Raw genomic sequence first — 72,089 nt, 5'->3', positions numbered from 1 at the left:
GCAATACTTCCCATTCCCATAAGGCCACAGTTATGTGCAGAAAAAGAACTTATGTGCAGAAAGAGAACTTCCCTTCATCTCCCCCTTTCTTTTCTTGTTTAGCGATGTAAGGCAACCCGGTAAATAAGGCAAGAGTACTTCAGGATTAGTGGTATGCCAGCGAATGCCCAAAGTAATACTGCCAGGGTCGAGGGGACAAAAATACTTCGGGATTAGTGGTGTGCCAGCGAATGCCCAAAGTAATTTCACCACATCTCCCCTTTGGTTTACTGTTGGTGTTGCCATTTCGCAAAGTAGGCAGCAAGTAGTTTATTGGGTGGCTGAGGGGGAGAGAGAAGCCGAGAGAAAAGACTTATGAGGCCAGGAATGCATTGGAGGAAGCAACAGAACAAAATTAATATACATACAATGACAATGGCATATTGAAAAAGACTACGAAGCCAAGTAAAGTTTGGCAACCAGGCGGTAAGCCACTGGGTGAAAGAATCCCAGAGGCCAGAAAATCCAACATCTTGTTTAATGTGGTGTGTAAGATTTTGCAAGTGAGAAATTTGGCTTTGAATGGCTTTAGAATTATCTGTGATATTAAAACAACACATGTCGGCCACTTGTTCACAGCCATAATGATGAAGCATCAATAGATAATCGATAGCAGCGTGGTTCTGCAGGAGACCATGCTGGAGTTCATTCTGCTCTTTATTCAGAAGATGAAGAGCTTGTGAGGTAAAGTTCAGAGCTTTCGCTGCGGAACAAGCTAAAGAGTTAATGTTCATGCTATTCCGTGCAGCCAATCCAGGGACTCCTAAGAGAGAGACAGCTAGAGAAATATATTCAGATCTGCTAGGGAGAGAAACAGAATCATCACAATCATTAGTCAGTTCCACAGAGCGGCGATATCGAGACCGCGACAAATGATGCTTTTTGGGTAATATGATAGACAAGCGGCTTAAACAGCAAGGTGTGCCATGGCTAATGTTGGCAGGAATGTAATTAAATGTATAGCCTGGACACGACCAGAACCAGCCTTCAGGCAGCTCTGTATATTTATATACATAAGAAATATTTACATAATCAGAGCAATTAAAATTATCCTTGCCCATTTTCAAACAATTGGTTTTTGTGCAATTTACCATACGGGCACAAATAACATTAAAAGAAGCCACATATGGGGTCGATAGATCAATGGCCAGAGATGGACGTCGGCGAACTTGGTTACTCCAGGTAGAATAAGCGGAATAACCAAGGGTGCGGAGAGAATCATTTTGGGGTAGGGATGAATAAAACCAGGTATCATTTTGTATATCGAGAGGGTCATGACAAACAGGGATAAGACAGGAACCAAGGATTTCACCTATGGATACCTGTTGAGTTAGGCAAAAGGAAGAAACATTGAGGGTTTTTGCAAAAGATTCCCACACATTCATTGGTGAGGAACCACCGCTATTAGGAGCGGAAGCAGAAAGAGGCAAAAACAAAACACTGAGAATGAGCACTATCGTGGAATTAATATTAAGGCAGGAAATAACGCACAGGAGCAAATTCTCAGGGGTTGCTTCAAGCTGTTTTTCCTTCCTAAGCTGTTCAGCTTGAAACGAGAGTGATTTCATTTGGCAGGGATACTGAAGACGGAAAGGCTGGACGGCTTGATTCACATAATATTGGCACATGGTAGAGGAATTCAACATTCCTTGCGGTTCCAGTTGAGGGGAGTGCAAGCTTACTCATTAAATTGAATGATAGCTTGTAATTGTTGCAAGATATCTCGTCCCCACAAATTGAGGTGGATTTTCAGCACACAGGGCTGGATGTATGCAATGGTTTCAGAGCTATCAGGCAGAGAAACAGGCAGCCACTGTAAGCTTTTGGAAGAATTTTGGGGGCCACCCACACCCCAGACTGCAGAGGCAGACTCAAGGGGCCACGTGGGGTCCCAGCAATTACTGGAAATGACAGAAATGCCTGCGCCCGTGTCAATCAAGCCTTCCAGAACTTTGCCATTGATTTTATACTTACGAAGAAGTTTCTGGTGACCAATCCGCTGGATAACAGCTAACAGCTGTGGAGGGAAAGAAGAAAGCTCGTGCAAATTACTATCCATAATAGAAGCAGTAGGATGAGAAGGGAGCACCACCAAATGCGCCCAAGACTCACCCTTTTTTAACTGCATGGGCATATGGCTCCAAAATTGAACCATTATTGTGCCCACATAGTCAGGATCCAGAACTCCTGGAATAACCTGGATTCCTTCTTTTGCCGCAGAAAATTTGGGTAAAATTAAGCCTGCGACTTTAGGAGGTAGTGGGCCTGCCAATTGGGAAGGCATAGGCACAATTTCACCAGGTAAAACAGTGTCTTTGGTCTCTTGATTGATCAAATCAATGGCAAATTCAGAGGGTGTATTTTTAGAAGATTTTTCAGCAGCGGAAACTAAAGGTGGAAAACTCTCTAATTGCCTTGGCCCGAGAGCGGGGCCGCAATGGAGTTTCCCGGACTCCTGCATTGATTAGCCCAATGATAGCCTTTACCGCATTTTGGGCATTTTTTGGAAGGTCTAGCCTTGTTGGCAGCCCCATCCTTGTTGCCCCCCCCCCCCGCCAGGGGCTCTGCATTGCTTAGCAAAATGGCCTGGGCGCTTACAATTAAAGCAATTACCTGTAGGCTTATTGGAAGCTTGGATTGCGCCAGCAAGCAAGGACATCGCATGACTCTGGCTACCGACATCTGCACAGGCTTGAATCATGTCGGCCAGGTCATATTTAACGCGATGGATGACTGACTGCAAAGCCTTTTTGCAATCTGTGTTAGCATTCTCAAAAGCCAATTTTTTCATAAACTCATTTTGAGCTGTGGTGTTATCAATCTGCCTAGTAACTGATTCTTTCAATCTATCTATAAATTGATGGTAAGGCTCCGAATGCTGTTGCTTAATATTGACAAAGGAGCTCAGCGGTTGCCCTGAGACAGGGACTTTCCGAAAGGCGCGCTGTACACAGGTCGCGGTGTGACTAAAATGTACAGGTGTCAGCGTTGCCTGAGCTGTTATATTATCATATGGACCAGCACCATAAAGTTGATTGGCTGTATGCTGTTGATCAGACAGGGCTGATGCGCTATGTTTAAATTCACTTTCAAAAACTACATATTGAGCTGGGGTCAACAGCATGCGCATCAGATCCTTCCAGTCTTGAGGTAGCATTGTATAACCATTTGCTATTCCTTCCAACATTCCTATTACATATGAGGATTTTAAACCGGAATCAGCAATGGCTCTCCTTAATTCCCTCATTACAGAATAAGGAAGGGTTTCGTACAACACCTGTTGTTGCGCAGTGCCTGGGTGTGTGTAGGTGATGGGGAAAGCTGATGGCATGTCACCAGCCCACTCAGATTCCTCCTCCAAAGAAAGGAGACCTTTCTGCCTAGCCTGAGTAAGTGCAGTGCGTACAGCTCCTGTGAAACATGCAGGCGAAGGAAGGATGGAAGGAGGGAGGGAGGAAAGGGGCTGAGACGTAGGGAGGGTTTGGCAGTGTTGCAAAGGAGGCAAAAGCTTTGGGTAAGGTGGGGGATTGTCTGCAACGGCTAGAAGAGCAGGGGCCGAAGGAGACGCCTGGGGGACCTGGGGTCCTAGGGGGACCTGGGGTCCTAATTTAGCAACGGCATCTGCACATTTCTGCCAAGCGAGCAGACAATGAATCGGAGCCCTCGGTTCTGCAAAAAGGGTTTTTCCGATCTTTTTCCCAGTCTTTACTTCCAAAGAACCAGTCTCTGGATAGAATGGACATTGACACGCAATCTCACATAGCAATTGTTCAATCTCTTTTAAAGAAATATGCACACCCACCACCCTCTGCCTAACTAGCTGCAGTAATTCCTTAGCATGTACCTTTTGAAGCTTAGTCAATTCCCCTCCCATACTCACGAAATAGCGCGCTAAGACTTTTCCAGTCGAGTGAAGTATGAGGGCTGGCTGCGTAAGGGATCTGGCAATCACGTCGGGGTCACCAGATGTAGGAATGAAAAACACGGCAGACGAGAGGTAGGTGTCACATGAGGCGTCTGACTGGGCAAGCCCCAGGCGTCTCAGTTTTATTGAGTATTAACAAGCATTGCCACAGGTGTGCTTGTGGCTGATTGGTTGATACAAACACAAAGAAACTTGTTGCTGATTGGTTAACATAAATACAAGGCGGGAATTACATGTGAGAGGTGGGAATTACATGTGAACATTAATCATCGATAGATTAAAGGCTGGGAAACGAGGTTGGGACTAGACAAGCGTGAAACCTCCTAATTAATTATAACTAAAGATTGATATAGCATAAAACAATTACTAATGATTGATCATAACATGAAAGAATATAATAATCAAGTTCTGTAGATGTGGTCAGCTATGCATTGAGAACAGGTCATCATGAACTTAAGATGAACTGAGCAAGGAAAGAATGTCTTGGTATTTGGAACAAGTTTGTACAGTGTGTGCAGAAACAGAGAAAAGAATATAAGCGAGACTTCCCAGAATGCCAGAGAAAAGAAGCAAGACTTCCCATTCCCATAAGGCCACAGTTATGTGCAGAAAAAGAACTTATGTGCAGAAAGAGAACTTCCTTTCATGTATATAAGACTGCCATATTGATATTCATATGCTAGGGCTGGCATCTGCTTCAGTGACTGAGATGAGGAAAATGGGGGAAGGGGTGTCACTCAGTGATGCAGCCTCTGCTTCCCAGGTTCAGTCAGTGTAGACAATAGTGAGATAGGGGAACTAATGATCTGACTCAGTGGAAGGCAGCTTTCTGTGTTCCTATGGCTCCAGAATGCACCCTCGAGGGTATACTGCAATGAATTTTGGAACAATTCTACCAGATGGAATACCTGTTCAATTTATGGGGGTGGGGATGAGAAGACAAGGTAGAATAAAACACAATACTGTGTCTCCCTTGAGCACTGAGACATTGTAATCGTAGACCACAAGCTGGATATGTTTAGCCTGGAAAAGAGAAGACTGAGAGTAAGAGCTGTTTGACAGTGAAACAGACTCCCTTGGGAAATTGTGGACTCTCCTCCCTTGGAGGCTTTCAAGCAGAGGTTGGACAACCATCAGTCATGAATACTTTAGTTGAGATTCATGCATTGCAAGGGGTTGGCCTAGATGACCCTAGGGGTCCCTTCCAGGTCCAGGAGCCCTGCTCAGTGCTAAGAACCACGTGGAAGGCCTAGGTCATCAGCTGGTCCATACCCTACAGGCCCTGGGCCACACCAGGAAAGACTGCTGCAATTTCCCAGCAACTCCAGTGCGGGGGGGGGGTGTCAACTGCCTTAAGTAGTGGAAGTGGCAAAGTTGGCCATCCGAGCTGTGTCAGCCATGGGGGACCAGAGCCCTTGTTCCCCTTCCCACCTGCAACACAGGTGAAGCTCCCAAGCACTGTCCAAATTGTCAGCTTCGCCTTTTAGCCAGTGCCACCAACTGGGCTCAACCACTTCAGCCCCGACTGGGCCAGGTGAGCTGGGGTAGCACTTCCAGAGACCTTCCACTGCAGGAACAGGTCTAAGTGCTGTGGACTCACAACTCAGAGCTGTGAGCACCGAACTCACTTCCAGAAGACAGCTGTGCACAGCAGAGTACAGCAGAGCATAAATCACTCGGACGACAGCGCTGAAGAATATCTTCTTTTATTCACTACAGCTACTGTACTATACAAACTATATACAAATGGAGACGCTGGACTGCACTGAGTGTTACAGCTGCTTTCTGCAGCGACCTTATCTATACAGAGATAACACTCAGTCTCCCCCTTTGAAGTGAGGCTGGAGCCGAATAAGCAGCAAGCACAATCCGCCCCCTCCTCTCTGGAAAATCAGCAGATTCTTGCAATGGGAGAGGTGAAATCTCCTCATCCTCCCCCTTTCATTCCAACCATTGCAGAATTTAGCATAACTGCAACTTGCGTACACACTCCAAAAGTTGTTCTTTGCTAACCACCTTTGTTAAAACATCTGCAGGTATCTCTTTCCCCGGCATATAAGACACTTTTACAACACCACTTTGGACACATTCCCGAGCTCGATGAAGCTTGGTTAGCAGATATTTTGTCCTCTGCTTACATCCTTCTGAGTGGAGCAACGATATACATGCTTTATTATCCTGATACACGTAAACAGGAAAAGTGACCTTCACTTTTATATCCTCAAACAGTTGCTGCAACCACTCTATGTCCATCAGGGAAAGAGTTAAAGCATTCAGTTCTGCCTCGCAAGAGCTCAAGCTTACCCTTGCTTGCTTTCTGCAACACCAATCAAAAAGACATTGATTATACAGATAACACACTCCTGATGTGCTTTTGCCATCAATTGTGTCACTACCAAAACTGCTGTCTGCATAGATCTCAAGACCTCCAGAATTTTGACTAGTAAGTCTCAATCTGTAATCCACAGTTCCTTTCAAATATCTTGCTATTCGTTTTAGCGCTTTCCAATCCTGAACTGTGGGTTTATTTGCATATCTGCTGATCAAATTTACACTCACAGCAATGTCTGGCCTTGAACATTTTGCTATGAAACTAAGTTTACCTAACACACTTCTGAAAAGTGTTGCATCAGGAAACACATCAGCTTTGGCATCATGCTGATAACCTGCGACCATGGGGGTATCTACAGGATTGGCGTCACTCAGGTTCAACTTCTCTATGACATCAGTGATCTTACGTGAATGATGCAGCAAAACATCCCCCTGTGCATTTCTCTCAATCTCAAGCGAGAGATAATTGCTGACTTCTCCTAGGTCTTTTAAGTCAAAATGCTTTTGCAACTTTGCCAGAGTGCTTTTGTAGATGTTTTCATTCTTCCACATAAATAATATGTCATCTACAAAACAAATGCAATAAAGCTTGTGCTGATTTGACTCTTTAACAAAAACACACGAATCAGCCTTTCCTTGAACAAAACCTAAGGAGAACAGCACTTCAGTCAGCTTGGTGTGCCAGCATCATGCACTCTGTTTTAAACCGTACAGGGATTTTCTTAGCTTGCAAACCATTCCCTCTTTTATCTGCACACCATCTGGCGGTGACATATAGATATTCTCATTGAGAACGCCATACAAAAGTGCAGTATTAACGTCATGATGGGAAATTGTCATCCCCTCTTCGGCAGCTATCTTCAACAACAGTCTAACACTTTCAAATCTTACTGTTGGAGAATATGTTTCATGGTAATCCTGATCAGGTGTCTGAGAAAAACCTTGCGCCACTAGTCTGTGATGGGAAGTTTTGCTTCTGCACATGACTTTGGCAAATCGCTCTAAGCTGAAGCATTCCTTCCTCACCCACCCTAGAATGTTTACTTCACATTGAGTTCATGAAACATCGTACCCTGACCTGTTCTTAATGCATGGTTGACCACATCTACGGAATGCGATAGTTATGTTCTTTTAAGTTTTGTTATATCAATCATTAGTAATAGTTTAATAAGGAGGTTTTCATACCTGTCCAATTCTGTGTTCCCTTTCCCAACCTTTAATCTATTGATGATTAATGTTTATATGCAACCCTTGCATTGTATTTGTGTTAACCAATCAGCAACAAGCACATATGTGGCAATGCTGTAATATTCAATAAAAGGGACTCCCCGAGACATGCTCGAGAGATGCCTCCCATATGACACTTGCCATTCGTCTGTCGTTTATTTCAACCCAACATCTGGTGACCCCGACGTGCCAGATCCCTTTACGCAGCCACTCCTGTATTTCACTCTACTGGAAAAGTCTTAGCGTGCTATTTCGTGAGTATGGGGGGGAACTGACAAAGTTCCAACAGGAGCATGCCAGGGAGCTGCTTCATCTCGTTAGACAGCGGGTGGCGGGTGCTCATATTTCTTTGAAAGAAATTGAACAATTGTTATGTGAGATTGCTTGCCAGTGCCCCTGGTACCCAGAGTCCGGCTCTCTGGGATCAGAAGCTTGGCAAAAGATCGGAAAAACCCTCTTCACAGAACCGAGGGCACCGATTCATTGTCTGCTCACTTGGCAGAAATGTGCAGATGCCGTCGCTAGATTAGGACCACAGGCATCTCCATCGGCCCCTGCTCTTTTAGCCGCAGCAGACAATCCCCCACCTTACCCAAAGCTTCTGCCTCCATCGCAACCTTGCCAACCCCTCCCTACGCCTCAGCCCACATCCACCCCCCATCCCTCCTTCGCCTGCTTCAGCCCCTGCGTGCTCTCCCACAGGAGCTGTGCGCGCCGCGCTTTCTCAAGCTAGGCAGCAAGGGCTCCTCTCCTTAGAGGAAGAGGCTGGATGGGCTGGGGAAATGCCATCTGCTTTCCCTATCTCCTATGTGAACCCCGGCACTGCACAACAGCAAGTTATGTATGAGGCGCTTCCTTATTCTGTTCTGAGAGAATTAAGGAAAGCCATTACTGATTCTGGCCTCAAATCTTCTTATGTGCTAGGGATGTTGGAGGGGATCGCAAATGGTTACACAATGCTACCTCAAGATTGGAAGGATTTGATGCGCATGCTTTTATCTCCTGCTCAGTATGTGGTTTTTGAAAGTGAATTTAAGCATAGCGCAGCAGCCCTGGCTGATCCACAGCATTCAGCCACCCAACTCTTTGGCGCTGGTCTGTATGATAATATACCAGCCCGGGTGCAATTGACACCTTTACATTTCAGTCGCACCGCGACCTGTGTACAACGCGCCTTTCGGAAAGTCCCTGTCTCAGGGCAACCACTGAGTTCCTTCGTTAATATTAAGCAGCAACATGCGGAGCCTTACCATCAATTTATAGATAGATTGAAAGAATCAATCACCAGGCAGATTGATGACCCTACAGCTCAAAATGAATTGATGAAAAAATTGGCCTTTGAAAATGCAAACACCGATTGCAAGAAGGCTTTGCAGTCAATCATACATTGCCCCAAATATGACCTAGCCGATATGATTCAAACCTGTTCAGATGTTGGCAGCCAGAGCCATGTGATGTCTTTGCTTGCCGGTGCCATCCAGGCTGGCAATAGGCCGACGGGCAATTGCTTCAATTGCAAACGCCCAGGTCATTTTGCTAAACAATGCAGAGCCCCTGGCGGGGGAGCAAACAGGAATGGTGATGCCAATAAGGCTAAACCTTCCAAAAAATGCCCAAAATGTGGAAAAGGCTATCATTGGGCAAATCAGTGCAGGAGTTTGGGAAACTCCATAGGGGCCCAGCTCTCGGGCCAGGACAAATAGAGAGCCCTCCGACGTTAGTTTCCACTATTGAAAATTTTTCTAAGGATACACCCTCTGATTTCACCATTGATTTAATCAATCAGGAAACCAAAGGCGCTGTTTTACCTGGTGAAATTGTGCTTATGCCCACCCAATTGGCGGGCCCACTACCACCTAAGGTCGCAGGCTTAATTTTACCCAAATTCTCTGCGGCCAAAGAAGGAATCCTGGTTATTCCAGGAGTCCTAGATCCTGACTATGTGGGCACAATCATGGTTCAACCTTGGAGCCATATGCCCATGCAGTTAAAAAAGGGTGAGTCTTGGGCGCATTTGGTAGTGCTCCCTTCTCATCCTACTGCGAAGTTCGATGACTATTTAGGGAAGGGAAGGGAAGGGCAGTTTCAAACAGTGAGCATCGGGAACATTTTAGAATTGTTTCCTTCATTTCTATCCTGGCTTTTGTCTGTGGAACTCATGGCAACATGTAAAAGTCTTGTGTCCAGGCAGTTAGCTTCAGGAAGCTATTGCATCGTGCACCTTCAGACCATGTCTTGGGACTTTTAGTTATTTTCACCGTCATTCAAGCATAGCTTTACAGATGTATGTGTGGTTGGTGGTCAAGGTTGGAGGTCAAGATGGCGTCGTTAGTGGAAGCATTGACTTGAGCTCCGCAGCAGTTGTGCGGTTTTTATTAGTTTTTATTAGTTTTATCAGTTTTTATTCAGCTTTTATCAGCCTCATTATTTTATCTACAACATTTGGCAGCTGCTTCTTAACTAAAATATTTACAAAGCGGAGAAGGGCCTCGAACAAACATGCTAAAACAACAACAGGATAAGGAAGATTAATAGCTGAAGGAAACCTGCTGTGAACTTTTACTGCAGCTGAGCGGAGAAAAATCTTTGAGCTGCACGAAGAGAAACTCCCCTGTTTGAGGTGAGGCCTTTGGGAGTTTCCCTTTCATCTGGGACCGAACCGCGGTGGGCCCTGCGATAAGCTTTGAAGGAGATTTATATATTAGTCTTAGTCCTGGTGGGAGTAGGTCTTCAAAGGAATGGTCTGTATTGCTTACTGGTAGTCTCCTTGTAGACCTAAATTGCCAGCCTGTAAAGGTAGAGGTGAAGACGCCGACTTTGAAGTGCTGTCCCCCCTCTCCTCGATATCTGAATTATGGGATATGGGAAACGTCTTAGAGACTCCGAGGAGATGGTCCCCGTTCCCTTTCCGAGATCGAAGCAAACAAGGGTTGAACCATGTCACTTTAAAGAAGGGAGTAATCTGCTGGATTGTTCCTACATGGTAGAAACTCAGAACCGTTTCAACCCACTGATTGATTGCGCGTCAGCACTTAAAGACGAAGAGCGAATAATTCCACAAATAACAAGCGATGTGGCCAACAGTAAGAGTGTAGTCTCTCCTCAGAAGGAGGAACTGGTCCTTGGCACGGCCAATCATATGACATTTGAACAGTCCCATTTAATAATCAAAACCCTGCACTGTATATTCAAAAGACTAGATGATCTTTCGTCCCAGCTGCACAGCCTCCAACAAAAGCTAGTTACTACTTCCCCAGCGCCAGCCGGTGTTAAGTCCCTTGAAGAGAGGAAGGGGACGAGGAGTTTGTCCCTATATAACAAACGTACTGACAAATTTAAATACAACCTTAACCCTCAATTAGGTCATCAATCCCTGATCTTAACACCAAGGAAAGTGAGCCTAACCATACAAAATGGGGACCCAAGATGGAGAACTCTGGGTGGTGCCAAGGAACTCCTAAAGGTGCTTTTAAATATGGAAGCAACACAAATTGACCTCTGTGCAGTCCTCCCCCTTGTCCATCATCATAAATCCCAGAGAGTCCTGCTTGCGTTCCAATCCACAAAAATTCCCACTATCATATTACAAAAGAAAGCATTTTTGTTTCGCTGTGGGATAGCACCAACGAGAGCCTTTATAGACCCTACGCCTAAACCCCTACTGTTGGAGGCAATAACCAAAGAGGGCTCAAAATCTGCTAAACCCGGTCCACCAGTGGACACCGGAGTGGGCGTTCAATCCCAGGAGAAGAGTTATGTGGCCTCCACTCCCCTAGCAAAGAACAATGACCATCCGGAAAGTGGCATGACACCACCAGAAGAGATCGAACTCATTGCCTCCTTTGCAGATTTACCAGTGGTGGAACAAAAAGAAATTATTAATAGACTGGAATCGCTTAAAACCCAACTTATTAGGAAGCTCAGCACCAGAATACTCACGTACAGCGAACATGACTCCCCAGAAGAACCAGATCATATGGATCTCTCAATATCTAATGCTAAATGTATGTCAGCAATGGAGGATAAGATACAACCCCAAGAAGCAACTACCAGTCCTTCCCTCCAAGCAGAACAATCCTCTGTGCTTTTAATAGATTTACTTGACCGTCCATTGAAAAACATACCTGAAGAAAGCAACACACAACAGGAAAAATCCCCTTCTACACATTCATCGATGCCAGACCTGGAACCTTCTTATAGCATTGACCAATCAAGAGAAGAGGTGCCTTTGCCAACCTTCCCAAATAGCCCTCTCGCCCAGCCTTATCCCTCTTCGCGGAGTATTATGGATTCAGCAGCAAGACCAGTGACGGAACTGATTGAAGATCCAACAGGCCACATAAATCAAGTAGCCCAAAAGACCAGTAGCAGGCTACAGAGAGTCCAAACTTCTGACGAGATAGCTGGTCCACCCCGGGTGGCCCACCAATCTCTTTTGGAAAAGGGGTCCGCCCCTGTTCAAAGTCCTACTCCTAGTAGATCGAGTGGCCAAGCTCAACAGCCAGATGACCTTGTAAATCCCACTCAGCCTTTACGAGAGGTTTTTCATCAGAGGAAGATAACTGATTTCTTTAGTGGCTCCCCTCTTCCCGTTTTAAAGTTTTAAAGTTGAGCCAATTTTCCGAATGACAGTCAATTGGAGGAACGGGGAAACCCCAGCCTTCAATATTAAGTTGGAACATTGCTGGATGGAAAAGTAAAAAATTAGATTCAGAATTCCAAAAATATATTAATTCCTTTCTTATCATACTATTACAAGAAACTTGGGTGGAGGAGGAAATTGAGTTAAATGGCTTTGAGTTTATATGTCTGCCTGCTAGCCCGTCAACGAATGGTGGCCGCCCTAAAGGGGGCCTTACAATTGGTATCTCCCTCAAACTTCGGGCTAAACTTTCACTAGTGCATGCATTTCCGCCTTATGCTATTACCGGACTGATCTCTGGTGGAAACTTCTCTTTATTGGTTACAAATGTCTATTTCCCTCCGGGAGGGTTAGCAGCTGATCTTACTTCTAGATGGGAATCCCTAGAGGATTTTTTACTTTCTTGTTATCTTAAATATCCCAATGTCCCCTCCATTACTGGAGGCGATTTTAACGCTCGGATAGCCTCAAATTGGGAGGCTCTTAAAAAGTCTAAATGGTGGGTTGACCCTGGCGCTCAAACTTACGATCTAGTATACACCCCCACTAGAATATCAAAGGATGTAAAAGTCAATAAGGCGGGAGTGATGCTTTATCAGATGACTCTACGCCTTAATTTAATTATACTAAATGGCAGGTGTCCTCCAGACATACCAGGGGAGTTCACCCACCTGGGGTTAAAATCAAACAGTGTTCTCGACTATGTATTGGTTTCCCGGGATCTATTTTTGAATGTCACCTCTTTTAAAATTGATAATGCCCAATTTAGTGACCATCTTCCCCTGATAACCAAGTTATGTGTTGACTGGCAATAAAGGGGACTAGATGGTCCCCTGCCCTCGCTCATAGATATACGGATTTTATCCGAGAAAAGTTTTCTGGTGATCAGCCGGACGTAGGAATAGTCCCGAGTGATCCTATTACCTGTATGAATTTTTTTTCTTGCCTGATAGAAGTTTTAACTCGCTTTTTTACTTCTCCAACCTATGGAGTTAAAAACGATTATTTTTAATTTGGCGCCCCTTGGTTCAACTCTGCTTGCAAACTAGCCAGACTCCATCTACATACAATATATAATGACTATAAACTTTCCGGCGCTCCGGCCTTACCTCCATCTTATTCCCTGGCTAAAAAAGCATACAAACAGGCCCAGAAATCGGCCAAACGGGAGTGGCATTTAAATCACTGGCAGACTATAATTTCTGCCTCAAAATCTCATAACTCCCGGAAATTTTGGTCCTTAATAAAGGGAAGAAACACGAAATATCCCTTAACGGTGATCCCGGCCCCTACATGGGAGCAGTTCCTGAGAAAATATTTCTCAGTGGCAGAAGCTCCGGCCACTCATTGGAGACCTTCTAATCCCCTTCCCATCTGGCCCAAAACCGACCCTGCTGAAATCCTAGAATTGATAGCTGAGCTGAAAACTGGTAAGGCCCCTGGGCCAGATTTGGTCCCTGTTGAGGCTATAAAGCTTCATTCTGCATGGTGGGCAGGGATTTTAGCTAAAACGTTCGATGCAATAAATGCCACGGGCTTAATACCAGGAATGTGGAAGGAGGCCATTATAATTCCTATCTACAAAAAAGGCCCTCCCGGTGACCCAGGGAGCTATCGGAATATCAGTCTGCTATCGTCCATTGGGAAAATATATGCCCGTTTCTTGCTGGCAAGGTTGATGAAGTGGTCAGTTGAGGCTGACCTGATTGGACATGAGCAAGCTGGATTTAGATTAAATCGATCCACAACAGACCAGGCAATCATTCTTTATCACTTAGCCCGGAAATACTCGACACCTCGACGGGGCCAACTTTGCGCAGCTTTCATAGATTTGCAAGCAGCGTTTGATAGTATTCCGAGGAAATTACTATGGGATAAACTTGCCTGTTGGGGAATAGATAGAAGGCTCCTGTGGCTTATCTCCCAACTTCATGCCGGGTCCGTGGCCAGGGTGAGATTATCCCCTGCTGGAGACCTGACTAACCCAGTGCCAGTAAATAAGGGTGTACGCCAGGGTTGTATTTTAGCGCCTCTTCTTTTTAACTTATTTATCAGTGATATGAGGAACCCATTAGCCGCCTCACAAAAATTTATCCACACCCCTCGTATAGCAGATTACCGTTGTCCTCTACTTCTCTACGCAGATGATGCGGTACTACTCTCTTACTCCAGAGTGGGTTTAAGGAGGGCACTAAAGATTTTCGCGACATATTGCCATTCTAATCATCTGTCTATCAACCACACCAAGTCCAAAGTACTGATATTTTCAAGGAGTCGAAAACTTTATTCATGGAAACTGGAGGGCACGAAAATCGAACAAGTACATAAATTTAAATATTTAGGAATTTATTTTCAATACAATTTAGGGTGGAAAGCACACGTTGAATATCTTCAAAATAAGACAAAAGCCCTATCACACTCCCTCCTCCGTTTTTTCTACTCTGAGGGGGCCTTATTCATCCCTGCGGCCTTGAAACTGTATAGCATCAAAGTGATGGCCACAATGGCCTATGCTGCACCTTTATGGGCTGCCTTTGCAAACCTCTCACCTTTAGAGTCACTTCAAAGCCAATTCTTACGCCGACTTCTAAAATTACCAACATGCGTAAGTAATGCGGCTATTCGTTTAGAAATGAAGATCCCCTCAGTGGAGCTAGTTATATGGAGGAGAGTTTTGATTTATTGGATATCCCTATGGCATAAACTCCCGAACCACTATCTCATTCAATGCATGTGGCGAGATGACTTCACAAATTTGTGGTCAGGAAAAATCCATGCCAAATTGCTGTCCTATGAGATCTCGCCCACTGAATTGCTCAAACTGGATCTAAATATGGCTAAAAGGTGTATAAATCAAAGGCTGGATGATGTGGAGCTATACCAAAATTTCGTAGCTGGTGGTGGAGCCTGCTCGCCGTTAAATTTAGGCATAACCCCTATCTACCGTGCTCCGTCCTACTTAACTTCGCTTATGGCCGCGTCTCACCGATATGCCTTCATTAGAGCTAGGTTCAATGTCTTTCCAACAAACGTACTGAGACATAGATTTACTAAGGGCCAAGTCCCTTCAATGTGTGCTTGTGAAAGGAAAACATCTGAATCTCTACATCATGTTATGTTTATCTGCCCTTTGTACAGTTCAGCCCATGCTAGTATACTAAACTCCATAATCCAGCCTATGGCTGACAAACCAGTAGACCTACAGCTTGCCTGGGTTCTTCAAGATGTGGATCCTTATATTACCCAACAGGTTGCTAAATTCCTAACAGCCGTCCTCTCGTACAAGAGACGGAATGGAATGTTAGCTGATTATTGATAGTTATAAGAATTTTCTATAATGACATCAGATATTGATTTTAGTGTAGTGCCGAAATTTTTTTAATCTTAATCTTAAACTTTTTAAATGAACGGCTAATATCTGTCCTTGTGAGTTGTGAACTGTGTTATACTACTTGTGGTTTGTATGAGTCCGCTGTTTTATTTGATTTGTTTTGTTGTGTTGTGTTTCATGATGGGCGTAAAGCCGAATAAACATTTTGGTTTGGTCATCCTACTGCTTCTATTATGGATAGTAATTTGCACCAGCTCTCTCCCCTCTCTCTACAGCTGTTAGCTGTAATCCAGAGGATTGGTGAACAGAAACTTCTTCGTAAGTATAAAATCAATGGCAAAGTTCTGGAAGGCTTGATTGACACGGGCGCAGACATTTCTGTTATATCCAGTAATTGCTGGGAACCCACGTGGCCCCTTGAGTCTGCCTCTGCAGTTTGGGGTGTGGGTGGACCTCAAACCTCTTCCAAAAGCGTACAGTGGTTGCCTGTTTCTCTGCCTGATAGCTCTGAAACCATTGCATACATCCAGCCCTGTGTGTTGAAAATCCACCTCAATCTGTGGGGCAGAGACTTACTACAACAATTAGAAGCTACCATTCAATTTAATGAGTAAGCTTGCACTCCCCCTCAACTGGAAATCCACCACCCATGTATGGGTGGAACAATGGCCCATAACGGGGGGAAAGATTTCTCCAGGATTTAAGGAAGATTAATGACATCCTTGAACCCATGGGGCCCTTGCAGTGTGGTCTGCCTAATCCGAATGTGATCCCCCATTCTTATCAATTGGCTATCATAGATTTGCAAGATTGCTTCTTCTCCATCCCCTTACAGGAGAAGGATCGTAAATTCTTTGCTTTCACTGTTCCTGTGTTAAATAACAGCCAGCCTACGGAACGGTATCAATGGAAAGTCCTACCGCAAGGAATGCTGAATTCCCCTACCATGTGCCAATATTATGTGAATCAAGCCCTCCAGCCTTTCCGTCTTCAGTATCCACACCTCTTAGTCTATCATTACATGGATGATATTTTGATTACTGGTCCCCACCTTCCCCCTCAATGGAAACATGATATGGTAGCCTGTTTGTCAATTTATGGTTTGCAAATTGCTCCCGAAAAGGTGCAGGAATCCTCTCCTTTTCATTACTTGGGACACAAAATGATAGCTAGCTATTCCATTCCCATAGTCCCCGAGCTTCATGTTCCGAAAACAATGAAATATGTCCAGCTACAACAATTGCTGGGCATTATCAATTGGATAAGACCATATTTTAAAATCCCTCTTGAAGTTTTACGGCCGCTTTTTTCAGCCTTAAAAGGCCATCAATCTCCTGGTGAGCAAATTACCTTGACCTCCTCTCAACAAAAAATCGTTGCCCAGTTAAAGGAAATTATGCGTCTCCACTGGGTTGATCGAGCAATTCTTAATGTTTTGCCAGATGTAGTCATAATGACAGATTCTGTCCAACCTTTTGCGGCCCTTATTGAGTCAGGCCTATCAAAAGTTCATATTATTGAATGGTTGTATTTACATCATACACCCAAAAACACGGTGACTCCTTTAGTGGATTTCCTTGCTCAGCTCATCAGCAAGGGTCGCCATCGATGCAAAAGTCTCTTTGGTATCGATTGCTGCCAAATTATTGTGCCCATGCCCCTGGAGCAATGGGAGACTGTGCTTTCCACTAGCATGGATTTGCAGTGTGCTTTAGCCGATTTTGTCGGCTTGGTGGACTGCCATGTCCCCGCCGACCCTCGCCTGCAAATGGGTAGACAATTTTCCTTATCTTTCTCTTCCATATTGTCTCCTGTCCCTTTGGATGCCCCTACTGTTTTCACTGATGGAGCCCCCTCCAGGGGGGTGGTTGTATGGCAACAAAATGAGGAATGGCACAGCCTCTATACTCTCCCACAAAAACCAGCTCAGCGTTCTGAGTTGGCAGCTGCCGTTAAAGCTCTGCATCATTTCTCCTCACAGCCAATTAATTTGGTAGTGGATAGCCTTTATGTTGCCAATGTTATAACTCGTTTACAGGGCAGCTATGTACGTCCCTTATTGGATGATAATCTATTGAGCCTTTTTCTGTCCTTACAATTGCTTCTCTCCAATCGCTCCCACCCACTATTTGTGGTGCACATTCGCTCTCACCAACCCTTCCCAGACTTTCTCACTGATGGTAATGCAAAAGCAGACTCTTTGCTTAGGGCTTTGCCTGTCTCCCCCATTGAAAGTCATGCTTTCCATCATCAGAATGCAAAAGCTCTTAGCCGCCAATTCCAAATTCTGTTGGAAGTGGCCTGTGCAATTATCCAAGAATGCCCTCAATGCTCTAATCAGATTGGCCACCCCAGCCCTGGTGTCAATCCCCGTGGGCTGGAGGCCAATCAGTTGTGGCAAATGGATATGACTCACTTCTCCCCTTTTTCACCTTGGAAGTTCATACATGTCTGCATTGATACGTTTTCTGGCTTTATTTGGGCCACCCCTCAAAGGGGAGAACAGGTTAAACATGTTTGCAATCATCTTGTTCGTACCATGTCAGTCATGGGCAAGCCTCATTCCTTAAAAACTGACAATGCCCCAGCGTATTGTGCAAAAACCTTTGCTCAGTTCTGTGAAAGTTGGAATATTCACCATTTATTTGGCATCCCTTATAATTCTCAAGGCCAAGCTATTGTTGAACGTGCCAACCGCACCCTAAAAACTGCCTTAATTCAATAGGAAAAAAAGGCTGGAGTTCCAGCCTCACTTTCAGAAAAGGAAGGCTGGTTGGCTAGTGTTCTCTTTACTCTCAATCATTTGAATGTCTCCATACAGGATCATCAGCCCTATACTCGCCTCCAAAAACATTTCCAGCAAAAAGAGATACTTCCAGCCCTGCTGGTCCGTTATAAAATATTACCCTCCAACGAATGGAATGAACCAGTAAAACTGATTTCCTGGGGAAAGGGTTATGCTGCAGTTTCTACTCCACAGGGTGCTCGCTGGGTTCCCGCACGCTGCGTCCGCCTCTACCATGGCATGGCAACAGGCCCTGCAGAATCCGATACCGCAGTTCGACTGTCAACTCCAGATCTCCCAGGATGTGGCGCCCAGCCCCCCCCCAAGGACTCGCAAGAGGGGAAATCGTAATGGACCAGTGACGTGGGGCCAAATAAAATCACTCTCATTTCAAGCTGAACAGCTTAGAAAGGAAAAGCAGCTAGAAGCAACCCCTGATAATTTGCTTCTGTGTCTCATTTCCTGCCTTAATATTAATTCCATGATAGTGCTCATTTTCAGCGTTTTGTTTTTGCCCCTCTCTGCTTCCGCTCCTAATAGCGGTGGTTCCACACCAATAAATGTGTGGGAATCTTTTGCAAAAACCCTCAATGTTTCTTCCTTTTGCCTAACCTGGCAAACCACGTATCCCGAAGTGTTTTTGTCCCATTCACCCTGAAATCATATAGCAACATCTCGCAAAAGAAAAGAAAAGAAAGGGGGAGATGATGGGAAGTTTTGCTTCTGCACATGATTCTGGCAAATCGCTCTAAGCTGAAGCATTCCTTCCTCACCCACCCTAGAATGTTTACTTCACATTGAGTTCATGAAACATCGTACCCTGACCTGTTCTTAATGCATGGTTGACCACATCTACGGAATGCGATAGTTATGTTCTTTTAAGTTTTGTTATATCAATCATTAGTAATAGTTTAATAAGGAGGTTTTCATACCTGTCCAATTCTGTGTTCCCTTTCCCAACCTTTAATCTATTGATGATTAATGTTTATATGCAACCCTTGCATTGTATTTGTGTTAACCAATCAGCAACAAGCACATATGTGGCAATGCTGTAATATTCAATAAAAGGGACTCCCCGAGACATGCTCGAGAGATGCCTCCCATATGACACTTGCCATTCGTCTGTCGTTTATTTCAACCCAACAAGTCTGGCTTTGTGTCTGAATATTTTTCCACTCTGATCAGTTTTTACCTTGTAGACCCACCTACTGTCTACACACTTCATGCCTGGTTCTGCTGGAACCAATTCCCAAGCATCGTTCTGTTTTAGGGAATTCAATTCAGCTTTCATGGCATTCAGCCAAGGTTCAGCATCCTTTGCAGACAGGTTCTTAACTTCCTTATAATTGGCTGGTTCGAAAACCGCACCAGAGTTGCTTGTGACCGCAGCCTTAGCGAACTCTTTAGAGAATCTTTTAGGTGGTACACCCTTCGTAGTTCTTTCGGATCTACGCAAAACTCTCTGATCCTCTGAGTCTGGTGTCTCCTCCTCTTTGGGAGAATGGTGACCTAAAGAAAATGAAGGTGCTGAGTCTGAATCAGCGTCAGACTCATCTGAGGCTTTTGGGCTTTGATAATCTGTGTCATCATCAGGATCTACATCGACATCAGAATTATCATCAACCACAACAGAACTTGCCTCCCTCTTAACTGTTTTTGCACCATCATCACAAATGGGATGACATTGAAAAATGCCAACTCTGTTTTCGTGTCAGTGATCAAGACACGATAAGAACCCTTCTCATACCCTAGAAAAACACCATGTTCACCATGCTTGCTCAGTTTGTTATCATGCAAGGTGTGCCCATACCTCCGAACTAAAAAAATTGGAATGCTTTACATACGGCTTTCTTTTGTGAAGCATCTCGTATGGGGTGCAATTTATAGCAGACTGATACCTTCGATTGTACACATGAGAGAAACACGAAAGAGCTTCGGCCCAAAAGAGATTGGGCAGGCCCGAATCGTGCAACAGAGTTCTGCTACCTTGTTGCAAGGTTTGGTTTACTCTCTCACATAAACCATTCTGCCAGGGTGATTTGGGCATGGCAGTCATATGCTCAATGACCTGTTCAGCAAGAAAACTCTCAAATTCTTCTGAACAAAACTCTCCACCCCTGTCAGTGAACAGACAACGTATGCTCTCATTGTGTACATTCCTGAGCCATGTACAAAATTGGTGAAACTTAGTGAAAGTTTCAGACTTTTTCTGTAGCATATAGACCCAAACATATCTCAAATAGGAGTCTATCAATACCATGAAAAACCTTGAGTTACCTCTAGAGAGCGCTAGAGGCCCCACTAAGTCAGCATGAATGACTTCATATGGTTCCTTGGCTTCTCTCCCAGATTTTGCACCTTTAGGAGCTTGCCTTGCCTTATTCTCAGCACAAGAAACACATTTCATATGGTAAGAACACTTTTTCAGCTTCATGCCCTCAACCATATTTGGCATTTTTGCCACAGCCTGAAAATTCAAATGACCATAAAGACGGTGGTAATCATGAATGCATTGATCATGTAGCTTCTCATTCTTATCTACAGATATGTTACAGCATGCTTTCTCAGTTGCTTCAGCAGTACCTGTAACAAAAGGCAATTGGTACAAACCATCAACACATTTGGCATACAGAATGAGCTTGCCATCTCGATGAATTTCACAACAAGATCCAGCAAAAACCACCTTAAACCCTTGATGATCAAGCTGCGAAGCACTCAAAAGATTGTCCTGAAGATGAGGAGCATACAGGACATTCTTAATTGTTGCATTCAGGCTCTTTAAGAACACAGTTCCCTTAGCCAAACTCGTGAGAACAGTCCCATCAGCTTGATGAATTGCCTTCTCTTGCTTCTCAAGCTGAACAAAGAGATTCTTATCTTTGGCTACGTGGTTGGTACAACCAGAGTCAACCACAAAGGAACTCCGCCCACGTTGATTGGAGCAGCGAGAGATCAAAGCCTTTGAAGTAGCAGGTGCTTGGGGATTTCTTCCTCCTCCCCCTCTGCCTTTGAAGTTTCCCTTCTTCTTTGAAGTTTTCTTGCTGCACTGGAAACTCAAATGGCCTTGGGCTCCACACGAAAAGCACCACCGCAATTTCAGAGCTTTAGCAGCAGTTTCACTTTCCCCTGCTGGAGACTTAGGCACATTTGCAGCAGCACCATTGTCCCGGCTTTCTCTAACAGCCTGTCTGCGATCCCACTCATTCAAGAGCACACTAGACACATAATCTTCTGTTAGCCGGTCAGAAGGCATGGTAGAAATCTGAGCAGCTACTCCGTCGTAGGAATCGTCTAGGCTATTTATCATCAGCATTGCAAACACAGCCTCTGAAATATTCAGGTCTCGCTGAACAAGGTCCTGTCTGAGGCGTTTTAATTGAGACAGATGGCTAGGCAAATCACCACCCTTCTCCAACCTCAACCTGCAGAGCTTCTTGAAGAAACTCACACTGGAACCGGCATTTTGCCTCAAATGCATATCTCTCAGTTTATGCCAAACAGCTCGTGCAGTCTCTTGACCCTCTAAATTCACCAACAAGTGGTCTGAAACACTCAAAACAATTGTCCCCCGGGCTCTCATGTCTGCAGCATGCCACCCAGGCCATTCATCTGCATCCTTCTCGGGAGGGTCATCTTCTATAGTGTAGAATAGCTTCTCCCTCTGCAAAAGCGCTTTCATTTTGACCTGCCACGTTGCATAGGTCTCGGGCGTGAGGAGAGGAAAGGACAGAGCCATCTGGCCAGAATGTGCACAGGCCATGTCTGCTACTAATTAAAGCAAGACACTTCCCTCGTGCAACACAGATAGAGCCTTGGACTCCTTCAGCCACTCTCTCTCCCACTCAGAGCGCAATTAACAGGCAAACAGGAACGCTATCTTCTTTTCTTGGCAGCCAGCAACATACCTCCATAAATCAAGCAGCAGCAGCAATAGCTTGAACGACTCCGAAACAGCTCTGCTCCTGGGCACCGCAAATCAGTCCAGCACACAGCCTCCATTCTGCCGTCCGGCAATCAGCATCAGAAGCCACCGGCGACTGGGATGACTGGTGAGACGACTGGTGAGACGACTGGGCCCATAACCGATGTCAGCTTTGCCTTTGAGCCAGTGCCACCGACTGGGCTCAACCACTTCAGCCCCGACTGGGCCAGGCGAGCTGGGGTAGCACTTCCAGAGACCTTCCACTGCAGGAACAGGTCTAAGTGCTGTGGACTCACAACTCAGAGCTGTGAGCACCGAACTCACTTCCAGAAGACAGCTGTGCACAGCAGAGTACAGCAGAGCATAAATCACTCGGACGACAGCGCTGAAGAATATCTTCTTTTATTCACTACAGCTACTGTACTATACAAACTATATACAAATGGAGACGCTGGACTGCACTGAGTGTTACAGCTGCTTTCTGCAGCGACCTTATCTATACAGAGATAACACTCAGTCTCCCCCTTTGAAGTGAGGCTGGAGCGGAATAAGTACTGGAGCAAAATCCGCCACCTCCTCTCTGGAAAATCAGCAGATTCTTGCAATGGGAGGGGTGAAATTGTCATCCCAGGCAGCATTCCAGCCTCCAGGGAGAGCCAAGGAGTCGGCAGCTGAGAGCTCTGATTCCCATGAGTGAGGGGGCTCATGGGAATCCTTTTTTTTAAAGCATTATTTACAACTTTATTCAGCGTTGGTCAGAACAAAGAAAAAAACATGACTGCCTGCTTCGATGTCCAGACACACAGAGAGAAAAACAACAGCTAAATACAAAAGAGAAACTTCCTGTGAACAGGAAATACGCAGGCTGTGATACAACAACCTGCTCCCTTTTTAAGGTGGAACGGAAATATCCTAACATCCTCCCCCTTTCCATGTAACCTATAGTGCCTGCGGTTCAACTCAATTGCAACCTCTGTACATAAACCTTAAGTTGTTCTCTGTTAACAACGTTAGACAACAGATCAGCAGGAATTTCATTTCCTGGCATGTAGGACACCTGAATGAGTCCTTTCTGAATACACTCTCTTGCACGATGTAGCTTAATCTGCAAGTACTTGGTTCTTTGCTTGCAACTCTCTGAGATCAGCAAAGCCAAACAGGATCTATTGTTTTGATACACTTGTATAGGACATTTCACAGAAAATCTGATTTCCTGAAACAGTTGCATCAACCATTCACAATCCATGAGTGAAAATGACAGAGCATTGAGTTCTGCTTCACAGGAACTTAGGCTTACTGTCGTCTGCTTCTTGCACAGCCAGTCAAACAGACAGTGGTTGTACATGTAGCATACTCCAGAAGTGCTTGTACCATCCGTGGTGTCACTTCCAAAACTAGCATCTGCAAAGATTTCAAGACCTCCAGTCTTCTGACTGGTGAACCTCAGCCTGTAGTGCAAAGTCCCTTTCAAATAGCGGGCTATGCGCTTCAGAGCTTTCCAATCCTGAACAGTAGGATTGTTAGCATGTCTGCTAAGCAGGTTAGTGCTTACAGCTATGTCAGGTCTTGAACATCTAGCAATGAAATTCAGCTTGCCTAGAATGCATCTGTATAGCGTAGTGTCAGAAAACGCTTCAGCAGTACTATCTACCTGGTAACCTGTCACCATCGGTGTGTCTGCTGGGTTTGCATCAACCAAATTCAACCTGGTTAATACATCAGCAATTTTCTGTGTTTGGTGTACCAGAAAATTACCTGCTTGGTCCCTCTCCACCTGCAGAGAAAGATAGTTGGATACCTCACCAAGATTCTTCATATCAAAGTGCTCCTTCAGCTGAGCTAGGGTGCTTTGGTACAAAGCCTGATTCTTCCAAAACATCAGAAGATCATCAACAAAACATAAACAATACAGTTTGTTTTGTCCCTCCTCCTTGACAAAACACACATGGATCAGCTTTGCCCTGGTGAAAACCTAGAGAAAGCAATGTCTCAGTGAGTTTTGTGTTCCAACACCTGGCACTCTGCTTGAGACCATATAAGGATTTCTGAAGTTTACAGACCATTCCCTTCTGTATCTGCATTCCATCAGGTGGAGGCATATACAGCTCCTCTCCCAAAACCCCGTACAAAAAAGCTGTATTAATGTCATGATGGGAAACGTGCAGTTTCTCCTCTGCAGCATTCTTGAGCATCAGCCGAATGCTCTCATACTTGACGGTGGGTGAGTAGGTCTCGTGGTAATCCTGTCCTGGTACCTGTGAAAAACCTCTGGCAACCAATCTGGCTTTGTGTCTGACAACCTTGCCATTCTGGTCTGTCTTGGCCTTGAAGACCCATTTGCTGCCAACCAGTCTCATTCCTGGGACTATTGGTACCAGCTCCCAAGTTTGGTTCCTATTCAAGGAATCAACTTCAGCCTTCATGGCATTAAGCTAAGGCTCAGCATCTTTAGAGGTTAACTCCTGAACCTCTTTGAAGCTTGATGGTTCCCACACCTTCTCTGAGCTACTAAGAACAGCAGTTGCTGTCTTAGCAAACTCATCAGCAAATCTCTTTGGAGGTCTGCCTTTGGTGGCCCTTTCAGATCTGCGTACTATACGCAAGTCTTCTTCACTCATCTCCTCCTTCTTAGGAGAAAAGTGACCAATGGTGAACAGTGGTTCTTCCAGTTCATTGTTAGACGCATCAGATGGTCTAACTGAGGCCTTTGCGCTCTTGTAGTCTGCTGAGTCATCACTGTCGCTGACACCAGCAGCAGCGCCGCCCACTGAGCTGGAATCCGAACTCTGATCATCATCATCATCATCATCCTCAGCTTCCTCTTTTACCTCAACATTATCTGTTTTTTTCACATCATCTTCATCTTCCTCTGGGTAACTCTGGAAAATTCCCACATTTTCCCCCCACTTAGGATTGTACTCAACACTCTTTGTGAACTTTATGGACTTAGAGTCAGTCATCCATACCCTGTATGAACCTTTTTCGTACCCTATGAACAAACCATGTGCCCCACGCTTCCCAAGCTTGCTGCTCTGTGGGGTGTGGACCCACATGTCACAACCAAAAATTCGCATGTGCTTGACGTAAGGTTTCTTACCAAACATCTTCTCATAGGGAGTACAACCAATAGGTGATGACAGTCTCCTGTTATAGGGAATAAAGGAAGCACGATAAAGCTTCGCCCCAATATTTTTCAGGGAGATTGGCATCATGCAACAAGGTTTTTAGGCCTTGCAGCAAAGTTTTGTTTGCTTGCTCACAAAGTCCATTCTCCCATGGAGATTTAGGACTTGAGAGGCTATGCTGGATTTCCTTCTCAGTCAGGAAAGCTTCAAACTGATGAGAAGTGAATTCACCGCCTCAATCAGTAAACAAACAGCCAATGCGTTTACTGTGAGCATTCTCCAACCAAGCAAAGAACGCCTTGAACTTAGGAAACGCTTCTGTTTTTTTTAAATGATATTTATTAGAAATTTAAAAATTGCAGAAAAAAGAAGAAAAAAAGACAACAAAAAATTTAACAAGACATACAATACAATACATAAAAAAACAAACAAACACAAAAACCGATACAACAATACAGCAAAAAAGAACAATAACATTAAAACACACATCCAATATTCCATATCTTTATCTTTCATTTACTTGTTTCATCGACCTCCTCACACCTCCCTTTTTGTATTCTATTTTAATTAATTGTTTCAGCAAATACTTTCCATCTTTCTCAATTTTTGTTGAATAATTTATCTTAACGGTCTAACCTATTAATTAACTCGGCAAATCCTTTCCATCTTTCACAATATTCTGTCATTCAATTTACCTTAATTTATTTTAACCTTATCTTACCATAAAATACCTTAAAACTTAAAACTTAATACTTATTTATACATAACTCCTTATATCATTTCTACTAAAGCCAAATAGTTTCATTCCAACATTTTCCCTAATACTCATTAATTTTACACTAATTCTCAAAATAAATTTTTAAGAACTTTCTTCCAATCTTCATCCAACGTCTCTTCTTCCTGGTCTCGGGTTATGTCAGTCCTTACTGTCCATTCCATCTAGTCCATCAACCTGGTAATCTTATGTCCGAGGCTCTTAAGTCTTTTCCATGTCCCTTCTGCAGATCTTCTTCTTGTTTATACCTGCACTTTACCTTGTCTTTTGTTGATCTTTTTCTTAATTTCTTTCCTTTCTCATTGAGGAGTAGGTCTCGGGGGGACTCCAACCCAAGAATATCTCTGTCTCCCCTCAACAGATCAGCCCATTCTCCACAGTCAGCACTGTAGTCCAGAGAGTATTTAAAAGCATGTTTCAAAGTCCTTCCAAAGTTGAGAGCCCCCACAACTCCAGACCCCCCCTGGCCCAAAACCAAATCCCAAGAACCAAAATGTCCCTGCCTAGGGGGATCCATCCAACTTCCCAACTCCCAACCAAACGATACTCCCTCTCTCCATATCTGACTTTCTCCAGGTTCAGTTCTCAAAAACAGCAGCCCATGCTCCTGCAAGGCCTCAGGTCTCTCCATTTGTGTTACTTGAGGTTCAACCGCAACCTCCTCCATTATCTTCTGCACTTGCACTTGCCCTGTCAAAACAGATTCCTGGGTTGGTTCCTGAATGGTTTCTATATGAGTATTCACTGTTTGTCCAAAGTTTTTGACTGCAACAGTCATCAAATCCATCTTCTCATGCATCTGCTCCAATAAAGCACTTGTCTTGTAAAAAGCAAGCACCAAAACTTCTTCTAAACACATTTTTATCCAAGGTCAGAGTCTGGTCTCACGATCCCTAATCTCCATAGCTGTGAAATCCCCAGATCGACTCCAGCAACAGTTTAACAAGCTCCCTCTAGAGGAGACAATTTCTATTTGTATCCATCTTTTGAAAGCAAGTCCAACAAAAGAAAATAACTTTCATTTTTCAAATATTTTGTTTCTATTGAGTGCAAAAGGCAACATTGGAATCAATTTGTTTCTCTTTTTTAACTACCTGTCAAAAGACGTTCCATTCACAGTCAGTGAACTTCCCCAAAAATTTCTGTCTCTGACACCCCGTTCCCAGGTTTGAGACAGTGGAAATTTATCTTTCTTCACTCTCTCTCCTGCAGGCTTGAACAATCTAAAATTCCCCCCTCTTCTCCTGCTTCCAAGAGGGGTTTTGATGGTTATAACTGAAGGAAATTTAGTCCTTTATATATGACTTTCCAGACTTTAGCTTGCAAAATTTTTGCTTCAGTCTATTTACAAAAGCGGAAGGCGGACTTCCTGTTTAGAACCTTCCCGCTTCAGTGCCAAATTAAAATGTTTCGTAGCCCAATTTTCCATTCTACTCACGGATACTTGTTTAAAGTCCAATTGCCCACAGGAAAAAGTCAGCGCTCTCCGGCAACGGCTGTGCGGCTTCACTCCGTAAAAGTAGCGGTCGATTCAAAACACGGCGCCGCTCACCCCACGTTGCTTCGGAACCCCGAAAAAGGGTTTCCCTGCGAGTAGGGGAGGCGCTCTTGGTGTCAGCCGAATCCCAGGTTCCCAGGCTTCCTCCACCTGGGATTTTTAAAGGGTCTCCGCCTTCACCGCGGCGGCAAGACCCTATTTTCACGGAGCGGGTTCCTCTCGGTCAGAGGAACTCCGCCATTGCCGATGGCGCTAACCCGGAAGTCCCCTTAGGAAACGCTTCTGACTTCTGTTGGAGCATAAACACATGAATGTACCTGGAAAAAGAATCAATTAAAACCATGAAGTACCTTGCTCCACCCAAAGAGGGCGCAAGTGGACCAACCAGGTCTGCATGGACTAGCTGATAGGGTTTGGAAGCCTGTCTGCTAGACACCTTGCCATTTGGAGCAACCTTCACCTTGTTCTCTGCACAAGATACACATTTCATGTGAAACTTACAGGGCTTGATGTTCAAACCCTGAACCAACCCAGGCATCTTGGCCAGTGCCTGCCAAGACATGTGACCAAATCTTCAATGCGCCTCGTGAATACATCCTGCATGAAGAACTTTGTTAGTTTGTGCAACACAACAATAATCAACATTAGACATAGCAACAGCATTGTCATCATAAGTTATACAGAATAAGCCATCCATAAACTTTGCATGCAAAATGTCCTCTTTGCCTTTCCTGATGACACAGACCCTCTTCTTGAAGGAAATCTCAAAGCCACGCCCAGTCAGCTGTGGGACACTGAGCAAATTGTCTGCAGAATCTGGAACATAAAGTACATCTCTGATGGTTGTGTGCAGACTTGCCAGTCTCACATTCCCGACTCCTGCGACGTCTTTCCATCAGCCTGGTGGATCTCTCCATCTTGAGGTGTGAAGGAGATAAATAGGTGTCGATGCTTTGATAAATGGCAAGTAGCTCCAGAGTCAACAATAAATCTGGCTTTGGCCTTTGGAGCAGCAGTGCCAGCTAACAGAACCTTGTTTTTCACTGGCTTGGGCTCCTGCTTCTTGCCCCCCTGCTCCTGGCCATCAAACTTGCCTTTAGCCTTTGGTGAAGCTGTGCCAGCAAACAAAACCTTGTTTTCCACCGGCGTGGGCTTTCCACCCCCCCCCTCTGCTTCGGGCCATCTGCAGGGCTCTGTCTCTGTTTACTTCTGGCCTTCCGGCCTCTGCAAAGATGACCTTGGCTCTAATGGGAATCAGAGCTCTCAGCTGCCGACTCCTTGGCTCCCCCTGGAGGCTGGAATGCTGCCTGGGATGACATCACAGTCAGCTCCCCCTGCAGCTTGCAACCGGTGCCCTCGGCATCCCTGCAATCACTCTCGATCTGGGAAACAGCCAGGACCTCCGACGCAGTCAAACTCTGGGCTGGGATGACCGGCAGATGGGCTACTTTCAAAGCATTCCACATCTGACGTGCTGTCGTGTTGCCAGCCAGTGTTGATATTTCCTCCAGAGAGACGGATAAGACTATTACGTCTATGGCCCTTGAATCCTGGGCCCTCCATCTATCTGTCAGAGGAACTGGAGGGGCTTCACACACAGTATGCCACACTCCAAACTGTCGCAGCAAGCTCTCACAGCAACTTGCCCAGTTCTCATAATTGTGGGCATTCAACTTTGGGCACTGAGGGCCATCACCTGAGGCTTGTAAAAACTCCATTCCAGGGTTTTACTTGAGCCGTGAGCCCTTATGCCTTCAAAAACTCCTTTTCCCGGCAGCTCATAAATCACGAGGCCTCTGGCGCGGCTCCCAGGCCAATTAGCCAGCCGGACATCAAAGGCTCTGCCGCGGCAACGAAAAGCCTTACTTTTCTCCACATACCTCTCACAGCAGTCTGTCGCAGTCTTACTCTCCTGTAAGTGCCGTGAATCTGGGCCTGAAACCTGTTGTTGGGATACTGCCAGGGAGACAAAGGCCATCATGCCTCCACGTCGATTCCGGACTGTAATGGTTCTAGGGGTTGCTCGTGCGTAAGCCTGTGCCAACACCTGGCTGGGTTGCCTGAGTGAACCTTTCCTGTCCGGACAGCCACTCACCCGTGGCTGTCTCAATTGCTGACAGAATCCGTCAGTGGGCGTTTCTTAAACTTCTTCCAGCAAAGAAGTCCTTTGACGCCCAGTCTCCTCCTACTCTCCCCGCGCGGAAGCCTTCTGCGCAAGGAGGGCGTAGGCAGCGGAGGACCCTTCCTCTCCCCGCTGGTCCCCGGCAAGGAGTCATGTGACCGCCTCTCTCATTCCCCCATCTGCCCCCCTTCTCCACTGGAGCTAAGCTGATTCCCTTCCCCAGAAGATGGGCTGCCTCTCCGAATCCCGGGACGCTCTCTGGGATCCCTCTGGAGCTTGCTCTCTCCCTCCGGCACTGATGGCAGTTCCCTGACATCCACCTCCTCCTCAGGACCCCTCCCACCCCCGGCGCGATTTTCCGACACAACCTGCTCTCTCTCCTCGGCCGTCGATGCGGGGAATCCCCTGAAAGAGCTGTCATCCTCTTCTGAGGATTCAAAACCAGCCTCCCATCCGCTCGGATCTCTTCCCACTGGTTGAACCTCCCAGTCTGATTCTTCTCCCTCGGACACCTCCTCTCCCTCCTCTTCGGAGGCAGGAAAACCCACAAAGTCCCCATTGCTGTCTGTGGGTCCAAATTCTTCCTCCCAAAATCTAGCTAATGGTTTGGGCTTATCCGGGAACAAACTGTGGAATTCTTCCACCAGATACCCGTCAGTGATTGATTCAGCAGGGACCCACGTGTTTTCCGACCTAGGTTCCCCCTCCCAGGCTACCAAGTACTCTACCTGGCGACCTCGCCACCTTGAATCGAGTATTTCCGTGGCTTCGTTACAGTGTTCCCTCTCCTCGACCCACGGGTGGGTGGTAACCCCTCCCTCCCGTCCCGGGAATTCCCGCCCTTCCCTGTAAGGTGAAAGTAGGGACCCGTGGAACACCGGATGTATCTCCATGCTGTCAGGCAACTTGAGTTTAAATGCCAGTGGGTTCACCTGCTGTATTACCTCAAAAGGCCCCAGCCGCCTCGGCTGCAACTTCTTGCACCCTCCCTTTAGGGGCAACCCTTGGGATGACAACCACACCCGGTCTCCCACCCGTATGGCCTCCCCCTCCTGACGGTGCCTGTCCACCTGCCTCTTGTAAACTTCCTTGGCCCGCTCCAAGTTCAGCCTGAGTTGCTGGTGTAAGGCCTCCATTTCCTCCACAAATTGCTCAGCCGCAGGTACGCTCCAGCCTTCCTCCCCCCGCCCCGGGAATGCCCTGGGGTGACACCCGTAATTGGCCATGAAAGGGCTCATTCCCGTGGACACATGTTCAGTGTTATTGTACGCAAATTCAGCCAAAGCTAATTTCTCTACCCAATCGTTCTGTCTCTCGCTAACATAGCAACGTAGGTACTGCTGGAGTATGCCGTTCGCTCTTTCGGATTGTCCGTTGGTTTCCGGGTGCCTTGCCGTCGAGAAGCTCACCTCGACCTGTAGCAAGCTCATGAGTTTCCGCCAGAACCGGGAAGTAAATTGTTTCCCGCAATCCGAGATTACCCTCAATGGATCCCCATGCAGTCTGAAAATGTGATCCACAGTCTGGCTGTCTCCTCTGCCGTTGCTGCATGTGAGCAAGCTACAAAATGGCACATTTTTGTTAGTAGATCGACTACTTCCATGACTGCTGTCTTTCCCCTTGACTTGGGCAGATCTGTCATAAAATCAATGGACACCACCTCCCAGGGCCTTTCCAGTGTGGGTAAGGGTTCCAGTAACCCCGCGGGGGCAGCCCTTTCCCCCTTAGCCCTCTGGCATCGGTCGCACCCTCGTACATATTCTCTTACGTCTTCCCTCACCTTTGGCCACCAGAACTGCCTGGTGACAAGTAGCATGGTCTTGTGCTGTCCAAAGTGCCCAGCTGTTGGGTTGTCGTGGAGTTGTTTAAGTACCTTCCCCCTCAAAGTCTCCCCCAGTACATACAGCGCCCCCTTATAGTACAATAGCCCTTCCTTTTCCTCGAACCCTCCATTGACTTCCTTTCCGTCCCTGAGTTCCCTGATTTTTGTCTAAACAAACTCATCGTCTCTGGTGAGCCCTGCCAGTTCTCGTTTCCCAACCAACGCTCCCCCACACACCCACTGGTCCTCGGGGAACACGTGCCTGGTCTCTGGTGGCCCCTCTCCTTCCATGTACACCGGTTTCCGGGAGAGAGCATCTGCCCTTACGTTTTCCTCTCCCGGCATGTATCGGATCTCAAAGGAAAACTTGGCGAACTCCTGGGACCATCTGATCTGTCTCTGGTTGAGCACTCGCGCGGTCCACCAGTATTCCAAGTTCTTGTGGTCAGTTCGGACCTGGATCCATTGCCGAAATGCCGCATAGATAGCAAGCAGTTCTCGGTCATACACTGTGTAGTTTTGCTCTGACTTGCTCAGCTTCCTCGAGAAAAAGGCACACGGCCTCCAGTTCTGCTTGGCCCCGGGCTGCAAAAGAACCGCTCCAATGGCGTGGTCGGACGCGTCCGTCTCCAGTCTCATGGGCTTCTCTGGATCCACGTGCAGGAGCTGCTCTTCCGAGGCAAATGCCCTCTTCAGTTTTTCAAAGGATTGCTGCGCTCCCTCTGTCCACGCGAACTTCTTTTTGCTACTAAGATAATCCGTTATGGGTGCTGTCAAGTGAGCGAAGTTCTTTATGAACTTCCTATAGAAGTTGCTGAAGCCTAGGAACCTTTGCACATCCTTTCTGTTTTTGGGGGCTTTCCATTCCAGCACTGCCTTCACCTTGCCCGGAGCCATGGCTAGTCCCTTGTCTGACAGCCTGTACCCCAGAAACTCGACCTCCCTGGCGTGGAATTGGCATTTTTCCAGCTTGACCCACAACTGATGCTTCTTCAATCTCTGTAGCACCTTCCTGACGTCTCTGACGTGTTGCTTTTCATTGTCCGAATAGATTAAGACGTCATCCAAAAAGGCTACGCAATTCTTGTACAGCAGGGGCCCCAACACATGGTGCATGAAGGCTTGAAAGCAGGCCGATCCCGATTGTAATCCAAATGGCATGACCAAATACTCAAAAGCCCCCAGGGGGGTGAACATGGTCGTTTTCCATTCGTCCCCCTCCCTTATCCTGATCAGATTGTATGCTCCCCTGAGGTCCAGCTTGGTAAAAATCTTTCCCTGCCTCACACATGTCAAAATATCGTCAATCCTGGGCATTGGGAAAGTCACGGGTTCTGATACCAGGTTTAGGGCCCTGTAATCCATGACTAATCTGGGCTGATTAGTCTCTTTTTTGTCCACAAAGAACACTGGACTGCCCCCCACCGCCTTAGATTCCCTTATGAAACCTCTCTTCAGGTTCTTGTCAATAAACTGCCGCAGCTCCTGCATCTCCCGGTCGGACATGGCATACAGCTTACCCACTGGTAACTGAGCCCCTGGAAGCAGGTTGATTTGGCAGTCAAAGAGCCTGTGGGGGGGCAGTTTGTCTGCCTCCCTTTCGCTGAAGACCTCCTTCAAATCAGCATATTGTGGTGGCACCTGCCCTTTTTGCTCCAGGGCCAACCCCGCCACCCTGGCTACAGTTATTCTTGGTTCCTTCCCTCCCAGACAGTGTTCTGAGCAGTAAGCTGACCCAAAGGTGAGCGACCGCTGATGCCATGACACCACAGGGTCATGTATTGCCAGCCAGCTCATTCCCAGTATTATTGGGGGTCCTGCCAGCGTGGCCACGTGAAAGGCAATGGTTTCCATGTGCCTGGAGACCCTCATTCGAATTGGCGGTGTCTGGTGTGTCACTTCCCCTCCCAGGAGTTCCCTGCCATCGATGGTGGTCACCTGCAAGGGAAAATCTAGTATCTAGTGGCAACAGGTGGTGTTGGTGCTCCAGAGCGAAGTCTCTGCTGAAGAAATTACACGAGCTGCCAGAATCTAGCAGTCCCTCCACCTTGACGGGGTGCCCGTTTGGGAGTTCTAGCACCACCTCTATGGCTATCGCTGCCTTGGGGGGGTCAGGCTGGGGCACTTCTATTGGTTGCTGGCCTGGCTGCTGGCCCTGCTGGTTGGCAGCCAGGCGTTGTCGTTTCCCTGCGCCTGCCCCTCCTCCCCCTTCTCGTCGTGGCCTGCAGCCCCCATCATGCCTTGCCAGGCCTTTCGTTGAGGGCAGACCTTTGCAAAATGTCCCAGTCACTGACAGAGGAAACACTTCTTGGTAGTTTTCCACTCCTTTCCCTCCCTTTTCCAACCTTCACCAGCGTTTGAAACTTCGCGCGCGCGCGCGCGCTACATCAATTTCCTTCGGCTCCGCCGCCTGGGAAGGCTCCATCGGCATCTCAGGAATGCGGTTGTCATGGAAACGTTCCGCCCTTATCTCCCGCTTCTCTTGAGCCCACGCTTCCTGGCGTACACCGATCGCAAGCACAGTCTTTGTGAGTTCATCCATCGACCGCGGGCGGGGCGCTCGGGACAATTCGTCTTTCACTTCAGGGGACAAACCCGCCTCAAACAACATTTGCATTGGTTCAGAGCCCAGATCCCGCCCGAGCTTGTGGACTAACATCATGAAACGCGACCAGTAGTTTCTGACGGACAGGCTCCCCTGCTTGCACCCCATCAGCTCCCGTCGTGTCACGCTTTGCTCAACCTCGCTGGAGAACATCGCGTCCATTCCCTGGTAGAATTTCTTGAGATCTTTCAATGCATCATTCTGCGTCGCCATTAGGGGCCTGATCCATTCACGCGCCCCATCCTGCAGATGTCCCACAATGTAAGCCACCCTCTCCCCGTCATCAGCAAAGTCATTTTTCTGTAATTCCAAAGCGTACTGGATTTCCGTTCGGAAGGCATTGTAGTCTTGGGGCTTTCCACCAAATTTTTGTACCAGCCCCTGAACCTTCCTCCCTATCGGGGTGGCTCTGACCTGTGCATCCTGAGCCCGTCTCTCCTCCAGCCGCGCCGTCAGGGTGGCTACATGCGCCTCCAGGTCTTGGTTCCTCTCGACCAGACCTCGCACCAAGGCTTCTTGCTCTGTCCCTCCGGCTGGCTCTGTTTGGTTCATCGTGCTGCCTCTCTGGGGCTGCGCACAAGCAACGTCAGGGACTGACAGATTGCTGTAATGGTTCTAGGGGTTGCTCGTGCGTAAGCCTGTGCCAACACCTGGCTGGGTTGCCTAAGTGAACCTTTTCTGTCCGGACAGCCACTCACCCGTGGCTGTCTCAATCGCTGGCAGAATCCGTCAGTGGGCGTTTCTTAAACTTCTTCCAGCAAAGAAGTTCTTTGACGCCCAGTCTCCTCCTACTCTCCCCGCGCGGAAGCCTTCTGCGCAAGGAGGGCGTAGGCAGTGGAGGACCCTTCCTCTCCCCACTGGTCCCCGGCAAGGAGTCATATGACCGCCTCTCTGATTCCCCCATCTGCCCCCCTTCTCCACTGGAGCTAAGCTGATTCCCTTCCCCAGAAGATGGGCTGCCTCTCCCAATCCCGGGACACTCTCTGGGATCCCTCTGGAGCTTGCTCTCTCCCTCCGGCACTGATGGCAGTTCCCTGATACGGACGATCCATCAACCTCCCGTAGAAAAGCAGTATCAGTCAATTAGCGACACAAGCCTCAGAAACAGCTGTCCCACATTCCAAGACTAGTTCACGCCCTTTCAGCAGAGTTTGCACAGCGAAAGATGCACTCAGGAGAACCCAAGGAACGGAAATATCCTAACAGAAATTTCCTCACAAATGTTGTCTCCTCAGGAGTTCATGGCTGCAGTGCTCCTTCCTGAGTAGACTCCACCTCTGCCCCCACCCTGCCAGGTGGCTGCCTGCCTCCTTGTAGCAGGAGGGGATGCCAGCAGCGGTCCAGACCCCATTTCTCTTGTCCACATATAGAAGTGCGTGTGAGAGAGAGCTGGAGGAGAGAGAGAGAGACATACCAGGGGCTACCTGCAATTTGTTTTCATCTAGCTGTTTCCCCAGAGCTTGCTTGTCCATGGGACGGTGGGAAAGAGACACTGAGCAGAATTCAACTTCATGCTATTATGATCTTTCTGCCCATGCAAGCATTTCTGCTTGCCAGTTGGAATGATTTCCCATCTCTCCCCACCTCCATGTTCTCTGCACTGCTCTGAGGGTTCTCAGGTTCTCCCAATTCCCTAGAGCCTTTTTTTTTTTTAGGGTGGGGCACAGGGTAAGAAGAAGTGGGAACACTTTTTTGCACTAGCAGGACTTATTGCACATCGTCCTGCTAGTGCAATCCCTCTCACAGTACAGAATCATCAGTTAGTTCTACTTTACAGCAAGCGTTTCCCCTTCCCTTGGTTATTGTTATTGTTATTATTGTTATTTATTCAGTTTATATGCTGCCCTTTATCAAAAGATCTCATGGCGGCGTACAACATTAGAAACACATTACAAAAGTTCAGTGATAAAAACAAAGTAAAATGGGCAAAAATGGCCACTACTTTATTAGTTACAGGCGATGAGCAGTATTGGCTTAGGCATTGGTCCTAACCGACTACCCAATTTCAGCCTGATTGCTTGAAGTCTGGGAAGGGTTAACCACCAGTAGAGGGAGTCCTGCTGATGCACATCAACTAGGAACTATCCCGGGGCCACCGCTTGGGGGCGTGCCTTAGGCCCTCACCTCCATAGGCTTCGGACAGGGCCACGCCTCCCGGAATCCTTTATCGGACTACCCTTCAGTATGTGGGGGAGGTGATGGCGCTTCCTCCCCCCTTCATCTACATAACAACACCCACACCAATGCCTAACCGCCACTTGAGCAAAAGCTCGCCACCAATACCCTCAGACCTGCAACCAATCCCTAATACCAGACGATCTGTCAGCCAGCCAGACATCATTTCCCGCATCGGAAAGATGCACGCCATCCTCTCTGTAGAGGGCCACCTTGTTGAACTGGATATTGGGGTGGTCAATGACCCCCCCCCCCAGTGCTGCCACTCTACACGCCACCGCACGCTCCAGAATCTTTCTGGCTTTGTTTATTGCAATAGGGCACCGGCAGTCCCTCCAAACCTGCCTCTCCAGCAGCGATGACCAAATTTGGGCAACGTTTGGGAATGAGGCGATCAAATCATCAAAGTCACTGTAAATACTCCGCATCAAGTCCACTCCTTTCCGATAGGCCAAATCATTTTCACCCAGCTGAATGACCAGGGGATTCGGGGGGCCTTACAAAGCGGCTCTGGCTTTCACTGCTGGCATAAACTCAGCCCAGCGCATTCCCCTCCGTGCAATTCAAGAAATGTCAACGTTTGGTGGTAGATCCAGCCTGCATCCCAGGCCACAGCTGATGGCACGGTTTCTGGCCCAGTGGACAATACTGTGGCCTATGATCCAAATGCACATGACTGCGTCTCCTGAAAGGAAAAGAACGCAACAAGCCCAGGTCAGGTATGTTGTGACCAGTCATAAGTTCTTACGAATGTACCCCTTAAATGCATCTGACTTCCATCGACCCAAGTCCTTGTCCTTTCTGCCGAGAGACCCAAATGCACTGCAGTAGCGGCAGCCCCTATCCGAAAGGAGTGAGCTGTGTACTCCACCGGGGGAAGACCACAAGCAGCAATTGCCTTACGCATAACTTGTGTGAACTGATGCCTTGTTAGTCGGGAGCCATCTGCATGTATGAAGAATGGGCCCGCAATGTTTGGTCAATACAAAAAGCGCCTGGTGTCTTTTACTGGGCATGCCCCCCTTTTTTGTGTTGCTTGAAGCCAAATAAGGGCCCCTTTCCTCCACTGATCAGTTTTTGAGCTTCGTACATGCAGAATTAAATCTGAGCAGGATTTAATAGGATTCCTTGGAACGCAGAATCTGGCTGACCCTCGCAAACCACCTCGCCAATGCACAAAGCGCCAAAAAAGGCAATGGAATAAGCAGCTGAAAATAGACGCGCCTCATACTTCGACCAGCAAATGCTTCTTAATTTTTTATGAATTTGACATAGAATATCGTAAGTTATGGGTCTTCTACCGTCACTGCAGGGAGGATGTAGCCTGTGCCTTTCTCACCAGGAAGTCCGCACAAGGGTCTATGGAGTAAATGGCCTTACAGAAGAAGGAGATTGCAGCAGATTGTATGTTAAGTGTCTTCGCTGCACGGCCCAACCCCCTCAAATGTACAAGATATTGCAGCACTTCGGCCTTTGTGGGGGGGTTGCGTGGCGATTCCCGCTCCCTCCTCCAGATGAAATAAAGACACTGGACACCAGAATTTAGGTTAATGGGTGTAAATGGCCACAACTTTATTGATTACAGGTAAGAGCGGTATTGGCTTTAGGCATTGGCCCTATCAGACTATCCGGTAAAACCGGGAAGGGTTAAGCACCAACAGGGGGAGCCCCCGAGATGCACATCCCTAGGCGCTCCCCGAGGGGTTACCGCTCGGGAGCGCGCTTTAGGCCCTAGCCTCCATAGGTTTCGGACGAGGCGACGCCCCCCGAGTCCTTTAACGATCTACCCTTCAAGATCTTGGGGGAGGTGATGGCGCTCCTCCCCCCCAACTCATTTGCATAACAATACCCCTGCCAATGCCTAACCGCCACGCGAGCCAGGCTCGCCGCCAATACCCTCAGACCTGTAACCAATCCCTGATCCCCTGAAAAATGTCCGAAAGCCAAATATCATTCCCAGCATCGGATAGATGCACGCCATCCCCGCGGTACAGTGCTTCCATGCTAAACTGGATGCGTGGGTGCCCGATGACCCATCCGCCCAACGCAACCACTCTACGTGCCACCGAGCGCTCCAGGATCCTCCTGGCTCTATTGACAGCCACGGGATTTGCGGCGTCCCTCCAACAGCACCTCTCAAGCAAAGATGACCATATAATTGTTAGATTCGGACTGGAGGCCAGCAAGTCCTCCAGGTCAGAGAAAATATTCCACATTATGTCCACCCCCTTTCTGTAAGCCAGGTCATTCTCGCCCAGTTGGATGACCAGCACATCGGGTGGGCCATCAACTGCAATTCTTTTTGATACTGCTGGGTGGAATTCCTCCCAACGCATTCCACGACGTGTAATCCAGGAAACTTCAACATTGTTTGGGAGCTGCAGATCGCCGTACCATCCCCTGATATCTGCTCGCAACCTCGCCCAGTGAACAATGCTGTGGCCAATGATCCACAGACGCACCGCACCGACACCTGAAAATGAAAGAGCAAGAGAGCCGGATCGGGGGGGCTGATGAGGAAGAGGGGGGCGTTAGCACGGTTTCCGGATATAACCCCTGTACGCGTTCGACTTCCAACGTCCCATGTCCATTATCCTCTCAGCTGGTAAACCCATATGCATGGCGGTGGTCGCAGCCCCAATGCGGAAAGAGTGCGCAGCGTACTCCTCAGGTGGCAGCCCCATGGCCGCGATCGCCTTGCGCATAACCCTCGTGAACTGGTGCTTAGACAGGCGAGAGCCATCTGCATGTATGAAAAAGGGGCCACTTTTTTTGGGCCTTAAACACAAAAACTTTCTTGAGTCTTTTACTGGGCAGGGGCCCGCCTTCTGAGTAGCCTGCAGGCGGATTAGTGCTCCTCTGCCAAGCTGATCGGTCTTTGAGCTGCGAATTTTTAGGATTACCTCTGATGATGACCAGGTCACATCCTCTAAGAGGAGTCCCCTGTTGTTACTCTCTGGTTGTTCCTCACAGACCACCTCGCCTATGCGCAAGGCGCCAAAGAAGGCGAATGAAAAGGCTGTGGAAAATAACCTGGCCTCATACCTAGACCAGCAGATGGCCTTGAGTTTCTTGCGTATTTGTATGAGTATGTCATAAGTTATAGGTTTTCTGCTGTCGGAGCTAGGAGGCCGAGACCTACGCCAGCCCTCCAGCATCTTCCGCACCACGAAGTGTGCACAGGGGTCGACTGAGAACAGAGCTTTGGAGAAGAATGATATTGCAACAGAATGAATATTGAGGGTTTTGGGGGCCCGACCTAGGTCACAGAGGCACACGAGGTATTCAATGACCTCCGACTTAGTCGGGGGCCGGCCTGGTTTAAACAGCCCTTTCTTCAGGCGAAATGATGTGTAATCTAACCACGCCTTGTTATAGGATCTTAGGGTTGAGGGTGCAACTGCTGACAATACTCCCTTTATCGCTTCTCGTTGCCAATACTCCAGAGGTGCTCTGGAAACGGCTGCGGCAGCTGCTGCGCATCCAGTGCCAATGAGCAAAAGCGATCCATCTGGAAACGAGACAGAGCATCCGCAATGTTGTTATCAATACCCGGAACAAATCTGGCTGAGGCATATAAGTTTAGCCTGAGGCAGGAAAGGACAAAATATCGTAAAAGCAACACTACTCTGGGGGAATGGGAAGATTGCTTATTTAAGACCGACACCACCGCTTGGTTGTCTGTCCAGAAGCAGACCCTGTGGTCTTTAAATTGCTCAGCCCATAGATGAATTGCAACTACAATAGGGAAGAATTCTAAGAATGTTAAATCGCGTAGTATGGGTTTTCCCTGCCATGAAGAGGGCCATCGTTGTGCACACCACTGACCTCTGAAGTAGACGCCGAATCCCAAGGAACCGGCTGCGTCTGAATGCACCTGGAAATCAGCTTGCAGGGCCATGCTATCTTGCCAAAGTGAAATACCATTAAAGCCATCTAAGAATTGCAGCCAAACCTGGAGATCCGATTTTACTGCCTTCGAGAGGCGCACCCTATGATGCGGCAACCGCAAACCTGCTGACAGCTTTGCCAACCTACCACAAAAGGGGCGACCTGGGGACACTACACGGCACGCAAAGTTGAGGTGACCCAAAAGTGATTGAATTTGCTTCAGGGTAACCTTCCTTAGGGGCAATATCTGTGAAATAAGTTTGGGCCACTGTGTCGAGTTCAATGCCCAAGTAAGTCATCGTGGTGACCGGGCCCTCCGTCTTCTCGTTTGCTAAAGGGACACCCAGCTCCTCAGCCATGGACTTGAAGGCCTGTAGCAAGGCCATGCAGTCATTTGCATTACTTGCGATCAAAATAAAGTCATCCAAGTAATGCCCCACCCCTTCGGAACCAGTTTTACATTTCAGCGACCATTCCAGGAAGGTGCTAAAAGTCTTGAAAGTGGCACAGGCGATCGAGCAGCCCATAGGCATCGCTTTATCAATGAAATAAGCACCCTGAAATTTAAAACCTAACCAACGATAGTCCTCTGGGTGAACTGGAAGAAGGCGAAATGCAGATTCGATGTCGCATTTGGCCAGAAAAGCGCCCCTACCGAATCCCCAGACCAACTTCACTGCTTGAGCAAAAGATGCATACTTCACCGTGCACAGTTCTTGTGGGATAGCATCATTAACTGAGGCCCCCTTGGGGTAAGAAAGGTTGTGTATCATCCGGAATTCCCCAGGGGCCTTTTTTGGGACAATGCCGAGTGGTGAAATATGCAGCTGATCAATGGGAGGTTCCGCAAAAGGGCCAGCCACCCTCCCGGCCAAAATTTCTTTCTGAATCTTTTTCATAGCAATGTCAGGTCTCTCTAAAACTGATTTCTGATTGGGGGGGCAACCGGAATTGGGAGTGAAAGCAACTGGAATTCTGAACCCTTGGGAAAATCCTTCCCCTAAAAGAAGAGCAGCTTGTCTATTAGGATATAGGTTTAACAGCGTTCTTAGGGGTTGGAGCTTAATCGGAGTGTGAGCTAGAACGAGGGACAAATTAGTAGCGATTCGCTGCTGTCCCTTGGGCGGTTCCTGAAGCACCAGAGGGGGCACCCCGGTTTCCCTGGTGGAGGTGACCCCTGACGCCTCGAAATGGCTGTTGTTTACCCTTGTAGCAGTTAATAGCCAGGTGGCTGCCTAAACACTTATCACATTCGTGCAAGTACTTACAAGCGGTACGCTGGCAGGCCCCTTTATTGAAACCCCAGCATTGCTTACGACGTTTTGTGTCCACCTTACCAGACTTAGCTTGGTCGTGTGTTTTCTTTTCGATGTAAGGCCCCACGTGCTCCATCCAGTAGTTATTGTCCCTCTGATCCCAGCGCGTGGAGGACAACAGCGAGGCATTCCTACGAAAATCCTCATCGTACGAGATGGCAGCCTCATCTCCCGCTAATTCACGAGCCCTTCTCACGTGCGCCAGATAAGATGCAAGGTGCAACCCACGTTTTGGATAACATCCTAACACTATCCCCATGAATACCTGGTAGCTGTTGAGCCAGTTCTCGAATGTACACTCCGCCCGCGGGGACCTATATCTTTTCTTACCATAATACCTCTTTTTCTTCCCTTTTCCTTTTATTTGTGCCGGCGGTAGCAACGTGAACATATCTATGAAATCCCCATTCAGAATCTTATCCCTTTTTCTCTTAGAGAGGTGATTACCCAAGATAAAGTCAGTAGACAAGTAAGTTGAAACTTTAACATCTTCCACTAGGGCCCCATCCTTCCATTCAAGGGTACCGTTAAAGGTTTTCCGGTGAGAATTGGCCCTCCTCTCATGCATCCACAAGGTAGCACCAGTCTGTTCGCCCTCCCCCCAGTACGTTTCCATGGGAGCATCACTATCACCCTCTGAAGAAGAGGTACCTGTCTCATCCTCGGAATCAGATGGGTCGCTCCTGCTCTTCTTGGACACGTGCTTCCTCTTCGCTTTACGCTTCCCTCCGCGGGTACTGCTGTCCTGCGGGGCTGGGTCATTGGAACTTGTAGCCGCCTGCTGGGGGGGTAACTCCTCATCAGAGGATGACCCCTCAGACGGGCTGTGCTGAGCCGGAGGATCCTGAAAGACACTAGGAATACCGATTACCTCCTGACTTGAATTAGCCCGGGTGGACCGCGGTGGTTTGGACTTCGACTTCTGTGCACCGGCCCTGTCCTTCTGTGCGCTGGGCTTGGTTTTTTGTACTCTAGCCTTAGCCTTCTGCGCGGCAGCAGATTGCGAGTGGGTCAGCCACCAATCAGAGGACCCTAGGCCTTGATGCCCCGCCCTGCTAGATGAAGCTGCAGAAGGGCCTGCCCATTCCTGGTTGTTGGGAGGGGTGTTTGGGATGCAATCCTGAGAAAGCTCCACTATTGAAGCAGACCCCGTCGCTGGAGCACTGCATTGAGCACAAAAGGTTTGAATTGCAGAGAAGAGTTGAGCCAAAGCTTGAGGGTTACATGGCGCGACGGGCACCAGTGCTGTACCCGCCTGGGATGACTGGGGATTCCCTCTGTTTGGCATGGTATAGCACCTTATTACGCAGGGATGTATGAATGTAAGAATGTGTATGTATGTATGTAGTTATCTATTCACTTCTGTAGATTTCTGCTTTTTTAAAAATTTATTATTAAAACTATTATTATTTATTTTATTTTATTTTATTTTTATTTTTGCATTTATTTATTTATTTATATTACTAATATTTATCCTAACCTTATTATTAATAATTATCAATTGTTAATAATGTAACAGAATATTTCAATATCTAAATAGACCGTATCTGTTTATTTGTTGCTGTAAATAACTACTGTTAAAACCGGGGCAATAGGAGGATTAAAAAGCGCAGGCTTCCAATAAATCCAGCAATGAATGCACCAGCATGAATTACGCCAAAAACTTCCAATGAATTATACCAAGGTACAATGAATTATTTTAAATTAAAACGCAAGGACAAGTTCTTCCTAAGAACCCTGAATGAATTATTAATTTCAGCCGGGGAATGATTTTAAATAAATCCAGCAGTGCTATGAATTGCGGATAAAGCGTAAAGCGCCGGCAGCCTCGAGGCTTCAATTGAAGAGCTGGCAGCCACAAGGCTTCAAGAGTAACCACCAGTGACTTATTGATAAAATGGGTAGCGCGGTGAATTAAATGTAGCAGCCCTTTAGCTACCCAAAGCAACTGTAATCTGCTCTGCAAAGGTAACTTAGTAAGCTAGAATGTAGACTTTACGTGAAGATACAGTAACTCTTAAGGCTGAAAGTAGCAGCAGGTCGCCTGCAGCCAGGCAGATGCCTCACCCAAAATGGCCGCTGCCCCTTGACCACGTGGTCCGCACAAAATGGCGACCGCATCCTGAGCGTAGTCAGAGCAACTGCGGATGCCCTGTTAGCTTGAAGCGCACACGCGGGGGGTTCGGCTAATGCAGCTTCCAGCTGTTCAAAAGTCCCCCAAAGTAAAGGTATGGCCCACCAGAAGCAATTGTGGTGAATCAAAGCTCCCCGTGCGTGCGGAGCGGCTCCCCCAGCGCACAAAACCCTTCAGTACCAAGCACAGTATGCGCGCAGAGAACCCCCCCTAACCCTAACCCTAACCCCTGCGCTCACCAGAATAATTCCACGCTAAATTAAGGCTAAGCTACAGGCAAACAAACTAGTGCCGAAAGGGTTTCCAAGATGGTAAAGCAAAGCAAAACAAGGGCACGTCCTTCCCTACCCCCTTGGGATCCGCTTAGCATGCAGAGAACCCGAGCGATTTTATCCCCTCCTCCCAGACAGATCCACAAGAGGGGTTCTAAAAACCTTCGTGAGCACTGAGGCAGCTCACGACTGGAATCCGACTTCGCGGCCCCAGCAGATGAACCGAAGACGTTACGACAGTGGGGCGACCGGCACAGGGATGGGGCACAAGATCCGTGGAGGTCATCCGCTTCTTGCCGTCCTGAAGGGTGTCGATGCAGCCAAAAGGGTGACGCGGCTAACAACGGTAGCCGGATGAGCAGGGTCCCTGCGCTGCGTTCAAAGTCCATGAAACGACGCAAGAGAAAAGCAAACGGGGGGGGGGGGGGACGGCTGGACGCGCTACAGCACCACTCTAAAGGCGGCTTTTCGCGCTCCAGCAAAGGGAAGGGATAAAATCTGACGCAAATGTGAAATACAGCTCCAAGGGAGAAAACACGTGCCAACCGGCAAACAATGGAAGAAAAAACAAACTCGCAGCAACGGAAGGCAGCGAACCAAAGCGCAGCTGTTGAGAAGAAAGAAAGGGGCGAGCCAGGGCTGCCCCGACCTTAAGTGCCCCCTAGTAAGCCCGCCCCTACTAAAAACCAGGCCTTTTTATATGATCTGAGTGTGGACGGGGCCACCGATGCCAATACTCCCTTCATGACATCTCGTTCCCATGACATCTCGTTCTCCAGGCACAAAAGGACAAAGGACCAGAGCAGGTTAGCCACCCTGGGGGAGCGCGATGACTGCTTTGACAGGACGGTGACAACTGCTTGATTGTCTGTCCAAAAACATACCCGGTGGTTCCTAAACTCCTCCTCCCACACGTGCACCACAACTATGAGAGGGGAAAATTCTAGGAAGGTGAGATCGTGCATGATAGGCTTTCCCCACCAGGCCAGGGGCCAAGGCTGAGCACACCACTGCCCTTTAAAGTAAACGCCAAACCCCAAGGAAACAGCCGTGTCTGCACCTGAAAGTCTGCATGAAGCAACAGATGATCCTGCCACAATGAAATGCCATTGTACTTGTCCAGGAATTTTAACCACACCTCTAGATTCGACTTGACCGCCTTAGAAAGGCGCACTCTGTGTTGGGGCGCTCGTAGTCCTGCTGACAACTTTGCCAAGCGCCTACAAAATGGGCAGCCAGGGGATACTACTCGGCAGGCAAAGTTGAGGTGACCCAGAAGCGACTGAATCTGACTCAGGGTGACCTTTTTGAGAGGGAGAAGCTGTATGATTAGTTCCTTAAGTGCAGTTAACTTTTCCTTCGGTAAGCGGGATGTCTATGCGATAAAGTCCAATTCTATGCCCAGATAAGTCATGGTTGTGACAGGGCCCTCAGTTTTGTCCGCGGCCAAAGGTACACCGAGCTCCTCAGCCAGGGAGGTGAATGCTTTTAATTGTTGTTTAGTCGTTTAGTCGTGTCCAACTCTTTGTGACCCCATGGACCAGAGCGTGCTAGGCACTCCTGTCTTCCACCGCCTCCCGCAGTTTGGTCAGGCTCATGTTTGTAGCTTCGAGAACACTGTCCAACCATCTCGTCCTCTGTCGTCCCCTTCTCCTTGTGCCCTCCATCTTTCCCAACATCAGGGTCTTTTCCAGGGAGTCTTCTCTTCTCATGAGGTGGCCAAAGTATTGGAGCCTCAGCTTCACGATCTGTCCTTCCAGTGAGCACTCAGGGCTGATTTCCTTAAGAATGGATACGTTTGATCTTCTTGCAGTCCATGGGACTCTCAAGAGTCTCCTCCAGCACCACAATTCAAAAGCATCAATTCTTCGGCGATCAGCCTTCTTGATGGTCCAGCTCTCACTTCCATACATCACTACTGGGAAAACCATGGCTTTAACTATACGGACCTTTGTTGGCAAGGTGATGTCTCTGCTTTTTAAGATGCTGTCTAGGTTTGCCATCGCCTTTCTACCAAGGAGCAGGCGTCTTTTAATTTCGTGACTCCTGTCACCATCTGCAGTGATCATGGAGCCCAAGAAAGTAAAATCTCTCACTGCCTCCATTTCTTCCCCTTCTATTTGCCAGGAAGTGATGGGCCCAGTGGCCATGATCTTCGTTTTTTTGATGTTGAGCTTCAGACCATATTTTGCGCTCTCCTCTTTCACCATCATTAAAAGGTTCTTTAATTCCTCCTCACTTTCTGCCATCAAGGTTGTGTCATCTGCATATCTGAGGTTGTTGATATTTCTTCTGGCAATCTTAATTCCGGCTTGGGATTCATCCAGCCCAGCCTTTCGCATGATGAATTCTGCATATAAGTTAAATAAGCAGGGAGACAATATACAGCCTTGCCGTACTCTTTTCCCAATTTTGAACCGATCAGTTGTTCCGTATCCAGTTCTAACTGTAGCTTCTTGTCCCACATAGAGATTTCTCAGGAGACAGATGAGGTGATCAGGCACTCCCATTTCTTTAAGAACTTGCCATAGTTTGCTGTGGTCGACACAGTCAAAGGCTTTTGCATAGTCAATGAAGCAGAAGTAGATGTCTTTCTGGAACTCTCTAGCTTTCTCCATAATCCAGCGCATGTTTGCAATTTGGTCTCTGGTTCCTCTGCCCCTTTGAAATCCAGCTTGCACTTCTGGGAGTTCTCGGTCCACATACTGCTTAAGCCTGCTTTGTAGAATTTTAAGCATAACCTTGCTGGTGTGTGAAATGAGTGCAATTGTGCGGTAGTTGGAGCATTCTTTGGCACTGCCCTTCTTTGGGATTGGGATGTAGACTGATCTTCTCCAATCCTCTGGCCACTGCTGAGTTTTATAAATTTGCTGGCATATTGAGTGTAGCACCTTAACAGCATCATCGTTTAAAATTTTAAATAGTTCAGCTGGAATATCATCACTTCCACTGGCCTTGTTATTAGCAGTGCTTTCTAAGGCCCATTTGACTTCACTCTCCAGGATGTCTGGCTCAAGGTCAGCAACCACACTACCTGGGGTGAACGAGACATCCATTTCTTTCTGGTATAATTCCTCTGTGTATTCTTGCCACCTCTTCTTGATGTCTTCTGCTTCTGTTAGGTCCTTACCACTTTTGTCTTTTATTATGGTAATCTTTGTACGAAATGTTCCTTTCATATCTCCAATTTTCTTGAACAGATCTCTGGTTTTTCCCATTCTATTGTTTTCCTCTATTTCTTTGTATTGCTCGTTTAAGAAGGCCTTCTTGTCTCTCCTTGCTATTTTTTGGAAATCTGCATTCAATTTCCTGTATCTTTCAGTATCTCCCTCGCATTTGGCTTGCCTTCTCTCCCCTGCTATTTGTAAGGCCTCGTTGGACAGCCACTTTGCTTTCTTGCATTTCCTTTTAATTGGGATGGTTTTAGTTGCTGCCTCCTGTATAATGTTACGAGCCTCCATCCACAGTTCTTCAGGCACTCTGTCCACCAAATCTAAATCCTTAAACCTGTTCCTCACTTCCACTGTGTATTCATAAGGGATTTGATTTAGATTGTATCTTACCGGCCCAGTGGTTTTTCCTACTTTCTTCAGTTTAAGCTTGAATTTTGCTATAAGAAGCTGATGATCTGAGCCACAGTCAGCTCCAGGTCTTGTTTTTGCTGACTGTATAGAGCTTCTCCATCTTTGGCTGCAGAGAATATAATCAATCTGATTTCGATGCTGCCCATCTGGTGATGTCCATGTGTAGAGTCTTCTCTTGTGTTGTTGGAAAAGCGTGTTTGTGATGACCAGCTTGTTCTCTTGGCAGAACTCTATTAGCCTTTGCCCTGCTTCGTTTCGAATTCCAAGGCCCAACTTGCCAGTTGTTCCTTTTATCTCTTGACTCCCTACTTTAGCATTCCAATCCCCTATAATGAGAAGAACATCCTTCTTTGGTGTCATTTCTATAAGGTGTTGTAAGTCTTCATAGAATTGGTCAATTTCAGTTTCTTCAGCACCAGTGGTTGGTGCCTAAACTTGGATTACTGTGATGTTAAAAGGTCTGCCTTGGATTCGTATCGAGATCATTCTATCATTTTTGAGATTGCATCCCAGTACACCTTTCGCCACTCTTTTGTTGACTATGAGGGCCACTCCATTTCTTTTACGGGATTCTTGCCCACAGTAGTAGATGTGATGGTCATCTGAACTGAATTTGCCCATTCCCGTCCATTTTAGTTCACTGATGCCCAGGATGTCAATATTTATTCTTGCCATCTCATTTTTGACCACATCCAACTTACCCAGGTTCATGGTTCTTACATTTCAGGTTCCTATGCAATATTTTTCTTTACAGCATTGGACTTTCCTTTCACTTCCAGGCATATCCGCAACTGAGCGACCTTTCGGCTTTGGCCCAGCCGCTTCATCAGCTCTGAATCTACTTGTACTTGACCTCCGCTCTTCCTCAGTAGCATGTTGAACACCTTCCGACCTGAGGGGCTCATCTTCCAGCGTCATAACTTTTATATGCCTGTTGCCTTTGTCCATGGAGTTTTCTTGGCAGGGATACTGGAGTGGCTTGCTGGTTCCTGCTCTAGGTGGATCACGTTTGGTCAAAACTCTCCACTATGACCTGTCCAGATTGGGTGGCCCTGCACGGCATAGCTTATAGCTTCTCTGAGTTATTCAAGCCCCTTTGCCATGGCAAGGCAGTGATCCATGAAGGGGAATGCTTTTAATAGAGCTGCGCAATCAGGCCTATTACTTGCCACCAGAATAAAGTCATTGAGGCAATGGGCTACCTCCTCAGAACCGGTTTTAAAATGAAGGGCCCAGTAACAAAAGGTGCTAAATGACTCAAAGGCCACGCATGCTACTGAGCAACCCATAGGCATGGCTTTGTCTATGAAATATGTCCCTTCAAATCTGAAACCCAGCCAACGGAAGTCCTCCGGATGCACAGGTAAGAGGCGGAAGGCCGACTCAATGTCGCACTTTGCCAGAAGTGCTCCCTTGCCAAATCTATGAATAAGCTTCACCGCTTTGTCGAAGGAGGCATATTTCACGGAAGAAAGCTCCTGAGGTATCACGTCATTGACAGAACTCCCTCTCGGGTAGGAAAGGTTGTGTATCACATGATACTCACCAGGGGCCTTCTTAGGGACGATACCTAATGGTGAAATATGTAGATCCACAATAGGGGTTCTTTGAATGGGCCCGCCACCCTTCCGGCCATGATTTCTTTCTGTATTTTCTTTTTAGCAATATCTGGCCTTTCCTTAACGGATTTTTGGTTAGGGGAGTCCCCTGAGTTAGGTGGGAAAGAAACCGGGATCCTAAAACCGAGGGAAAACCCTTCTCAAAGGTACTTTGCGGCTTGTCTGTTTGGGTATAAGTCAAGAAGGGTTTTTAGAGGCTGCAACTTAACAGGTGAGATGGCCATGCCGAGGGTCATATTAATAGTGGTGTCCGGCAGCACCCTGGGAGGGTCCGGGGGCACCCCATGTTCGCTGGTGGAAGTGCCCCCTGCCACCCCGAAAGGGCTGTTTACCTTTGAAGCATGATGTGGTCGGGTGGTTGCCTAGGCACTTCTCACATCCGTGTAAGTACTTACAGTTTGGCCTTATACAAGCCCCCCTGTTGTATTCCCAGTACTGCCTCCGACTTTTTGACTTGACCTTTCCAAACTTATAGGGGTCCTGCGGCTTCTTTTCCACGTAGGGACCCACATGCTCCATCCAATAATTCTGGTCCCTCAGGTCCCAGCGGGTGGTGGGCAGCAAGGAAGCATTTCTATGAAAATCTTCATCATACATTAATGTGGCAGACTCCCCGGCCAGCACAAATGCCCTTCTCACATGAAACATATAAGCTATTAAGTGCATGGCGCATTTGGAGTAAGCAGCGCAAACCACTCCCATGAAGACCTGGAACCCATCCAGCCAATTTTCAAAAGTGCGCTCAGCCCGCAGTGTCCTATACCTCCAATTCCATAGGAACGCTTCTTTTCTCCCTTCCATGAGATCTTTGCCGGTGGCAGCAGGGTGAAAATATCCCCATAATCCCCATTAAGAATCTTTGCTCTTTTTCTTTGGGAAAGGTGATTTCCCAAGATGAAATCAGTGGATACATTAGTGGACGTTTTCACATCTTCAACTAACACACACCCTTTCCATTCCAGAGACCCATTAAAAGTCTTACGATGGGAATTAGCCCTCCTCTCATGTACCCATAATGGAAGCCTGGAACTTTTCTTCCCAAAGCCCCAGTACCCATCCAAAGGGGTGTCGCTATCCAAATCTGATGAAGAAGTACCTGATTCATCCTCGGTGTCAGAAGGCTTACTTTTCTTATTCTTCTTTAATGTGTGCTTCTTCTTCGCCTTTCTCTTTCCCCCCGTCCATCACTGGTGGCCGGGATCTGGTCGGCGGCTGTGGGCGTTCCTTGTTGTACCTGCACCTCCTCCTCTGAAGAGGTTCCTGATCCACCTTCTGTGGGTGTAGGCTGAAGTAGTGGCTCCTGGAATATACTAGGAACATCTACGATCTGCTGTGAATTAGAACTGTTAGGCCTACCAGAAGGAGCCTTGCCACCAGCGGAACCAGATTTGGACTTTTGGGCATGCGAAGACTGTGAACGTGTGTGGGGGCAGTTAGATGTGCTGCTTCTGGGCTGTGCAGCACCGGAGTAAGAAGCTGAAGTGCCGGGGCGCTCCTGGTTGCTGGGGAGGGTGTCTGGGATGCAATCCTGAGAACCCGCTAATGCTGCAGGGGACCCAGTGACCATTGGCCTACACTGTTGATAGAATGTTTCGAAAGCATAGAAAAACTGAGCAAAGGCCTGAGGGTTGCATGGCATCGCAGGCATTTGAGACCCGCCTTGCGTGCCAGACCCACCTCCATTGTGAGAGGGTGCCTGTTGACTTCTCCTGAAAGCCATACCACACACAGCCTCCTGCTTGAAAACCACAATATATCTGGGCGTGATACCTAGTTCAGTATTGCCCTCGCTGCCCTTGAGCAAAGCCCTGTAGATCTGTCCAACCTAGCTCAGTATTATCTACACTGCCCTTAAACAATGCCTAATAGATAACAGAAATTTTAGTTCAGTATTGCCACAGCGCCTTGAAACAATGCCTTAAGGATACCAATAACAGATCAATTTATTACCTTATAATAGATTCACGACTACGCCCGAAATATGAGTTCACCAATTAATTGCCTGTTCGCAGTTCTTATACTTTAATTTTACTTTTGCCTCCAGTTGCTGAGCCTGTTACTTCCTGCCCTTTTTGCACTTTAAATTCAAGCTATAACACTTTACATTGAAGCTACTCCGCACTTTGAATTCAAGCCAAGAGGCACTTTAAATTCCGGCCACTCAGCACTTTAATTCCAGCTGCCAAGCACTTTTTAATTCGCCAGAAACAATTTAAATTCCAACCAAGCCCTTTAAATTTTAGCCACAGAGGCCTTCAAACTCCAGCCCCTAAGCACTATGAATTCCAGCCCCTGAGCTCGTTATGATCCTGCTTTAATTTAAACAAATGTATTGACTTGCTGCGAATAATATTGACTCAACCAAAGTTGTCAGTTCAATCGAATGATTGCGCTTTGATTAACTGTCAAATAATTAGTGCTGTTAATCATCCACTGCTTAAGCTTGAAAAGAACCCTATCAGCATGCCTCACTTAAAATGGCTGCAGGAGCTTTGCCACGTGGTGCACACCCAAGATGGCGACAGCTGCCGTAACCACGGCAACAGTAAACAACTTGCCGCCCCACAAAGAGGGGCCGTTGTAGGCAGCTACAGGAGCTTTGGGGGGGGGTTGTACACGCTATCTGACTAATAAACATAGCCTGGTTCGCCTGATGCCAGAAAGGAGCACACGAGCGACAAGCCGCGGTAACCGGCTTTGTCGACCTCCCTGCCTGGGATACCGATTACAGGCACATAAAAGAAGGGGGAGGGAAGCCGCGTGTGCAGTGGGTTTAAGGAAAGGAAAGGCAAAACTCCCCTACCCTCTGAATAGCGAACTTTATAAGGTGCTCTCCAAAACTTGTTGCGGCCCCTGAGTACCCAACACCCCCAAACCTGGTTACGTTACCAGCCACCTAGGGGGATCCACGAAGGTGAGGGCTCGTCGGCTCTCCGCCCCTCATTGCGATCTGCTTCCTTCTGCGCCCGGCGGTTTTCGCCCACCACGGCCAAGAGTTCCAAGCTGAGGCTGGAAAGAGTGATTTCTCCCCACAAACGTGCCCGCTGTTCTTCTCCATGCTCCAAGATCCAGCTAAACTCCTCCAAACGCCACAACAAAGGCTACAGACGTGCGCTCCCCAGCCCCTTGCCGCTGAAAGACCCAGTGTCTCCGCAGGCAAAAAGCAAGCTAGTGATTTCAGCTCTGACCCAAGACCGAGGTCCCACGAGTGATTCCAGCTCAGGGTAGCAGCACGGCATAGTGAGAGAGGAAGGAACAAACAGAAGGGGTTGACGATGATCCTAAACCAGCGAAGCTGAAGCAGCCAAAGAGGGATATCCCCGGCCACGCTGGGGCTAAATAGCCCCAGGCCACTCCCCCTAGGCCAGCCGTTTGGCTGGCCAGGGGATGACGCGGCTGGGGATTCCCTCAATCACATGGAGGCTGAGGTCCAGCCCCCGTGCACGTGAAGAGGGCGTGAAGCCCGCAACCCCACCTCCTCTCTAGTTCGGAAGTGGCTCTATGGGGGTAAAGTGGGACTTATCTGCAGAAAGGATTGAGCATATCACCTGTATGGGAGATGCTTTTCCTCACTGCAGGGGTAGAGGAAAAGGGTGTTTGTGCAATATAATTCTGACAAGATACATCTTGGCTGGCAAAACAGCTGAACTGGCAGAGTATTCTGCCAGCATATCTGGGCAGTTCTGCTGGTATATTTTTTCATGCCAGCTGTTTATCTCAACTTCCACTAGCATAGTGGAGTTCGTGCACACATTTTTTAACATGTAGATATTTTGCTTGGGGCTCATCAGCTTTACCATGGTAGACAGGTGCTCTCAATATTCAAATAGACTCAGCAAAGATTTTTCAAAGATTAAGTATTTGGCAAAAGATTAAACAAACCTTCTTTTCCATATGCAAATACAGTTGAAATATGAATAGCAGACAGGGATTTATACATATAGATAGATAGACGAATTTTGGGCATAGAAATGTAATAAGATTGTCCTTGCAGTTGATATTTAAAAGTATTTGGATGAAATTCTTGGGAAACTATTTGTGTCTCTTTGATCTAATGATTTAACCCTAGTGAGCTATCATTCTGTTTTAGTTCGTAAACATCTTTGTTCATAGATGGCTATAGACAAAGTACAGAAGAGTTCTGTTGAAGAAATTGCTTTCGTGTCACCTTTACCAAAGAAGATATATGGGGAGGAAATAGTAATCAGAAGGTGAGTGTTGCTGAATATTTAGATATTTAAAGTATTTTCCCCTGGATTATAAGGTTCCCAAAACAGGTTATAATTCATAATATTCAAACAATCGTTCGATAAAGTGTCACAAAATTTTAGAATCAACATACCAATAAGAACAGGTGCTGCAGAATTAACCATATGCCCCAGCATACCTGGAAAAAAGGAACAGTGTTTTAACCTGTTAGCTAACATACCATAACCACTGCTAGTTAGTAGAACGGAAACAAAAATGGAGCATCAGCCATACCTTCCATGCCCTCCAAAGTGCCAGCCCTAAAGGACAAACTCCTTTGGTGCCACCCTTTGGATGGTGATACTTTGATGGTGACCCACTCACAGCAAGGCAATTGAACCATAGTTAAGACCATTAGAAATGCTTAATAACAGAGCATTAATATTCCGTGTGTGTGTTGTTGTTTTAGGTCAATCTACAGCTTTGAACAGGAGTTGGTAAAAATGTGATGATGTGTTTTGCTAAAGGCATTTCTAGTACACAATGCCAACTTTACTGTGCACCTTGTGATAAAATGCCTTTTACTCCACAGTTTTATCTTGGGAGGTTGTTGTTGCCTTCCTTATTGTGTTGGCATGTTTTTGCTTTGCACTTTGTCTGTACTTGGAAGCTTGCCTAAGAGTTGGGTCAATTTGGAACAGAGGCAGAACTCTGTAGATGTGAAGTTCATTGTGATATTTCAGTGGCTGGCTGGGAGGGTCACAAGGATCCATGCAGGCAGTCGTTGCTGGCATCTCTCAAGAGACAAGGGAGTGCATCTCCAAAGGTGAAGTCAAACCGCTGGAGAATCACAGCACCGGCTGTGGCTGCAGAAACCAGTAACTCATAACTGCTGCCACCCACACTGTCCTTGCTACACTAGCAGCACCAAAGTGACCTTTCTGGGGTGCAGGTCTGAGAAGTGTGTATGGAGGTCCTGGGCTACCCAGATGATAATACTTTCAGACTCACTGATGTGGCTCAAAGGAAAGCAGAGCAATACATCTGGGACCAGCTTGGTTGCAGCAGTTGCTGGAAGGAGGCGAACAGGATGCCACCGAACCGTCTTAAGGACTCCACTCTGGATTTGTGTAGGGTTTACTCCTTAGCTTTTTCTTCTCCCAAATATGCCCCTCAAGGCACTGGGTACAGATTTTTCCTTGGGGTTTACTCTTGAAGCCCTTTCTCACAAATAAGTATAGCTGTAAGACAGCAGAGGTAATCTCAGAGGTATGCAGACTGCTGGATAACAATTTCCCAGAAGATCCCCTCCAATAGATGTTCCTGGATGCTCATGTTCCTGGGCTTTACTGTGTTGGGTCAGCTAAGAGAGACAAGGGGAAACAATCCTTTTTGTTAGAGAGAGGCACAGTCATATACATGGACAAAGGCATCAAAAAGCGGCTGAATGCTGTGAACATGACTCCAGCATTAAAAGGTCTTCGTTGGCTCCTGGTTTGTTTCTGAGCTCTGTTCATAGTGCTGACTTGACCTTTTTAAAGCCCTACATGGCCTCAGGCTGAGATATCTATACAACTGCCTGTCAACTCGGATGTTTATCAGAGGGCCTTTTCTGTTCATCTTTGTCTTCTGAAGACAAGCAGGTGATTATCAGAGAGAGGTTTTTTTCCAGTTGGATGTCAAAACATGGAATGTTCATCAGGTCCCTTCATTACTATACATTATGCACCTTGCAAAATCCATCCTGCTTTGGTGAGCCTTTAGTTGCTCTTCTGGCTAGCTTTGCTTGAAATATATTCAGGAAATGCCACAGCTCCATGGCAGACAACATGGTTTTCATTCCAGGCAGGGCTGGAAAAGATCTCTGTCTGAAACCCTGGAGAGCTTCTGCCAGGCAGAAGTGGACAACCTTGTACAGTGGGTTGCATTTCAGCCATCCAGAAGTCAGAGGTCTCTACACACACATCTCCCCATCTCTTTTAGCATCTTCATCTACAGTCATAACCCCACCTACTAAGAGCTAGCCTCATCAAATTCATTAGGACTTCGGAATAGTCATGGGATTGGTTAGGATTGAATTGTTAGCACATGCTAGCACCATCCTATGCATGTTTACCTGACGGAAAGTTCCATTGTCTTCTGTGACCATGAAAGATCATCTGAACCAGAAAGAACCATGGGAAATGGCTGGAGCTCAGTGGCAGAGCATCAGCTTTTTATCCAGAAGATCCCAGGTTAAATCCTTGGCATCTCTAGGTAGGACTGGGGAATGTCACCTGTCTGAAATTCTGGAAATTCATAACCATTAAGTGACTACAAAATTGTCAATGGTTTGACTCAGTATAGGGCAGCTTCCTGTGTTCTTAATTTTGTTTAGGATTACAGCCTGTGTTACATCAGTTTGCTTTCAGAGTGTCAGGCTTGTTTGCTTTGTTTTTGTTTTTTTTATAAATTTTTATTAGTTTTCCAACATAAAATAAGACACATCACAACACACAATACATAAACAAACAAACATATAAACACGTATAACTTCATAACCTCTTTTTCTTAAGCCAAATTTCAATGACTTCCCCATGCCTCCCTTTCCTGCATCCCTATTTCAACTTTTTCAGCAACCCCTGATCTCAATTACTTATGGTTCACTTTCTTTAATCGTTTTTCTCTTACCCAATCATTTACCACTGCAAATCTATTTTACATTCCCCATGGCATTTTAGCACTCATTAATTTTACAACAGTTCTTAAGATAAAGTTTAAATTTCTTCCAATCTTCTTCCACCGTCTCTTTTCCTTGGTCACGGATTCTGCCCGTCATCTCAGCCAGTCCCATATAGTCAATCACCTTCGTCTGCCACTCTTCCAGCGTGGGTAGTTCTTGTGTCTTCCAATACTTTGCTAAAAGAACTCTTGCTGCTGTTGTAGCGTACATAAAGAACGTCCTATCTTTCTTTGACACCAATTGGCCTACCATGCCCAGGAGAAAAGCCTCTGGTTTCTTATGAAAGGTACACTTAAGAACCTTCTTAATTTCATTATATATCATTTCCCAGAAGACCTTAATCCTTGGGCACGTCCACCAAAGGTGATAGAAAGTACCTTCAGTTTCATTACATTTCCAGCATTTATTATTGGGCAAATGATAGATTTTTGCAAGCTTGACTGGGGTCATGTACCACCTATAAATCATTTTCATAATATTCTCTCTTAAGGCATTACATGCCGTAAACTTTATTCCGGTGGTCCATAACTGTTCCCAGTCAGCAAACATAATGTCATGACCAATGTCTTGTGCCCATTTAATCATAGCTGATTTAACCGTTTCATCCTGTGTATTCCATTTCAACAGCAAGTTGTACATTCTTGACAAGTTCTTAGTATTGGGTTCTAACAGTTCTGTTTCTAATTTTGATCTTTCCACCTGGAAGCCAATTTTCCTGTCCTGTTTGAATACTTCATTTATCTGGTAGTAGTGAAGCCAGTCTCTTACTTTAGACTTCAATTTCTCATAACTCTGTAATTTCACTTTCCCCCCCTCTTGTTCTATAATTTCCCAATATTTTGGCCATTTGGATTCCATATTAAGTTTTTTCACTTCCTTAGTTTCCATTGGTGACAGCCACCTGGGGGTTTTATTTTCCAACAAGTCTTTATACCGAATCCAGACATTATATAGTGCTTTCCTAACAATATGGTTCTTGAAACCTTTATGAGTCTTTACCTTGTCATACCATATATATGCATGCCAACCAAACCTGTTATTAAACCCTTCCAAGTCCAAAATGTCTGTGTTCTCAAGAAGTAGCCAGTCTTTCAGCCAGCAAAAAGCCGCTGATTCATAATACAGTTTTAAGTCTGGCAGGGCAAACCCCCCTCTTTCTTTTGCATCAGTTAATATCTTAAATTTTATTCTGGGCTTTTTGCCCTGCCAGACAAATCTAGATATATCTTTCTGCCACCTCTTGAAGCAGTCCATTTTGTCCACAATCTGCAATGTTTGAAACAAAAATAACATTCTCGGCAAAACATTCATCTTAATAACAGCAATTCGACCTAACAAGGAAAGTCTCAAGTTTGACCATATTTCTAAGTCTTTCTTAATTTCTGTCCAACATTTCTCATAATTATCTTTAAATAAGTTTACATTTTTAGATGTTAAATTGATCCCCAAGTATTTCACTTTCTTTGCTACCATTAATCCAGTTTCCCTGTGAAACCTCTCTCTTTCCACTGCTGTTAGATTTTTTTCCAATACCTTCGTTTTTTGTTTATTCAGCTTAAAACCTGCTACTTGACCAAATACTTGTATTAGCTCTAAAACTCTTTTTGTACTAGTGTCTGGCTCTTGTAAAGTTAGTACTAGATCATCTGCAAACGCTCTCAATTTATACTGTTTAGCTCCGACCTGAATCCCTTTAACCAGCTGGCCCCCTCTAATCATGTTTAATAAAACCTCCAAGACAGATATAAAGAGTAATGGGGATATTGGGCACCCCTGTCGTGTCCCTTTTTCAATAGCAAATTCTTCAGTAACCACATTATTTACAATTAATTTTGCTTTTTGTTCAGAATAAATTGCACCTATACCATTCTCAAAACCTTGGCCTACCCCCATCCCTTTAAGATTCTTTTTCATAAAGCTCCAAGAGATATTGTCAAAGGCTTTCTCCGCATCCACAAATATTAATACTGCCTTAGTATTAATATTAGCTTCTAGTAATTCCATAATATCTATTATGTTTCTTACATTGTCGGATAAATGTCTTCCTGGAAGAAAGCCAGCCTGGTCTTTATGAATCTCACCCACCAAAACCCTCTTCAATCTTTTTGCCAAAATGTCTGCAAAAATTTTGTAATCCACATTAAGTAACGATATAGGGCGGTAGTTCTTAATCAAGTTCTTCTCAGTCTCAGATTTTGGTATAAGTGTAATATACTCTTCTTTCCACGATTCGGGTGCCTTCCTTCCCTCCATCTGGTCCTGGAGATTTTCCCAATTGCATATTTTGAATGGCTCCCTCTATTTCTTGATCAGTTATTTTCTGGTTCAGGATCACTTTACTTTGTTCAGATATTTTTTGTAATCCATATTTTTTGAGAAATTCTTCTATCTCTTTTTCATCCACCGGCCCTTGTGCATAAAGTCTTCTGAAATAACTCTGAAAACAGTTTCTAATCTCGTTTGGTCTATAAATGTTCTTTCCTTCAACCTCTAAGCTTGTAACCATATTCAATTTTTGTCTTTTCCTCAATTGCCATGCCAGGAGTTTCCCACATTTATCTGCCGATTCAAATGTCTTTTGTCTCATTTGCTTTATTTTCCATTCTATCTCCCGGTTCATCAGTTCCATATACTGCCTCTGATAAAACTTAATTTCTCTCAAAATTTCATGAGACTTTGGCTTTGATCTCAGTTTTTTTTCACCTTCTTTTATTATTTCTAGAATCTTATCTTTCTTCTCATTCTGTCTCTTCCTTTTTAAAGTGTTCTGCTGTATCAAAAAACCTCGCATAACGGCTTTACTTGCGTCCCAAATTATTCTTTTCTCCACCTCTGCTCTCAGATTTATCTCAAAATAGTCTTTCACAGTTTTCTGGGCCTTTTTGTACACCTCTTCATCTCTAAATAGGGAGTCATTCATCCTCCATCTGAATGAACCAGCTGTTGTTATGTTCATTTCCATCCTTACGGCGTTATGGTCGGAGCAAGTCTTTGGGCAGATTTCCACTTTCTTTATCTTTGGTGCCATCCCACTAGTTACCCAAATTTGGTCAATTCTAGTCCAGGTCATTTTTGCTTCAGAAAAGAAAGTTCCCCCTCTCTCAAGAGGGTTCCTTGTTCTCCAAATGTCAATCAGGTCCATATTGTCTGTCATTTCAAAAAAAGTCTTTGGTAGTCTCCCATCCTTGGAAACCACCTGTCTTTGTGCTTTGTCCATATTTGTAGAGACCACTCCATTCATATCTCCCATCATAATTACATTGTAATCCAAATAGTCCATTAATGTCTCATGCAATTTCTTGAAAAACTCTGACTTCCCTTCATTCGGAGCATAAATCCCTATTATCAATAATTTTTCTCCTTGGACTTGTATTTCAATTGCCAAATATCTTCCTTGTTCATCTTTAAAAATTAACTTAGGGGCCAACTTTTCCTTTACATAGATCACCACTCCTCTTTTCTTCACTTTATCTGATGAAATAAATTCCTGTCCCAATCTTTTGTTAACAAGTAATTTTCTATGTGCTCTAGTCACGTGGGTTTCTTGTAAACAGATCAAGTCCAATTGTTCTCTTTTTAAAATATGAAAAACCTCACGCCTTTTTCTGGGAAGGTTCAGTCCATTACAATTCCAACTTAGAAATTGCAGAGCCATCTTGTTGTTTACTTAGTTGTTCCTCCAACGGCCCCAAGGAGTTTTTCTTCCTCTGTCTGTGCCTTGAGCCCAAATGTTAAATTCAAAATGTCTGTTACTTCCTTTACTTTTGTGGTTTGTTCCACCACTTCCTTCATGAGGTCTTCCTCGTTTCTTTCCAGAAATTGTTCTTTATCTTGCACTGTTTTTATTTTAATTTTCTTTCCTTTGTAGCTAAAAGACAGGCCTTGTGGGAACTCCCATCTAAATGGTATGTTGTTCTTGTTCAGCAGATTAACCAAGTCCTTATAATGCGCTCTCACCTCCAAAATATATTTAGGGATGTCTTTGTATATCTGCACATGAGAATCTTCAATCTCCAAAGTTTTTTGAAATTGTAAATTTAATATTTTATCTCTTTCCTCTTTAGATCTTAAAGTTATCAGACAATCCCTTGGGTTCTTTCTATTTTGTCTCCTGCCCAGTCTGAAAGCAGTTACTATCTTGAATTCCTCCTCTTTCAAATTTACTTGCCAAAATTCCGAAAATTCTTTTGTAAGAAAGTCTACCAAATTATCTTTTTCACTTTCCGGGACCAATCTCAGTCTCAAATTTCTCTCCTTTCTCTGAAGTTCCAATAAGGACAGGGCCGCCTCATGCTCATCCAGCTTTTTGCAGACTGGTACTAGCTTTTCCTGTGTAGTTTCTGCAGAAAATTTTGCCTCTTCAGCAATCTTTCGAGTTATAGCATTTTCTTCAATTAATTTATTTATAGTCTCTGTATTGGATGTGACACTTTTGGTGTTTAAATCTAATTTTGTCGACAGCTCTGTCAGCTGTCTAGAATTTTCTGTGCTTTGCTTAGTCAAGGCTTCCAGGGCCTCATTTATTTTAACTAGTGCTTGTGTCACTGGATCCATAGGTATAGTTGTCACTTTTTCCTGTCCATCTGCGCCTGCTGGAACTGAGCCTGATATAGAGCCCCTTTTCTTTTGTGCAATTTTACTTTTAGCTCTTGTTGTTATCTCTTCTGCTGGGCCACTCATGTCCCAAGGTCGTTCCCACGAGAATTGCTTCTAGATGGAAAACTCCACTGACTTGCTCTTTACAAACTGTCTTGCAACTGTTTCCCCACAATAATAATAATAATAATAATAATAATAATAATAATAATAATAATAAATTTTATTTATATCCCGCCCTCCCCAGCCGAAGCTGGGCTCAGGGCGGCTAACAACAATAAAACAATACAAAAGTACAACACAAAAAACACTCTAAAATCATTCATTATAAATTAATTAAATTCAAGCCACTGGCCACCATTGGGCCAGAGCTCCGCGAAGATTGCCGAGGGAGGCAGTCAGGCTGTGCCCTGGCCAAAGGCCTGGCGGAACAGCTCTGTCTTGCAGGCCCTGCGGAAAGATGTCAAGTCCCGCAGGGCCCTAGTCTCTTGTGACAGAGTGTTCCACCAGGTCGGAGCCACAGCCGAAAAAGCCCTGGCTCTAGTTGAGGCCAGCCTAACTTCTCTGTGGCCTGGGACCTTCAAGATGTTTTTATTTGAAGACCGTAAGTTTCTCTGTGGGGCATACCAGGAGAGGCGGTCCCGTAGGTACGAGGGTCCTAGGCCGTATAGGGCTTTAAAGGTTAAAACCAGCACCTTAAACCTGATCCTGTACTCCACCGGGAGCCAGTGCAGTTGATATAGCACCGGATGAATGTGATCTCGCAGCGAAGACCCCGTAAGGAGTCTCGCTGCAGCATTCTGCACCCGCTGGAGTTTCTGGGTCAGTCTTAAGGGCAGCCCCACGTAGAGCGAGTTACAATAATCCAGTCTGGAGGTGACCGTCGCGTGGATCACAGTGGCTAGGTCAGGGCGAGAGAGGTAAGGAGCCAACTGCTTAGCTTGGCGGAGATGGAAAAATGCCGCCTTTGTTATAGCTGCAATCTGCGCCTCCATGGAAAGGGAGGTGTCGAAGATTACACCCAAACTCTTAACGGACGGTGCTGGCACTAACTGCGCCCCCGCAAGAGATGGGAGTTGCCCCCCCAATCCCATATCGTCCCGTCCCAGCCACAGGACCTCTGTCTTCGAAGGATTTAGCTTCAACCGGCTCCCGCGTAACCATCCAGCCACAGCTTCCAGACATCTGGTCAGTGTGTCTGGGGCCGAGTCAGGATGGCCATCCATCAACAGATAGAGTTGGGTGTCATCGGCATACTGATGGCAACCCAGCCCAAAACTCCGGACAAGCTGGGCGAGGGGGCGCATAAAGATGTTGAAAAGCATTGGGGAGAGTATCGCACCCTGAGGTACTCCACACACCAAGGAGTGGCGCGATGACAATTCCCCCCCAAGCGCCACCCTCTGTCCCCGACCAGAGAGAAACGAGCGCAGCCATTGAAGGACTGTGCCCTGGATCCCCACGTCGGCAAGGCGGTGGTCCAGAAGTTCATGATCGACCATGTCGAAAGCTGCTGACAGATCTAGAAGAATCAGCAGCCCCGACCCGCCTCGATCCAGCTGTCTACGAAGATCATCTGTTAGGGCAACCAGAGCTGTCTCGGTCCCATGACCAGCGCGGAAGCCAGACTGGAATGGATCCAGAGCCGATGTTTCATCCAGAAACCCACCAAGCTGTTCAGCAACCGCTCTCTCAATCACCTTACCCAGGAACGGAAGATTCGAAACCGGGCGGTAATTGGATAGATCTAAAGGATCTAATGATGTTTTCTTTAAGAGCGGGCGCACCACTGCCTCCTTCAGTTCCCCTGGGAATGTCCCCGTGCCAAGGGACAAATTGATGATATCCCCCAGGAGGGCCCGCACCTCGTCTGGACACGCTCTAATCAGCCAAGACGGGCACGGGTCAAGAGGACAGGTGGTGGGCTTTCCAGCTCGGAGGAGTCTGTCCACATCGGCTGGGGATATCCAGTCAAAGTGGTCCAATACTGGACCCGAGGACAGTCGAGGGGCCTCCAGTTCCTTTATTGTATCCAAATTGGCAGGGAGGTCATGGCGGAGCAACAAGACCTTCTCCGCAAAAAAGCTCGCAAATGCCTCACAGCCGTGTGTCAAATTGTTATTTAAATTTGGCTGTCCTTCAAGGGACGTTAAAGACCTGATTATACTAAATAATTGCGCTGGGCGAGAGCTAGCGGATGCAATGGAGGCCGAGAAGTAAGACTTCTTAGCAGCCTTCACCGCCATCTCGTAGGTTTTCATAAAAGCCCTATAAGATGTTCTTGAGGCTCCGTCACGGGCACCCCGCCATACTCGCTCTAGCCGTCTGAGGTCCCGCTTCATTTTCCGGAGCTCCGCGGTAAACCAGGGAGCCCGGTTTCTGCGGGGTCGCAGAGGGCGCTTCGGTGCGATTTCATCGATGGCTGCCAGGAGCTGGATATTCCAGCCCTCAACAAGCTCAGTCAATGAGTCGCCAGGGGGAGCAAGGTCCCGCAAGGCTTGGCGGAATCTATCAGGGTCCATCAGCCTCTGCGGGCGAGCCCAAATCGGCTCGGCACCTAAGCAGGGTGGGGGTGGAAAGTCAATCCTGGCTTTCAGAGCGTAGTGATCAGACCATGGCACCTTCATCGAAGGAGACATGATCACATCTATACCTACACCAAAGATCAAATCCAGCGTGTGGCCTGCTTGATGTGTGGGGCCCGAAACAAACTGGGAGAGCCCTAGTGTCGCCATGGAAGACACCAGGTCCAGAGCCTGTGAGGAGGGAGTGGCATCAGCATGGATGTTGAAGTCCCCCAATACCAATAGGTTAGGGAACTCCAAGGCCCAGCCGGCCACCGCCTCCAATAGGCCTGACAGGGTGGCTGCTGGTGCGCTAGGTGGCCGGTACACCAGCCAGACAGCCAAGCTCTCCTCGGTGCCCCACACTAGGCCAACACATTCAATGCCGGGGATCGATGGTGATGGTAGAGCCCTGAAAGGACAATCTTCCCGGATTAATAATGCCACCCCTCCCCCCCGGCCCACGGTCCGTGACTGGTGGAGGACGGAGAAACCCGGAGGCGCCATCTTTCGTAAGGTAACTGTTGCCCCTTCGCGCACCCAGGTCTCCGTCACACAAGCCAGGTCGACCCCCTGCGAGATAAAGAAATCTCGCAGGGTGGCGGTTTTGTTGCCTATAGACCTGGCATTGCACAGCACCAGTGACGGAGGTGAGTAATCCTTGCTCGCCCTACCCTCGTCCCTCGGGATGAGGCGCAGATTGGAAGGGGTACGAGCATATCCATATCTCGATCCCCTTCGCCTATAACATCTGCCCCCACCGCCATACCTCCCTCGCCCCTCCACGGTAGCAATCCCAAGCCTCATAGTAGCCTCCATTGATGGCAATTAATGTTATTCTTTCGCAGCCTAAAACAATAAAACCTTAAAACAATAAAAACAAAAAACAAAACAACCCAGAAAACAATAAAACAATACAAATAAAAACTGCAAAAATTACAAATTCATCAAAATCTAACGAATTCCCAAGCCCACCCAAACATCCATCCCATCCCCATATATAAAATCTAAAGGGAAAGGAACATTTTAAAACATGTTAAAAAGAACTCTGCACCCCTCTGGGTCCTCCTGGGCAGTAGCAGCATCAGTGGCAACAACCGTCCCTGTGAGGCCCCACCTGGGCCAGATAGTGGCAGGAGCAGTCCTTGTGAGGCTTCAGGCCCCGCCTCAGGCCAGATGGTAAGTGGCAAGAGCAGGGCCCTCAGACATTCACAGGGGAGTCCTCCTGGGCAGCAGAGCAGTCCTTTTGAGGCTTCAGGCCCCACCCCAGGCCAGATGGTAAGTGGCAGGAAGGAGCAGGACCCTCAGACACTCACATGGGAGTCCTCCTGGGCAGCAGAGCAGTCCTTTTGAGGCTTCAGGCCCCGCCCCAGGCCAGAGGGTAAGTGGCAAGAAGGAGCAGGACCCTCAGACACTCACAGGGGAGTCCTCCTGGGCAGCCGAGCAGTCCTTTTGAGGCTTCAGGCCCCGCCCCAGGCCAGATGGTAAGTGGCAAGAGCAGGGCCCTCAGACACTCACAGGGGAGTCCTCCTGGGCAGCAGAGCAGTCCTTTGAGGCTTCAGGCCCCGCCCCAGGCCAGATGGTAAGTGGCAAGAGCAGGGCCCTCAGACACTCACAGGGGAGTCCTCCTGGGCAGCAGAGCAGTCCTTTGAGGCTTCAGGCCCCACCCCAGGCCAGATGGTAGGTGGCAAGAGCAGGGCCCTCAGACACTCACAGGGGAGTCCTCCTGGGCAGCAGAGCAGTCCTTTTGAGGCTTCAGGCCCCACCCCAGGCCAGATGGTAAGTGGCAGGAAGGAGCAGGACCCTCAGACACTCACAGGGGAGTCCTCCTGGGCAGCAGGGCAGTCCTTTTGAGGCTTCAGACCCCGCCCCAGGCCAGATGGTAAGTGGCAAGAGCAGGGCCCTCAGACACTCACAGGGGAGTCCTCCTGGGCAGCAGAGCAGTCCTTTGACCTTCAGGCCCCGCCCCAGGCCAGATGGTAAGTGGCAAGAGCAGGGCCCTCAGACACTCTAGAGGGAGTAGTTCAAAGTCCAAAATACAAAGAAGCAAGAGAAAATAGCAACAAATCTTCCAGTATATTTCCACTAATAAGGCTGTCAATTTATAACTTCAACAAAGTCCCAAACTAGTAACAAATAAAGTCCCAACTTTGTGTCAAGTAGGCAAAGCACCAACTTTGTAGCAAATCTCAAATGACAGTTTTCAGTCCCAGTGACTTACTTTCCTCTTAGGGCAGTCCTTTCCAAGGATTTAAAACGGCAGAAAATTCTTTCTTTACTTCTTTCATGCAGGTAATACAAGTTTAAATTCTCCCCCCCCCCGCTCCTGCCTGCTAAGGGGGAGGTTCAAGTTCAATGTCCGGGTTAAACAGATTTAAAATTATTTTCCGTCAAATTGCAGCTTTGTATTTCGTTGCTTTAGCTGTCATGCAGTCCGGGAAAGGCAGACTTCCTTATTTTTAACCTTCCCCGTTTTCGGCCAAATTTTCAAAGTTGTTATTAAGTCCCAAGAGCTTTTCAGTCCTACTCACGGGTATTCTGATAATTCCAAATGTCAGGAAGGAATCGGCGCTCTCCGTCTATGGCGACGCGGCTTCACTCCACGGGCTGGGTAGCGACTCTCAGCACCGCGCTCACACCCGATGCCATTCCGGAGCCTTTAAAAAGGCTCCTTTGCAGTAAGGGGGGCGCTTAAGGTGCCCACCGAGTCTCCGTGTTCACAGGCTTCCGCGCCTGTGATTTTAGGGGTCCCCGCTTCGCCGTAGCGGTCAGACCCGAACTCGTGGAGTAGTCTCCCTGAGCGGAGCTCAGCGGGAGACCGCCATTAAACGCTGGCGCCGACCGGAAGTCCAGGCTTGTTTGCTTTGTTTTTACCCTGCTCTCAGTTGGTAAAAGAGAGAGTGAAAGAGGCACACTCAGAACCAACTAAAGAAACTTATTGAGGACTGTAAATCACATCTGCATGAGTCAATGGAAGGCTAAGGAAATAAATCTAAAGGAGTCCAACTTGGTATGGCATCCATATTGATTGCATTGGAAATAAATGCACATTAAACTGTGACTTAGAAATTTAACAACTACAACAACAAAAATTACCAAGCAACTCAGGTTTTGGCCCACATTCAACAATGACCTGAAAATTGCTAGTAAGATAAAGAACAGCTGTGCCTTCATAAAATAAATTCCAAACAAGGGGAAACAGCCTGTAAATCAGGTTAGTGCGAAAATTAGCATCTTTTCTTTCTTTTCTTTCTTTCTTTCTTTCTTTCTTTCTTTCTTTCTTTCTTTCTTTCTTTCTTTCTTTCTTTCTTTCTTTTTCTTTTTCTTTCTTTCTCTTTCTTTCTTTCTTTCTTTCTTTCTTTGCTGTTCTCCCTGTTATCTCTTCTAATGCATGTTCAGTACTTGTAGTGCATGTTTCGTACCAAAGGCAGCACTGATGAGATTCCGTTCATAATACAGGATGCAGTTAGGAACAGGTTACTGTTGTTCCATCCTGAGATCCCAGTGTATAAAGAAAATTTGCTTGCAGTGCAAATTGCTGTATTATCCTTCTTTCATTTATTGCCTCAGAACTGTTAATAGAGCCACAGATCTTTCTTACTTTATTTCAGCAATGTATACACCACTTTGTGCAGTAGTCTCAAAGGAGTAAGGCTAGAAAGTTAGAATAAACTGAAACTAAAACTGTGAAATCAGAAAACTTACTCAAAATGCCTGCTGAAATAAAGGAATAATCGTTTTTAAAAAAATCTTTAGCAGTGCTAGAAGTTCAACAGGGAGAGTACATTTCAGAACTCAGCTGGGATGGATTTCCAGAGAATTGGGCCCACGATCCCACCGTCTGGGCCATGGGGGAACTTCCAATGCAGGCCAACTTAACATCTTTCTGCAGAGATGGGACTGAGTTGTCTATATTGACCATTTCTGCTGGTCTTTGACCTGAGACAAATGTTGCACTCATTGATCTGATAGTGCTTGAAACAATTAACGAGCAGGTGCTAAAATTGGCTCGGTTCCTGAACGTGAAGACTGAGGGTGGGATTCAGCTAATGTGTCCTGTCAGCGGAAGCCCTGAGCAATGCTTGTGCAATGGTGCTTTTCTCTTTCTCCTCCCCCAGCACACCCCCAAAATTGGCTTGTGAGGTAAGTGGGAGAACCCCTGGAACAGGATGTGGGGTAGTAACGGGTGTGTCATTCCCCCTGGAAAGCCAAAATGCCTTGACATTTTGTCTTAGCGTGATGTTGAATTGCTCCCCGTCAGGAACCAAGTTCCTGTTTTCTCCCCTCTCTGCACCCATACACACCCTAAAGAAGACAGGCCCTGAATTCCTAGTGAAAAGAGTACTGCTCATATAAAAATACAGTTCATTTTAATCAGGGCATCAGATGCATTTCTTTTTCAAAGACCTTTAGTTACTTCTCCCATGCAGAAACCTTTTAATGCTGAGTTTTACATATCGTTAAGGCTGCATCTTCTAGCCTGAAAAACATACTATACTATAATGATTTTACTTTAGAAAGTGTTAAACTACTATTGTCTCATTTCTTTCCAAGTGTGAAATAAAATAGGTCTAACACACATGCTAATATGATCTTGCTCAGCTTGGTTGAAAAGGGTCTTTTAATACACACTGCTCCTAAAATTCATTTTCCCACCCACTAAATCATTCATTTCATGAAAAATGATTGAATTACACCCATAAGCCTGCTCCGTATATGTAAATCATTTGTGGGGAAACTCTGTCCCCTACAGATGTTGCTGATCTACCTCTCCCATCATCCCTGGCCATTGGCCATCTTTGTAGCTCCTCAACATCTGGAGGGCCAACAATTCCCCATGTCTAATGTAAATGCTGACAGGTTTCTAGTGGCCAAAGCTGAGAAGTCCTTTCAATTAAAATGTTTTGGGAAAGCCGTCTCAAGCAATATCGACTGTCTGGCTGTCATTTTATCCCATTGTTCTTCTAAGATGCTCTCCTGCTTTTTATCCTCACACAAGAACCTTATATGTAAGTCTGGGAGCAGAGGCAGATTCAGTGGAGTGCAACTGAGTCACCCACACTGGGCGCTGCAGGGGGTGCAGCGACAATGACTTAGAATGGAAGACGAGAGCCAGAGTGGGGGAGTATGCTGAATTTTGGCGTCACAGAAAGTGCTGCTGAAATTTGAAACCACTGAGGAGAGATAGTGTTTGGTTGAGGGTCACCCAGCAAGCTTTATGACTAAGTGAGAATTTGAACCAAAGACTCCCCAATTCTAGTGTGACACATTAACTACTTCTACCATACAGGCTCTCTCTTAATGTGCAAGTTTCTGGATAAAATCAGTTGTGAACCAATGTGGTGGAAAGAGTTGTTGTGTAACTTCAATTGCCCTAGGTGTCATTTTAACTGTATTTTTGGGTCTCTGCTGTCTCTGCTCCTCTATATTCCTTTATTTGCACCTGCTAAACTGTTTTTCAGCTCATGGCTTGCCCTTCTCTCTTCCTGCAACAACCTTGTGTCAGACTTCTGCACTCCTTATTTTCCTTAAAATCCTGCTACCTTTTCCTGCTCAGCATTTTGTATTTAGCCCACACAAACCCTTCTGGCTGTGACATAGATAGATGATAGATAGAGATAGATGATAGAATCTTTATTTGCATCACCCACTAGCCATAGCAATAAAATAAAATAGAATGTACTGAAGAGAGAGGTAAAAACTATAGAAAATACATTTTGGGGGTTTACATCAATAATCAAATAACAGATCTTATTCTAATTGCCCCCACTAAAAACTTTGCAGTTTTTGCTGTCACCTGATCATCTTGTTCTACTAAAAGAAAGGACACAGTATCAATGGTTGAGTGAGCCAGCATTGACAGTAATAGAGGGGTAATGACCTCACTCCTCAAATCTTTATAAAGAGCACAAGCCAGAAGACATGAGCCACTGACTCAATACTGCCATCTCCACAGGGACATAACCGTTTTTCTAGTGGAATTTTTTGAAACCGACCCTCATGTACAACTGAAGGCAGTATATCTGTATACTGGAATTGTTAATTTTTGCAAATAGGTTGCCAAAGTGTGAAAATGACTAGGTGGAAAATAATCATACCTTGGATCTGGCTGTGGGACTGGGTGAGGGACCCCTCTCCTCCACCAAATTGCTGATTCACTTCCCTCCTTGAAGCTGAAAACTTTGGAAACCTATTGTTGAGAGCTTCAACTGAAACATATATGAACACTCTATAGTATCACAGCAGTTCACCAATCACTGTCAGAGGGCTCACCACTATCATAAAACTATTTAGCAATATTCATGAGATGTTGTATTCAAATTGGCAAAGATACCCTGATATAGTGGGAGGGGGGAAAATATGCAATAGTTTGCAGAACTGACAGAAAAGTACATTATTTGGTTCTCTGTGAATTCTGCAAACTATTGCATTTTTTATTTTACTTTTTGCATATTTCATATGTCTACAGTCTCTCATGCAGCCCACTGCAAGTAAAATTTTCTCTTATATAGAAAAAGGAACACGACAAGGCTGCCCAATTTCCCCATTGCTTTTTATATCGGTCCTGGAGGTCCTGTTGAATATGATTAGAAGGGACCAGTTGGTTAAAGGTATACAAGTCGGAGCTAAACAGTACAAACTGAGAGCATTTGCAGATGACTTAGTATTGACATTACAGGAGCCAGAATCTAGTACTAAAAGAGTTTTGGAACTGATTCAAGAATTTGGTCAGGTTGCAGGATTTAAACTGAACAAGTCAAAAACAAAGGTTTTAGAGAAAAATTTAACAGCGATTGAGAGAGAGAGGTTTCAGAACGAGACAGGCTTAACAGTGGTTAAGAAAGTGAAATACCTGGGGATTAACATGACAGCTAAAAATGGGAACTTATTTAAAGACAATTATGAAAAATGCTGGACGGAAGTGAAAAAAGATTTAGAAATTTGGTCAAACTTGAAGCTTTCACTGCTAGGCCGTATTGCTGCGATAAAGATGAATGTATTGCCAAGAATGTTATTCTTGTTTCAAACATTGCAAATTTTGGACAAAATGGATTGTTTCAAGAAGTGGCAGAAAGATATTTTTAGATTTGTCTGGCAGGGCAAGAAGCCCAGAATAAAATTTAAAATATTAACGGATGCAAAGGAAAGAGGTGGATTTGCCCTATGGGGCCAAATGGCGTCCGGCACTCTTCTTAGCTGCGTCACTCTGCTGTCCGTGCCGGTAATAATCTCTTCCAGCCTCTTTGGCCCTCTTAGCAGAGATTACACAGCGGGGAAAGCTGTTGCTTGCGTGGGTAATAACTCAGACTGCAACGCAGGCTTTTCTCTTATCTCCAACAGCCTTTAATGAGTAGAATAACATCGTAAATTCAGCCCGGCGAAATGGCAGACATCCTCTCCGCTTCTCGGCAAAAGCGAAAGAGAAAGACACACAGAGAAACACTCCCCTCTGTGAACATAGCCACGCCTCAGAATGTGAGACGTCACTCAGAACTGTTTAACCCTGTAAGTTCTGATTCTCCTCACACCCCCTCTCGTCTCGCATCCTGAGGGAAATTGTGAGGACACATCTACAGACCTCTTTGAGTTCAACTCCTTTCCCATTGCCTCTTGCCCCTTCCTGGCTTTTGTCTCAGGCAACTGTTGAACCTCCTCAAAACTCCCAGGTTCGCACTGTGCGAAACCAACCCATGCGCTGGTGACCTGAAACCTCTCAGGTGGTACCCCCTTCGTGGTGCGTGCGGACCGTCTGAGGACAGTCTCAGGTGCTCCTCCTGTCCCACTGGGTCCAGCAAGTGTTTCACTGGTACCAGAAGACTCCCCCTCTGACTTACTGCGTCTTCGGCCTTCTGAACTTTGCTAACGGGAGACGAAGGCTCACTCTTGGGCTCTCTTTTAACAACCTGTGGAGATGCCCAACCCTGTTCTTGACCTTGGTCAGCGACCTGGTCCTCATCAACAGGTTCAGCTTCTGCCTCTCCCTCCTCCTCAGAATCAGATAGACATTCTGAGAGAACGTCAGGACTCGCTTGGATCCTTGACCAACCATTCTGCTCACAGAACTCAGCATGTTTGCTGACTAGAATCCTGGACTGATCACCATCTGGATATGCAAACCTCCACCCCTTTGTCCCAGGCTCATACCCACAAAAGATCATTTTCCGGGACCTCGGGTCACCTTCCTTTCGTTGAACCTTTGGCACAAGCACCCAGGCTTGGCAACCAAACACACGGAAGAAATGCAGCTTCGGCTTCTGTCTGTGGAGCAATAAATACGGGGTGTCACCTACCACTGAATTGTAGGACCTGTTCATCGTGAAATTGGCCGTCTTTATTGCCTCCCCCCAAAAACTTTGAGGCAAACCAGAGTCACACAGTAGAACGTCAGCAGCTTCAGCCAGTGCTCTACTCCTGTGCGCCGCCACGCCACTCTCCTGAGGAGAAGTAGCACTCGTCAACCAGTGACGTATTCCCTTCTGGCGGAAGAAACTCTTCAGAGAAGACCCAGTGACCTCTGCGCCTCGGTCACTCTGAAACCCCTGCACCTTGGTGGAAAACTGTAGTTCCACTGCCGCAACCCAATCTTTGATCAGTTGCGCTGCCTTGTTTTTGCATTTCAGCGAGAAGACCCACCCGTTCTGAGTAAAATCATCTGTCAGCGTCAGTGCAAATCTGGCCCCGCCCAGACTCTCTGGCATGGGCCCAAAAAGGTTTGTGTGCACAAGCTCAAAAGGCTTTGTGGTTACCCTCTCCAACCTGGGATAACTGCACCCTTTCACCTTTGCCCTTCTGCATGCCCTACAATCTAGGGATCGGTCACATGCTTTTATTTTGCACCCTACAGTGTACTGGGGCAACTTCTGGATACCTTCCCAACA

At 46.5% G+C, this 72,089-nt stretch overlaps 1 protein-coding gene across 1 annotated transcript; it reads right to left on the bottom strand.

Moving 5' to 3' along the window:
* Positions 1-38,855: 38,855 nt before the first annotated feature.
* Positions 38,856-48,554, bottom strand: LOC128405987 (uncharacterized). Its single transcript, XM_053373039.1, is given in 6 exon segments — positions 38,856-39,067; positions 39,278-39,526; positions 40,445-41,215; positions 41,553-41,705; positions 42,183-42,360; positions 46,337-48,554. Coding segments are annotated over 6 exon segments (3,696 nt in total). The 5' UTR covers positions 48,470-48,554.
* Between the last annotated feature and the right edge of the window lie 23,535 nt (positions 48,555-72,089).

The sequence above is a fragment of the Podarcis raffonei genome, chromosome W, assembly GCF_027172205.1.
Source record: "Podarcis raffonei isolate rPodRaf1 chromosome W, rPodRaf1.pri, whole genome shotgun sequence".
NCBI classification, from domain to species: domain Eukaryota; kingdom Metazoa; phylum Chordata; class Lepidosauria; order Squamata; family Lacertidae; genus Podarcis; species Podarcis raffonei.
This window is presented reverse-complemented; position numbering and strand designations above follow the sequence as displayed.